This window comes from Juglans microcarpa x Juglans regia, chromosome 2S (assembly GCF_004785595.1).
Source record: "Juglans microcarpa x Juglans regia isolate MS1-56 chromosome 2S, Jm3101_v1.0, whole genome shotgun sequence".
Taxonomy (NCBI): Eukaryota; Viridiplantae; Streptophyta; class Magnoliopsida; order Fagales; family Juglandaceae; genus Juglans; species Juglans microcarpa x Juglans regia.
In genome coordinates this window covers 26,146,736-26,218,824 of record NC_054597.1, presented here as the reverse complement: position 1 = coordinate 26,218,824, position 72,089 = coordinate 26,146,736, and the positions used below count along the sequence as shown (strand labels likewise).

At 36.0% G+C, this 72,089-nt stretch overlaps 3 protein-coding genes and 1 long non-coding RNA gene across 6 annotated transcripts; 3 read left to right on the top strand and 1 right to left on the bottom strand.

Moving 5' to 3' along the window:
* Nucleotides 1-31,925: 31,925 nt before the first annotated feature.
* Nucleotides 31,926-32,966, top strand: LOC121253505. Its single transcript, XM_041153512.1, has one exon. The coding sequence runs from the start codon at nt 31,926-31,928 to the stop codon at nt 32,964-32,966; it is 1,041 nt and encodes a 346-aa protein (XP_041009446.1).
* Nucleotides 32,967-36,237: 3,271 nt separating this feature from the next.
* Nucleotides 36,238-37,278, top strand: LOC121253504. Its single transcript, XM_041153511.1, has one exon. It carries the CDS (start codon nt 36,238-36,240, stop codon nt 37,276-37,278), a length of 1,041 nt encoding a protein of 346 aa, XP_041009445.1.
* Nucleotides 37,279-42,461: 5,183 nt separating this feature from the next.
* Nucleotides 42,462-44,513, top strand: LOC121251488. Of its 2 annotated transcripts, none has more exons than XR_005938027.1 (4): nt 42,462-42,682; nt 43,147-43,300; nt 43,441-43,508; nt 44,250-44,513. It is a non-coding gene; the product is annotated as an uncharacterized LOC121251488 (long non-coding RNA). The 2 variants fall into 2 exon arrangements; XR_005938028.1 differs by having other exon boundaries at nt 42,481-42,682; nt 43,147-43,346.
* Nucleotides 44,514-50,482: 5,969 nt separating this feature from the next.
* On the bottom strand, nt 50,483-52,258 carry LOC121253693 (UPF0481 protein At3g47200-like). 2 transcript variants are annotated; one of them, XM_041153700.1, is made up of 2 exons: nt 52,010-52,258; nt 50,483-51,942 (listed from the first exon to the last, which is right to left on the bottom strand). In XM_041153700.1, the coding sequence occupies exon 2, from the start codon at nt 51,907-51,909 to the stop codon at nt 50,581-50,583; it is 1,329 nt and encodes a 442-aa protein (XP_041009634.1). In that variant the 5' UTR covers nt 51,910-51,942; nt 52,010-52,258; the 3' UTR covers nt 50,483-50,580. The 2 variants fall into 2 exon arrangements, with proteins under 2 accessions (XP_041009634.1, XP_041009635.1); XM_041153701.1 differs by having other exon boundaries at nt 52,036-52,258.
* Nucleotides 52,259-72,089: the final 19,831 nt, after the last annotated feature.

The window sequence follows — 72,089 nt, the reverse complement described above, 5'->3', positions numbered from 1 at the left end:
CTGGTGGCTGAGCTGGTCTACGGTGGTGGTTGGCTGCGTGGTTGTTGAGCGGTGTATCACGTCCTTGCTTGTTGCTTTGTTTTGAGTATGGAAAAAAGGGCTAGTTTTCTTTGGGTGTTTACCGAACGGAATGTGCCTCATCGGTGCTAACCGTGGTGGTTAGTAGTCTATAGGGGCGTCGCAAGGTGACAGCATGGTGGTGAAGGGCTGAGGTTTAGGCTGTGGGCTCGCGGTTTCTGTCATGCGGGCTTCCGCTCGGAGTTGTTGTGCTACTAGATGGGGGCGGTGTTGCTGTTTATGGCAGGGGACAAGGTGGTAGCAGTTTTCTCAAGAGGCTGGGCAGTGGCTCACGGTGTTGCAGCATGGCTGGTGGTCTGTCGATGGAAAAGGGGTTGTTGGCGTGGAGGAGCATGCCCTGGGCTGGTTTCCGTTTGAGGATACGGAGGGGCTTGGCCGTGGGGGCTGTCCCATCTTACTGTAGCTAGGCACTACTGGTGGCTTCCAGTGGTGGTCTGGTGAGGTGTAGGGAGGTGGCTGGTTGGCGGGAGGCTGGGCTTTAGTGCTTGGTGCGTTTGTGGCAGTGGCGTTGCCTTAAGGTCTGGGTGCGAGGGCCTTGGGGTGAGGGTAAAAACTGAGGTTGGGGAAAGGGAGAGAGAGTCTGATGAGAGTGAAATTTCTGAAAGTAAAGGAAACGAGATATGGTTGAGAAGTTGAAGAAAAAAAGTTGGGAGAGATTCGAAACAAACAAAAACTGAAAATCAAAGAGGGAGAGAGGAAGAAACCGTCTAAGGAAACGAGAAAAAAAAAAGAAAGGAAAACAAAGGCTTAAAGCCTTATGTGAAAACGACGCCGTAATGCTCCTCCTTTGGTGAGAACTGGTCTAGGCTTGGGTTTTACAGCACTTGTGCAAGGTCCCAGAAATCTCCATAGTTCAAAGCAAATGTCGCAAGCGTCAGCACTGCCTTTGCGGCCCATGAATAGCCAAAAAGCTTGCTAAGTATTGATATTAATGTTGTTTTGAGTTCGATTTCTCCGTCTTGAGCTAGCGGAGAATTATTGATATTACACATTTTTTATTATGGAAAGATGCTATTATTTATTTAACTACAAAGTAAAATGATCACACTCATCTTAATCTTTAAATATCATTCATCCATTAAATTTGGGGAGGCGAAAAAAAAACATATTTTGCAAGATTTTCTTGGGGTGAGAAAAAGAAATACTTAATTCTTATTAATTACCTCCAAGGAAAGTTGCTCCATTTTCCACAATTGTGAACTGTGGTCGGCCATCCACATCTGACCCTCCAGTTTCTCCAGGCCTTGAGTACCCTATTGAAAGTCACAAGTACTTAATAGAGAGAGAATGTACAATTAATGTATGTAAAGAAATTTAAAATTAAAACAAAAACGTATTATCTGCGTCTCAGTTTAAACAAAAAATAACGTTATCCTATTTATTAATTGTCCACTTATGGAATAAATGTGTTAAATCTTAGTGGTCATGTCTCTACCATCATAGTGTTTGGATCCAACCGATGGGCAAGATGATAAAATGGAATTGGAAGGGAAAAGAAAAACAAAAACAAAAATCTTATTTAACTAAGATCATGTACAGTAGAAAACGAATATACCAGCAAAACATTGTCAATTACATGGGTTGCAAGGAAAAGAATTGATTTTATGTCAAATAAAGAGGTAGGATTAAAAACTTGGACAGGAGGAGCATGGGTTCTGTAAATTTGATTCAGGATATGTTCGTCGGACGTGGATAACATGCTGATCAGGATCACACAATTAATGGATTGTTCTACATTATCTTGCAGCTGCATCTCATTGCTGGCCATAGTATTGACTTTTGATAAAGCACGAGACGCTAGAAACATAGGGTTTGGGGAAGAAGAGAGAAGTTGGCATGCGTAATTTGTGCAATAGCGAGGCTTATTTATATATAGCCGTGCGAACCGGATCAATTATAAGGTGACAAGAAAAGAGTCGTTAATTGATGAAGATTTTCTGACAGCTTCTTGAAGGATAACAACGGGAATAGAAGACTTTTCTGTTTGAGTAAAAAAAAAAAAAAAAATTGATTAAACTTTTATATAAAGAACGACGAAAAGAAAGTCCAGCCTCATTGGTGATGATGCCATTTCATTGCTGCTTTCACAAAAGTCGGATGTTCCATGGCCAGTAGACAAGGAAACGGAGAAGGAAATAAAATACAATTTCTGTGCAACTCAAGCTTGAATACAAAATGATCAAGAAGTTTCTCGGTGTCTTCTTCTATGATCTTGTACCGTTTCATTTTCACTGCGTTTTCTCTCTCTTGTAAGAAGGGTGAAATGGCCTTAAAAACAATAATAAACAAAATGAATTTACTGTTCTGGAGTTTATCCAAAACATAATAAAGGTAAGAGTGAGATAGACCTAGGATAACAAAGAAAGTTACACATCCGGGCCGACAACTGAGGAATTCGAGAAAGGAAGACTTGATCAAATTGAAGCATTTTAGAATATAGTTGTCTTTCACTTTTGAATTCGTGCTTGTTTGGAATTAATGTGAATAATAGTTGTTGAAGCAATTTCCCGACTCTCCATAGTAGTGTGGTTTTCCTGCAAGAAGAGCAAAACTCGGAGTCTTTGGAGTCAAGGAAACCTCCGATGCTGGACTCCTGATGGTGAGGGCGGGAATCTTTTTCGTCCCTTTGGATGTAGGGGCCGCCTTTCCTTTTCGGGCACTGTTCAACGCCCTCAATATAATATCTTCCTCATTGACGAAGTTGTTTCCTCTATCCATGAATTTCGGCGAGGTTAAAGGCTTCTTTCTTGCCAACTTCGCCATAAAGGGGTGTCTGGACCAAATCCTTCCTAAAAGCACCACCAGAGTCACCTTTTCATCTTGGACATCTATCATCAAGCATTCTTTGTTAAAACTCATAACATAAGCTTTCACGCTTTCATTCTCTTGCTACTATGTGGTAAGAAGCTACGTGGCCGGCTGTCTCCTCGTCCTCCTGGCAATGAATTATGACAAGAACTGCCGACCAAGTTCCTTGAAGCTAGTTATAGAGCTTGTTTGTGAATTTCTCAATTCCACACTGCCCCTTTGAGGGTTATAGGGAAGGCCCGTGCACATGATTTTTCTTGAAAATTTATGAAGGGTCATATGGTCCTTGAAGGCCTCTAGATGCTCCATTAGATCTTTGGACCCTTCATAGAGGTCTATTTATGGCATCTTGAATTTCGGCGGGAGGGGGGTCACCACTAGTATTTCTAAGAGCACAACAATGGTAAAATTACATACCTGTTGGGGGACACTCAAAGGAGAACGAGTTCCATAAGTGACAGTCTAGGTATAGTACCTATATGGGTCATCTGCTTTCACTAGAGAAACAATCAAAACAGCCAAGATTCCACAAATCACATGAATCGAGACTGCTTTTCCCATTGAATCTGCAAAAAGCGCACCGAAGAAAGCCATCATTAATCACACATTACCAAATCAAGATGGTTCCCATAACAAAATGAAACTTCACCTTAACACTTTTCGAAGAAACAAGTGGGATTATTACCAGCTTTGGGGAGCCTGTTCTTTTGGATTATTAACAGTTCTATTCTTTCCTTTCATGCTTTCCTCTAAACAAATCAAAAGAAGATCTAGGAAAGCAATGAAGGAAATAAAGTGAGAAGCTAGATCTTTTAATTTACACTATATGGCCACAGTTACATTATACATACACAAACACATGGGAGATACAGGGAGAAACACATGGGAGATACACAAACACAGTTCCACGACAATATCAGTCATCACTTGCTACCAACAACTTGAGTAAAATGGGAGATACAAACTCTGTAAACAGTTAAGAATTTCTCCAAATCAATTAAGAATTTCGCTTAATTTGAGATAAAATCTACTTTCCTATATGCTGGCAAACAAAACTAGTGCTCTGTTCTGGGTTAGCTTACGGCGTTGAAGGGGAGGCAATGGAGCATGGGGGTGGTCCCGCGACCGTGGAGGAAGGCGGCTCAGGATTTGTACGAGGAGCTTGAGCGAGATCTGTGAGGAGGAGAGCAGAACGACGGTGAGGGAGAGAGAAAGCTTCCATGGAGGGGCTGGGGATCGTTGGGGGGGTAGCTACACCGGTATATGGAGGTGGTGTGGCAGCTGAGGACGCGACGGCACATGGAACCCGAGGGAGAAAGGACTTCGATCCTGAAGAGCAAGGGAGAACTGTTGGAGAAACCGCGAGGGAGGGGCTTGGCTGGGTTGGCCGGCAACAGTAGAGGTGGATGGTGAGGGTGGGTCGTCGGCGGCATGCAGTGACTGCTGTGTGGAGGCAAGAAGAGTGGGAATCGGGGGAGAATAGGGATTGGGAAGAGACGGGAGGGGGGAGGAGATGGCTGGAGGGAATTAGAGGAATGAGGGGAAAACGCGTGGGTTTTAATTTTATTAGTTTTTTTCCGGCACTACTGATTCACCGCAAAAGAATATTGCAGCAACAATATTCGCTGGGAAAAGTATCTACAGCGGCGATTTTTAATTCGAAGGAAATAAAAAGTCACTACAGTTACAATATTCTTTTGCGACGACACAAATCGCCGCAAAAGATACAAAAAGCCACTGCAAAAAATAAGCAGTAAACTCTCCTTCTGTATTCGTCAACTTTGCGCTGAAATTCAGTGGCGATTTAAAAATCACTGCAAATAAAAACTTTTATCGGCATTTTTTTTTTGCGGCAATCTTAAAATCGCTAGAAAAAGTCTAATTTCTTGTGGTGCTATTGTTATATAAATTATCTTAAATTTGAGCCTACTCACCATAAAGGGCAGTACAAAATCATTAAAATGATATGGAACTTCCAATGGCTTTAGCTTTTCAATGTACAATCTCTTCAAGCCATCAATAATGATGTAACTGCACTAGGAGGAAGCTCAAAAAGAGAGGATGAGGGAGGGAACACATCAGCTAAAAAGGAAAGTGTAAGGCATTGCCATAATAAACAAGTATACTTTGAATAGTTCAAGAATATATTGCCAAAAAAAAAAAAAAAAGTTCAACAAAAAATAAAACCAAGTTTTCTAAAAAACTAAAGTAAAAAAATTAGAGATAATACAAATAACTTAACCATCAGAAGTATGGATAATCAACTTCCTACTCCATTTTCATTGGCCTAAAGACAATTAAAATGAAGTAGCCATCAAGTGGTGAACTCATCAATGCTGCAGGGTAAAGTATTACATGCACAGAAAACAAATATCCTCACCAATACTTAAGTGCCTCGAGAATATATTTAATCATTTTCTACTCAGATCTCGTCCGGACAATGGCAGTACTGGTGGACACCGTAAAGACAGTCAATTCTATATTTCTATGGAATTTTTCAAAACAAGTTTTCAAGCTATTTGAATATATATAATTATATGTATATATATATATAGCACTGGAATTGCAAATCTTGCAGCGTTTAATGTAAAGCATCAAATATAATGCTGCCAAACTTTACAGCAACAACTAGCTAGCCAGATCAATGTCCTAAGTTTAGGGCGAAAAAAAGAGAGTAGAAAATATATTTAAGGCAACATACATACATATATACATATATATATATATATATATGCATATGCATGCCAGTTTTGTACTCATTGCATCTTTACCACTATAGTTTCAAGTACGTACCTGGGATATATATATATATAAAATATTTATATATAAATATACACACGACATATATAGGAGTAAAGTTGTAGTACTAAACGTTTCGATCGTCTCCTCAAACAAAGCATGGAAAAATGAATGCCAATTATTATAGCTACTTTGTTCAGTATAGTCCTCCTGTTTATATTAATTTCCTTCTCATAATACACTTCTTTCCATTTTCAGAACAAAAGATTGATAATTTCTAGTTTTCATTGAGTCCTACCTAGCATGTATAGGACTCTTCTCTAAATATTAATTATTTGTGCACCATATTAAGCTATGTCACAGCATGAGACAAGAAGTTTACACGAAATCATTTAATTACGCAATTATACGACTAAATATGATATTGCAACATAACAAAGTGCATGCATATGTTTCAAAAAGCTTCAAAGCAAATTCTATAATTCGTTTTATTTATCCTCTTAATGTAATTCAAATCACAAGCAACTATATACATATTATATAAACAAAACTCTAGTAGGTGATCAAAGCAAAGCATATTATGAGTTTTGTGACATCAAAGCAAAGCATATTATTCAGGTTCAAATTTTTAAGGTAAGGTACTCCTTCTCGATCGACCAAATATGAGTTTTGGCAGAAACAACATGAGTACACCAAAAAGAAAAATAAATTACAAGATAAACAAAGACAACGACAATCACCACATAATTATTGTATTTATAAATGCATGCAGATCCAAAAGAAGAAGAAAGAAGCTGAAAGAAGAAAGATACACCCTGCCCATAGGCATGTTTAAATGGGCATTCTAGGTTCCTCCATTTATAGCTCTCAAACCCATGAGAAACAGAAACTGATGAATAAAAGGGGTCCTCCATTTCGGTGCAAATTACATTGCTTTACCTAACAATAAATTCACAAACCAGTTCAAAATTTTGACACCTATATCAAACCATTGACGACAAACTTAACATGAATTGGAATAGTAATGATTATATCAACAGGCTCTGCAACCCAGAGAAAGTGCCCATCACAAAGTAGGGATTTCATGCAAAAATCCTTCAAACTGTGGTGTGCAAATTAAAAATATCACCCAAAAATTATGAACATCTAATACCCACATCAACACATAAACAAAATGCAGCCCAACAAAATTTTTCTAGTGCAAAAAAGGACATGTTTTTGAATTCAAAAGAGGACGGGGAGAACGCGATCAGCGAAACCCTATTAATGGCTTAGGAAATGTCAAAGGAGGTCGATTTTTGAACTGGAAATCGCAGAAAACTGAGAAATACACAGAAAATTGGTGTTTACCGTGGTAAGAAGAAATGTAGAACAGGATAGCCGTGGGCGCCAAATCGACAGAGGCAGATTCGTTGTCAATGGTGGTTTTCGAGGGAAGAGGATAGCCGTGTAGAAACATAAATGGGTGGGTTCTGATTAGCTGCAGGTAGAGAGAAAATGGAGAAGACGAATTGGGGGAAGAAAGGGAAATCGAAATTTCTGAGCACTGTATGGGTTAAAATCGAATGAAGGGGAGCCCGGGGGGGGGGGGGGGGAATAGAGTTTTCGTCCATATCGGCGCCTGACTTTAAAAACACATTTCCACCGATTTTGATTTGCCGTAAATAAGCATTAATTGGCCATATATGACTTTTACAACAACAATGTTCTCCACAATAACCATATTTTACGGTGATTTTTCCTATTGATGGAAATAAGAAGCTGTTACAATATCAATATTCTATTGCGACAACATAAATGGCCGCAATGGATCTACAAGTCGCTGCAAAAGTGAATAGTACCATTCTCCCCCAGAATTTCCCAACTTCATGAAAAAAATAAGCGACAAAATGAAAATCACCGCAAATGAGGACTATTTGCAATGATTTTAAAATTGCTGGAAATGACCTATTTTCTTGAAGTGTGCAAGTTCCATCCATGTAACACCAAGACCCAAGCAAGGCTCAGGCCATCGAAACCCAAGCCCAGCCCTTAGGAACCTTAGAATTTTCCCTTTCCTTTTTGCCTTCCCCCCACGCCACTCTCTCTAAACGTCTCCTTTGTGACTACCACTTGGCACCACGCCAGCCCCTCGTCGCCGTCAATAATAAGTTTCGTATGTCTCTCCTATGTTTTTCTCACTCTTACAGTTTTTCTCTCTGTCGGTCTCTCACTCTCTCTCTCTCTCTCCGAAGACCCAAGCACTGCTGTCACAAGATGACCTGCACCACCAAGTCGATTGGCCACCATTCCAACCCTCCAGTTCCTCCCCCAAAGCCACATCCAGCCTCATCGCACTTTTCATGGCAACACCACCACCACCACCACACATCAAGCAAGAAATTTTCATTATGTTGATCTAATTTATTTTGGAGATTGATATTGTTATGGAGAATTCGTGGAGTTATTAATTTATCTTGTTGGATTATTTCATTGATAACTTATAGAGGATTTTATATATGTTTGGTTGAAATAAATGAATTTATGTTTATAGTCTTTGGAAATTATATTTGTATAGTTAGGAGATAATTTTAGGTGACAACTAGTAACTCTCCGACCCATCCGAATACGAGACTTTACAAGCTATGTGGTTCAATTTCGATCTAACCAAGTTGAAACTAATTAGTTAATTGTGAACATTGTAAAATGTACAAAAGGACACATATTACATAGGGGTGAGCACCAACTTAATCGGAGTCAGTATCCCCTAAATCCGACTCCAACTCTAACTTTGTTGGAGTTTGAATCTGACCTCCGACTCCAATTTCAACTTCTATAGGCTCCAATCCAACTCCACCTCTGACTTGTAGGAAAAGAGTTGAACTTTAAGAAATGAAGAAACAAATCCACATTCACAAGTATGAACCGATGGTACCTATCGAATAAAAAAATATTGATTCCAACGCCACCCATAAACTTAAAAACACGAGAATTGAGATTCGAGAGAGAAAGAGAAACAGAGAGCACATGGTTCCTATAGATTGGTATTGCTATCTATTTCAAGCTTCTTCTGGAACCCAATTGTTGGGTCAACAATGTTGAACTGAAACAACAGAAGAAAAAAAATAATAATAACAAATAGGCAAGAGCAATATTTCGAAGAAATAGGAAATGGCTGAGTTTTATAGATGTGAAAAATGTCGCGGCTTGCTCTTTCTCCATTGGGGCTCTATTGGCGATTTAGGGTTTTCGGTAGGAGACGCTTTTATATTTACACAAAAGGGACTCTTGGTTGTTTTTACGATAGAATGGTAATATTTGTAAGTGAATCCGGTCCAGGAACACTCAACAGGAGCCCTCAGAATCCATAAATTCCTATTCTTAATAAGGTAATTTCTAACCCAGTTAGACCAAATGGAATGGTCGCTATTCGTGCATAAATGCCATATGTGTTTCACCATGGCAGCACGGTTCCAAGCTTCGACATCGTTGAATCCAAAACCTCCTTCCTTATAAGATAAGGGATATTGGACCTTTGCAGTAGGGGCTAACCATTTTTAACTTCAAACTCATACCCGGATAAAGAGTAGGCATCGAATGCTGCTATTGAATGCACTGTTGTTGGTGAGTAATAACCGATCTTGTCGTATTAGCTGTGGTGTTATTAATTGAATCAGCTGCACATGAGCTAGTGGGATATCGATAATATGAATCTCACTTTGAAATTTTATTTTTCATGTCCAAATTTCCGACAAGTATAATTGTAGCAGAGGAATAGGCCCAGAATCAACAACGGGTATAGAATCAGTTCTTTGCGTAGACGCTCTTGGTCCAATTGAATCAGAATCAATTGTTGCGCTAGAATAAGCTCTGGGACTAGGGCAAATCTTGGTGGAAGGTTTGGTGGAATTGAATCAAGAGTAAACCACCACTAGCAATTGAATCACTTTTTATCGAAGATTTCTGAAATTGAACCATACACATGGATGAAGTCAAATCAAACTTTTAGTCGATGTGCTTTTTAGATGATGAAACAAGAGAGGAAGCAAATTGTTTACTTTGGACATTTTTGATGCAATAAATGACTTTTATGTTAGGAAAAGGAATTGCTTTCAATGAAAAGTACTGCTTGTGGGCGTGCACACTCATACAAATTCTACATTTTGTTTTATTTATGTTCTGTTTTTCATATTTGTTAAACATCTTTAAATATTTATAGAAACATAAAAAAATACCCCAATATAGTTAGAGTCAATTCCTTAGCCATTAAGCAAAAAATAATTAAAAAAAATTAAATACATTAGTGGTCAAAATGAGGAAACAAATTCATGGGACATACTAGCATTTTCCTTCAATGAAATAGGGTCAAATAGCTATCCCTATTATTTAGTTTAGCGTGAAAGAAATAGTTATTCCTATTATTTATGGTTTTTATAATTTTTTTCATCACTCAATTTAGTTGTTAGTATTGATTAATAACAATTACTATTTAAATTAACTTGTAGTATATTGTTTAAAATTTAAATAAAACTTATTATACTAGTGTTATTATTCATTGGTATTACTATACTAGTGTCAAACTTACTCCTATTAATAACTAAAGTATAATAACTAGTATTATACATTAGTATAATAGTATTACATGTTATTACAAATTTATAGATTAGAGTTAGTACATTAGTATTAAATATTATTATACATTAGAACTAGAAGTTATTACATTAGTTTATTATACATTGATAGATGTTTACATATGTCACATACTATTATTAGTCAATTTAATCTATTTATATTACAGTATAAGTATATTATTTTGGAACAATAAATAACAATAATTAGCTCGTACTATTATTGAATTTAACTAACTATATAAGTTATATCTATATAAAATATATATGATGAATATATAGAAAACCAGAGTTGGAGTTGATAAGTGGGAGTTGGAGTTGGTCCGACTCCACCTCCGACTGTGACTTTTTTGGAAAAGAAACCTTCGACTACGATTCTGACTTGTCGAAGTCGAAGTGGATTCGGGGTCGGAGTTGGATTTTTGCTCAGCCCTAGACACATGTGAACAATACACTTGATATGTAATGCCTCGTACCCAGAGGGTGTAGGAGTTAGTTCCTATCACCTAAAAATCATATTCCAACAATATTTATACAAGTCTAAAGGCTCTATAAAACATAAATTCATTTGTTTAAACCAAACATATATGTTCCTTTACAAGAACATCAAGGAAAATATTCCAACATAAATTAATCAACAACTGATCCACAAAGTCTCAGTAATAATGTCAACCTTCCAAAATACCAACTCAACATAACAAGACAAATCTACTAAAATATTCTCCTATAATCTTAGTACCCTTTGGTAGTTAATCCATTATGCTCAACTAGTCTCCCACATGCTTTCTATTCTTGATTCACAGCTGAACCATCAAAATCATTTGAAAATATTGAAAGTAATTGTGTGAGTTATCAATAACTTACTAAGCAGTGAACATATACTAGTATGTAAACATGAGCCAGTTATATAAAGAAGAACAAAACAGATTATCAAAATACGAGAGCACTTTAAAAATATTGACGTACATAAAGATTAATGTTTTTATTTAACTTTATATTTGGCAAAAATAGTTAAGTATTGACGTGCTGAAAAAGAAGAGTCTTCTATTATTCATTTCGGATGTGGACATCTCCATTGAAGAAATCTCGATGTTAAAGCCCATTTTTAATGGAGCAAGGGAGGAGGAACTTGTTCATAATGGTCCATCGGATATTAGGTAGCAAGGCTCTCCAACTGGTCCATCCTCTTCTTGAGGGTGTAGCAATCCTTAATCTTGTGGCTTTTTATCTAGTAGTAGTTGCAGAAATGATGGTTACCATGGTCACGATGTTCGGCTTCTCGAGTATTTGGTTTACTTTCTTCTTGCACATTTAGATTAGAGCATGTGTGTCTGGCACCTTGTCCTTTTGAGAAAGTTTTCTCCTCTCACCTCTTGTTATGCTGCCACTTTTTAGTTTTCTCCAAGGCTTTGTTCCAACACGACTTGTTGGACCTCTTGTCGACTTGTTCTAATTCAATTTTTCTTGGGGCCATTAGGGCTCGGAGAGTGTCATCAGCATTGATGAGACCATCTGCCTTATCCATGAACTCCCGCAAAGTTGTGGGAGTTTTTTTTGCCAACTCAGTCATGAACGGGTTTCAAGGCCATATGCCTCCCAATAGCACTGCCAACATGATTTTCTCATCCTGATTGTCCGTAGTCATGTGCTCTTTGTTGAATTTAACCATGTATGCCTTTAGGCTCTTATCCTCATGTTGTCTGATAGTTAGGAGGTAAGTAGCAGGGCACCTTCTTCTCCAGCTTGTCATAAACTATGTCAGAATCAACCAGGCCAATTCTCCAAAACCGTTAATCGAATCAAGTGGTAGTGCTCCAAACAACCCTTTCTCGGAAAGGCTCTGCAAGCTATTTTTTTACAGAACCCATGCAAAGTCATATTTGCCTTGAAGGTCTCTAGATGCTGGAGAGGGTCCTTGGACCCACCGAACATCTCTATTTGGGGAACTCTAAACTTTGGAGGCAGTGGTTCTGCAATCACCTATGCATTGTATGGCAAATCTGTGCTAGTGAACAACTGATTAATCGATAATAAAGCTCCCATCCTTTTCACCATCTCCTCATACTTACCCAAAGGCTGTGTAGTTCATGATGCATTTTTATCCTTTCTTCCTCATCTCCGCTTACTCCACTGGCGCTCTGGGATTCAACATGTTGGTTTGGACTTGACCTAGTGTGTTCCTCCACTTTAGGGCTTCATTCTCTTGCCAGAGTTCTCCATCCCTACTGCCATTCTCTTCATGCACTCCTCCATCTCTACTAATCTCCTTTCTATATTTTTTGATGATGCTTCCTATCTGTGGGTTGTTTAAGAGTGCGTTGTAGCCAGCATACAAAAGACACATTACTTTTACAAGGATCTTACTGATGGCGCCACTATTGATGACATGTTTCGCACACCGGTTATCAGGATTGATCACCTGCAACATAAGTAAGATGAGGGTTTAGGGTTGATGAAACACCTTTGATGCATAAGTCAATTTGTTGATCCTTAGAGGGAATTTAGGTATCTCAGAGAAATAAAAAACTATTCTAACTTGGGATTCAGCTTTTATACTTCCTACTGAGATGGTCATCCTATCCTGTGTCAAAGGCGCTTGTCTTTCGTACTGAGTGCTTTGTCGGTTCCTTGAATGCAGCATGGCTTCCTCGACTCATGTCCTAAGTGGAAAGTTGGCGAGTGCGGCCACCTTCCATGCGATGTGTCAAGTACGAGGGCCTCGTCAGGATCTCTACACACATTCTGTATTTGACCCCTTAATGCAGGGTGACTCTAATACTATGTGCATGTGAAGGCCCATGAGATGCAAGAGGATCTGAATCTTATGATGCCAAGTTGTTAGATTGCACATTGACTACGCTAAAATACATTTAGATGGTAGATCAGCACATGGTAGCAAATCATGATCTTTCCTTGATTAGGATAATTTTGGGCACGTTTCGGTATTTTAGTAATAACTTTGGCTGCGAATAACAGAATCGTACATATGACCCCAATTCAAAAAGCTCTTTTTGGTACGCACATCATTATCACCCGGCTATGCTTAGCGTGCATAATTTTAGAGGCCAAATTCCATTATTTTCTCCTCTGAATACCTATTTTAGTTACTTTTTTTGTCTTTTTTTGGTAATATTTCATTTATCGTTTAGGAAGTGATTCTAAACCCGATTTGGGCTAGATTTTTTGTAGATTACTTCTTTTATTACGTATTTATTTTTAGTGTGATTATTGAGATTTTGCTATTTTTGGTAAAATTCTGATATGATCGATTTTAAGCTATTGCAACTCAGCTTGTGGGTTGATTTGACTATTCTTGGATTTTGACAATTTTGAATTGAACATCAAAGTCATTTTCTATGAGTTTCTGGCTTTTCTCTTGTCTTCCTTCCCTGTGAATTATCTGTTGAAATTAGTATACAAAATAATCATTATTTTGTCCTGCGTTAGTTGACATCAGAGCTTTTAACATCATTCTTGAGGTGATATCTCATCTGTTTCCATGGCTAGTGGTCGTGGTCTTCATGGGCAAGTTTTGAAAGTGGAAGTCTCACACCGTGGTCATAGCATTCATGATGTGATGATTGAGGATTTGCAGAGGGAAGTTGCAGAGTTAACTTGACGTCTAACAGCGTAGAATATTAGCGATCATGAGATGGAAGATCATGATTCTGATTCTAGTTTTGAAGACCCATATCACCATCGTCCTCTATTCTGAGAGCACCATGGTCGGGAGGAGCGTCATGGGGACCTCGATTTTAAAGTGGATCTGCCCAAGTTTTCTTGTACATTATAGGTTGAAGGGTTTATTGATTGGTTGAATAATGTGGAGCGGATCTTTGATAATAAGAAGGTCCCATATCGTGTCAAAGTAAAACTGGTCGCCATCAAACTTAAAGGTAGGGCAGTTGCGTGGTGGGAGAAGTTGAGGTAATCACAAGACAGGCATGGCAAGGCCAAGATTACTCATTGGGAGAAGATGAAGGGTCACTTCCTTCCTTTCAGCTATACTCAAACTTTGTTTCAATGATTGCACTCGTTGAGACAGGGCACAAGATCAGTTGATGATTACACAAAAGAGTTCAGTCAATTGATAGCCTTGAATGATCTATCTAAGATGGAAGAGCAGATCGTGGCGTGGTATTTGGAGGATTACAATAGTCCCTACAGGATGTCCTTACCCTCCACTCGTTGTGGATAGCTTCTGAAGCATACCAATGTGCACTCATCGTAGAGAAGCAGCAGAACAGGAAGCCAATGATCAAAAGCGATCAAAACCATTGAGCAATTCGCTCTTAAGGACCTCGTCCCTTCCAACAGCCATCGCAGGATCAGGATGTGGTGAGCAAGGTCATAGAGCGACTGAGTGTAGGAAGCCTGCTAATCAAAAGGGAAAAAAATCTCATAATTCAAGAAGATGTGGAAGAAGAAATTAAGGTGATTGGAGAGCACGATGATGATGAGGATGGAGACATGTTGTATGGTGATGGCCATGCGACCTTGGTCATTCGCAAGAGTCTACTGACTCCCAAGAGTGATTTAGGGGACGATTGGTTAGGAACCAATATTTTTCGCATGACCTGCACAGTTGTAGATAAAGTCTGCAAGATGATCATTTACAGTGGTAGTTGTTAGAACGTGGTGTCCAAAGAACCTATCCAAAAATTACAGTTGAAGACAGATCATCATCCCAAGCCATACAAATTGTCCTTGGTGAATAAAGGCAATGAGGTAACAGTAGATAGGTGATGCCTAGTGTCCTTTTCGATCTGCATTAAATATTATGATAATGCTTGGTGTGATGTCATTTCTATACATGCTTGTCATGTATTGTTAGGTAGACCTTGGTAGTATGATCGCAATGTTGTTCACGATGGGCAGAAGAATATATATTCTTTTAGTATCAAAAGGAAGAGGATTGTGTTGGCATCTCATCGGGAAGGAACCATTCCTACCCGGTAGCCAATAGTACTAACCTTCTTTCTATGTTCAGGTTTCTAGAGGAGATTGAGCAGGAAGTTGTGATTCACGCCCTGCTACCTTGTGGGAACAATGTAATAAACGTGAGTCCAGATTTACCAGCATAGGTGCAGCAGCTACTAGTTTTCTAACATGATGCTAGAAGATCTTCCTCCTAGGCTACCGCTTATGAGGGATATTCAACATCAGATCAACCTTGTTTCAGGGTCGAGTTTGCCAAACCGACTTGCGTATCGCCGCAATCCCAAGGAAGTTAAAGAGTTGCAACATCAGGTGGTGGAGTTATTGGAGAGGGGCTACATCCATGAGAGTATGAGCCCATGTGCAGTCCCTGCCCTGCTAGTACTGAAGAAAGATGGTTCCTAGCGTATGTGTGTTAACAACAGAGTAATCAACAGGATCATAGTGAAGTACAAGTTTCCCATTCCACGCCTGGATGATATGCTAGATCAACTATCCAGTTCTAAGATCTTCTAAAAAATTGACCTTAAAAGTGGATACCACCAAATCAGAATAAGTCCCAAAAATGAGTGGAAGACGACATTTAAGACGCAGTAGGGGTTGTATGAATGGATGGTCACGCCTTTTGGGCTGTCCAATGCGCCCAGTACATTCATGAGGTCTGTGCATCAGGTTCTACTGTCTTTTATGAGGAGATTTGTTGTAGTTTACTTCCATGATATCCTCATATACAATCTGACATGCACGTCAGACTTTGATCACCTCCAAGCTGTTTTTGATATGTTGAGAACAGAGCGCCTATTTGTCAATTAGAAGAAATGCTCTTTCTTTACTACTTCGGTAACTTTCCTTGGTTTTCTTCTGTCTACTGATAGTGTTCATGGAGATCAATGAAAGATAGATGCGGTCTTGGAGTTGCCAAAACCTAAAACCTTACACGATGTTAGGGGTTTCCATGGATTGGCATCCTTCTGCCACCGGCTCATCAGAAACTTAAGCACTCTAATTGCTCCTATCACAGAGTGACTCAAGGGAGGTGACTTCTAGTGGTCTGACGAGGTAGTGGTCAGTTTTCAACTGGTCAAGTAGAAGATGACAAAGGCACCATTTTTAACACTTCTAGATTTTGATAGGGTATTCAAAGTCAACTGTGATGCTTCTGAGGTTGGCATTGGTGGTGTTTTGAGTCATGAGGGTCGGCCAATAGCCTTTTTCATTGAGAAACTGTTAGGGGTGAAGAAGAATTATTCCACTTATGACTTGGAGTTCTATGCCATAGTTCAGTCCCTGAAGCATTGGCGTCACTACTTGGTGCAAAAGGAGTTAATTCTTGTCACTGACCACAAGGCCCTAAAGTACATAAATGGCCAACACAAGTTGAGCAAGCGATATACTAAGTGGCTAGCCTAGTTGCAGGAGTTCATATTTTCATTGAGGCACCTATCGGGAAGTCTTAACCACATAGTAGATGCCCTTAGCTGTCGTATGTTACTCGTCACCAGCTTGACCACCAGAGTTGTAGGAATTGAGGTTTTCAATGACATGTATGCAGCAGGTCCTTCATTTGGGAGGATATTTCGAGAGGTATTTAATGGTCAACGCGCATAATGGTTATTTATTTCGTGGATTACAGTTGTGCATCTCAGATTGTTCGCTAAGGTAGCAGATTATTAGTGAACTTCATAGCAAAGGTTACTTTGGGTGAGATAAGGTGTTGGCCCTGGTCTTGTCTGATTACTGTTGACCCAAATTGACTAATGATGTGGCTCATTATGTGGAGCGAAGCTATGTTTGTCAGCGGTCCAAGGGGTTCTCACAAATGCAAACATGTACACCCCCTTGCCTGTTCCTAAAGCCCTTTGGTTCGATGTCAGTATGGACTTTGTGTTGGGCTTACCCCGAACCGAACGACCCATGGATTCTATTTTGGTTGAGGTTAACAAGTTTTCCAAGATAGCCCATTTTGTAGTTTGCAAGAAAAAAATGGATGCTGCTCGGATTGCTCATCTTTACTTCAAGGAGATTGTTTGCTTACATGGTATTCCTCGGTCAATCACTTTAGATAGTTGTACCAAGTTCACGATCCATTTCTGAAGGAGATTATGGGAGAAACTGGGGACAAAGTTGAATTTTAGTAGCACCTATCAACCTCAAACAGATGGTCAAACCGAGGTGGTGAACAGAAGTTTGGGCAATCTTTTGAGAAGTTTGGCCTGAAATAAGCCAAAGCAATGGGATCTAGATCTTCCCTAAGTAGAACTCATCTATAACAAATCCAAGAACAGAACCACAAGATTGAGCCCATTTGAGATTGTCTATGGTCAGAACCCATCCACCCTCTTGCTCGTTCATCTCTCCCTCTCCCTCGTTTTCAACTCTCTCTCTCTCTCTCTTTCTCTCTCTTTGTACAATGCCGTCGAGGAAGTCACCCCCACCTCAGCCTAGCATCCGTCGCACTCCCACGGTGCCACTACCTCGGTTATCCATGCGTAAGTTCCTACTGCCGCTCACATTTGGGGCATTGCTTGTTTTTATTTTTGGTTGTTGTTGATAGTCGCTTAAAAATGAAACATATGCTATATATACGTCGATTAACCCAGTAGAAAGAAGAGAGTGTTTTGGTTTTTACCTTTCTACCCTTTTAATTAAAAACATGCTTTAATTTTTGGAAAGGCTTTATAATGGACTAAAAGAATTATACTGAGGGGCTTAGTTTTATTTGATTGGTGTTTAAATCTAGTGAGCTATTTTTCTAGTGGGTTGGGCTTGAGATTATTTAGACATACATCATTTTGATAGACTTGTATATCTTTTTTTATTAGGCTTGATTTTATCATGTTTGATAAACTGGTTTAGTATTTTTATTCAGCTGAGATTTTTTTTAGCAAGCTAAAGTTTCACTGTTATAAATATGAGTAATTGGACTCAAATTCCCTTTATAATTATATTATATAATATTAGATTTTATAGTTACACTTCAATAGTAAGGAAGTTTTTTTTTAAAAATGTTCTAGATGAAGTTGTTAAAGGCACATTGATGATGTTAGAGAGTGATGATATATTTTAAGGTTATAGGGATTTTAGGTTTGGAGGAATTAAAATAAGTTATTTGAGAAGATTAGGCTTAAGTATTGAAATACATGTTCAATTGAAATTTATAGGAATTACGTGATTACCTTATAGGTGACGATTAATAAATGTTCAGTATTGTTGAGGAAAATTTTGGAAAGCTAAGAAGTCCAGGTAAGCGGGGTTCCTATATTAGACTTTGCATAAAAATAAAAAAAATGAATTAAGGTTGGTTTGTATAAATATGCATGTTGTTTTAAAAAGAAAAAGTAAAAAACGACCTCAATAGTTGTTTTGCATTCACTCATGAAATATTATTATGAAATAGAAAAGAAGTGCTTTTGACATGAATAGTGTAGACATGAGCAATGTTTGACATGTTTCTAAAATGTACAAAAAAACGAATATGATATATGTGAATCAATCTTTGTATCTATGATATGAAAACGATTTGGATTTGTTTTTGATCAAATGAAAATTATGTGAATGTGTTCAGCACGTGGTTTGATATGATATGGATATGAAAAATCTTTGGCATACTTATCTGTTTTGACTCTGATTTTGAATATGGTTCTGAGATAATGATACTGGTTATGTGATATGGTTGGTACCAACATGATATGATATGATATGAGTGCACCATCTTTAGAAACAAAGTGGTCTTTTATGTATTCTTTTCTGTGTGCACACTCGAGGCTCCGAAATTGAAAAAAATGAAGTTTCACAATATGATACTGTCTGATTTGGCCACCAAGGATAGCACAACCCTACCAGGGAGTTAAACATGATATATGATATGTTATAATAAGATGAAGATATGTAGTTATTTTACGCCAAAGCAATTTTTGAATATGAAAATATTGAAAAGTCACTCGGATTTTTTTATGATAATACGTTTTGAGATGTGTACATGAAAATGAAATGTGTTGCTCCTGCATACTAAAATTTCTGAAAATGGCTCATATTTACATACTAGTATATGTTCTCTGCTTACTAAGTCATAGATAACTCACCCCTTATTTTCATTATTTTTTAGATGACATTGATGGCCCAGCTGATGGTCAAGATTAGAAATTGGAGCTTAACTAGATATGGATAGAAGATCGAGTACCTAAGAGTACTATTGGTAGTAGAAGGATTTAACTTGAGTATTTGAAGTAATTTAAGTTGTTTGGACCTATTGAGACTTAAAGATGTATCGTTTTATTTCGTTGAGATTATTGGGAGATTGTAGACCCCCCTTTTGGTTTATGTTATTTTGTAATGATGACTTATAGAGTTTGTACTATAGTTATTTGGAAAATATGAGTTTGAGTACTATTTGTAAAATCCTTAGAGTTTTTAGATGCTTGGGGAGACAAGTTTGTAAGTAATAGGTAATAATTCTCCGACTTTTTCGAGTACGGGGTGTCACAGTTGGTATTAGAGCCAGGTTTGAGATTTTATAGAGTATAGTGTGTGAGATTTTGGAGTACAGATAAGCTTTAAGAAATCATTTTCAGATTTGATGTGATTGTGGAGTGGACTATAAGGTAGAATACTATAGGTACTCGAGGGCTTAAAATTTGTACACCTTAGGAATGATTTTGATGTGTAGGATTTTATGGGTCCGTTAGATGAATTCACATTGTTTGTGGTTTGGTTTGATTCCAGAGATTTTTTTAATAGATTTGATGGAGTTAAGTTTTTTTTTTCAGACTTTGGAGATTAATCATTACTATTATTACGTGTCCTTCTTTCCTCTTTGTTGTAGGTACCTTTATAAAGTTGACGTATTATATATATATATATATATACATATGTTTTGTTTTTACAGTCACAACTAATTATTTATGTTTATATGAATGCTATAAATTTTGAAACGAATATTAAAAGTCCACGTTATTTTTTCAAGATGCTACCTCGTCGTCAAGAAAGAAAGATGTAAGACTTGAATGCAAATGAGAATGAAAGGGAAGCAAACCCAAGTGCTTCCGAAGTACTATGAGCAATAGCTCATCAATTAATAGATGATCTGGCGCAGAATCCCTTAGGTCGCCAACGCAACTATAATGAATGAGGTTGTACCATAGAACAGTTCAATCGGATGCACCCCTTCATTCGATGGGAAAGGCAAACCAACCCTAACAGAGGATTGAGTTCAAGATATTAAGGAGATATTGCGGGTGCTAACCTGCACAAATAAACAAAAGGTGGCATATGCTACATTCAAACTGACCGATGAGGTAAAGAGATGGTAGATATTAGAAAGAACTATCCTAGAAGCAGGGGGACAAAAATAGCCAGTTGGCTGCATTTATGCAGATTTTTCTTGACAGCATTTTCCCAAGCTTGGCTCGAGAGGATAAGGCAATGAAATTTGCCACTTTGGTGCAGGAAACCTTGATGGTGCACTAGTATGCAGCTAGATTCATTGAATTATCTTGTTTTGCTGCATATCTGATTCCTGATGAAGAAAAGAAGGTGCGTAAATTCAAACAAGGGTTGAATGAAAAAATTTATGAACGAGTAGTGGGCTTCTAGATTCGGAACTTCTCAGAATTGGTAGATAAGGCCACAGTTTTTGAACAAAACCTTCAAAGGAGCGCTGCATTGCACAATCAGAGGAAGATGACTATTTCATCAGGGCATCATTCTGGCATGGACCAAGGATCGTGGAAAAAGAGGAATGAAGGTAGTAGCTTGGGTAAGAAACCGGTTCAGGGCACCTAACAAGCATATCAATGTAGAACTTGCAACCAAGTACATGCCAGAGTATGCAGGAAGGAAACAGGACTATGCTACCGTTGTGGCAAATCGGGTCACTATCTCAGGGACTGCCCTTTGCAATTTGATAGCAACAAACCACCACCAACTAGGGCAGAAGGGACAGCGTGAGGCAATATCCAGCGTACTACTACACCTGCACGGGTTTTTGCTCCGATACCTGGAAAGGCTAAGGATAGGAATGATGTGATCACAAGTATGACTTCTTTGTTATGTTTTAAGATATTAATTTGTGGGTTGAGGTTAAGACTTGGAAATTTTAGTGCATGAATGATGTTGACTGTGACCATAGGTACTCTTCCTCTGTTTTCTAATAGTGCCACTATGTTATTTGATTCGTGAGCGACACATTCGTTTGTTTCCATGACTTATTCTCGATTTTGTACCTTAGAAACCGAAAAGTTAAAGTCCAAGTTAGTGATCGCAACCCCAACAGGAAATTTGGTAGTCTATAATGAGGTTCTACCAGGGTGTCCTTTATCAATTGAGGGAAGATTAATGCCAGCAGATTTAATAGTGTTTAACATGATTGGGTTTGATGTGATTTTGGTATGGGTTGGTTGGCTTGCTACCACACCAGTATAGATAGTTTTAAAAATGAAGTGGTTTTTAAACCCCCAAAAGAAAGTGAATTTCGGTTCACAAGTTCAAAAGTGAGGTTGCATCCACCCATCATATATGCCATTCAAGTTGGAAAATTGTTACGTGATGATTGTCAGGGATTCTTAACCTGCGTGGTAGAAGCACTAAAAGAGGAGTTGAAGTTAGAGCATATACCTGTTGTGAGAGAATACCCATAGGTTTTCCCAAAAGATTTACCTGGACTCCCACTCGAGCGGGAGGTAGAGTTTGCCATTGAACTAGTCCTAGGCACGACACCCCTTTCGAAAGCACCTTACCAGATGGCACCGTCTAAATTAGTGGAACTCAAGGAGCAGTTACAAGATTTGTTAGACAAGGGTTTCATCAGACCCAGTGTATCACCTTAGGAAACTCTAGTTCTCTTTGTGAAAAAGAAAGATAGATCGATGAGAATGTGTACTGATTATAGGGAACTTAATCGGATGACCATAAAGAATAAGTACTCGCTACCCTATATAGAAGATTTGTTTGATCAACTCCAGGGTGCTCAGGTATTCTTAAAGATTGATCTTCGATCGGGTTACCATCAATTGAAAATCAGGGCAGAAGACGTGGCTAAGACGGCTTTCAGGACCCGATATGGCCATTATGAGTTTTTGGTCATGCCTTTTGGCCTGACTAACACCCCAACAGTATTCATGGACTTAATGAACAGGGTGTTCCATGAATTTTTGGATAAGTTTGTTGTGGTTTTTATTGATGATATACTGGTATACTCTAGAAGCAAGACTGAGCATGAAGAACATTCGAAACTGGTACTTGGGACACTCAGAGATAAAAAGTTATTTCCTAAATTACAGAAGTTTGAATTTTGGCTGGATTCAATTGCATTTCTAGGGCATGTTGTTTCGAAAGACGGCATATCAGTGGACTCAGGAAAAGTGGAAGCAGTAGTTAGTTGGTCAGCACCAAAGAATGTTCATGAGGTTAGAAGTTTTTTGGGATTGACGGGTTATTACCGTCGGTTCATTGATGGTTTCTCCAGGATAGCAGTTCCTCTTACAACACTCACCAGAAAAAATAATAAGTGTGAATGGACAACAAAGTGTGAAGAAAGTTTCCAGGAGTTGAAACAGAGATTAGTGACAGCTCTAGTGTTAAGAGTCCCCACTGCTAGAGGTCGATTTGTAGTTTATAGCGATGCATCAAGGCTTGGATTAGGGTGCATACTGATGCAACATGGGAAGGTTATAGCATACGCCTCACACCAACTGAAAGTGTACAAGAATTATCCCACACATGATCTAGAACTTACGGCAATCATTTTTGCACTTAAGATTTGGAGACACTATTTGTATGGGAAAAAGTGTGAAATTTATACGGATTACAAGAGTTTGAAATATTTCTTCACCCAAAAGGAATTAAATATGAAGCAGAGGAGATGGCTTGAGTTAATCAAGGATTATGATTGCACCATCAATTATCACCTGGGAAAAGCTAATGTTGTAGCGGATGCCTTAAGTAGGAAGTCAGTGGGACCGGTAGTTGCAGCCCTTACCACACAACATAGGTTGTTAATGGACCTAGAAAGAGCCAGTATTGAGGTCATCACTAGTGATACAAGTACTTTTATGGCCAGTTTAATAGTTCAACTAGTCTTGATAGATAGAATCAAAACTACTCAGAAAGTGGATTCAGGGTTGGTAAAGCTAGTGGAAGAAGTAGGGAACGGGGGCAAATCTGACTTTAGCATTTCCAAGGAATGAGTTTTAAGGTTTAGAGGCAGATTGTGCGTGCCAGCTAATGAAGAACTGAAAAGGGTAATTCTTGAAGAAGCACACCGTTCCTTATACACAGTTCACCTGGGGAGTACCAAGATGTATCAGGACTTGAGAAAGCCTTTTTTGTGGAATGGTATGAAAAAAGAAATTGCTAAATTTGTAGAACAGTGCCTAACTTTCCAACAGGTGAAGGAGGAGCATCAAAGACCACCAGGACTATTACAACCACTCCAGATTCCAGAGTGGAAGTGGGAACATATCTCCATAGACTTTGTGACTGGCCTACCAAAGACATTGAGCAGACAAGATGCTATATGGCTGATTGTGGATTGCTTAACGAAAACCGCTCGTTTTGTGTCCATTAAAGTTTCTTATAAACGGAGACACTAGCTGAGCTGTATGTACAGGAGACAGTAAGGCTGCATGGGGTACCAGTATCCATTATGTCGGATAGAGACCCTCGTTTCACTTCCAAGTTCTGGAGAAGCTTACAAGAGGCAATGGGTACTAAGTTAAGTTTTAATACTGCATTTCACCCTTAGACAGATGGACAGTCAGAAAGAATTATTCTAATCTTGGAAGACATGTTGAGGGCTGTGTGATGGATTTTAAATGAACTTGGATGCGAAATTTACCATTGGTCAAGTTTGCTTATAATAATAGTTTCCAGGCTAGCGTTGGAATGGCACCCTACGAGATTTTGTATGGTAGAAGGTGTAGATCTCCATTGTATTGGAATGAATTAGGTGAAAGGAAACTTTTGGGGCCAGAGATTATTCAGCAGACCACAGAGAAGATAGATATCATTCAGGCTACAATGAAAACAACTCAGAGCTGACAAAAGAGTTATGCAGATAAATGTCACCACCAGTTAGAGTTTGAGGTTGGAGATAAAGTATTTTTGAGAATAGCACCGATGGAAGGAGTTATGAGATTTGGAAAGAAGGGCAAGTTGAGCCCAAGAAATATTGGGTCATTTGAGATTCTTGACTAGATTGGACCGGTGGCTTATAGAGTAGCACTTCCACCGGCACTTGCAGGAGTGCATAATGTATTTCATATTTCCATGTTGAGGAAGTATATACCTGACCCGACGCACATTATTGACTATGAACCACTTCAGATTCAGGAATATTTGACTTATGCAGAAGAACCAATTCGAATCTTAGAAAAGAAAGAACAAGTGTTACGGACTCAAACTATTCCTTTGGTTAAAGTGTTGTGAAAAAATCACGCTACTAATGAAGCTTCTTGGGAATTGGAGGAAGAAATTCTAGATAAGCACCCATGACTTTTTTATGGGAATTTTGACAATTTATAACAAATTTCGAGGACGGAAGTTTTATAAGGGGGGAGGATGTAAGACGTAGCCCACTGTCAGGCCCAGGCCCATGGAAAGAGTTTCCAGATTCCACGTCGCACAAGTTCACGCCATTTCTCCATTTTCATGCAAGTCTCTCCTTCCCTTTTTCTTTAGGTTTGATCGATTTACTACTTATAGCTATTATATATGTTAAGCAACAACAACCCTAGAATAAGTGTCGCTCGTTCTCCTCTTCACAGAAGGCCAAACCAAGGTCTCCTCACTAGTGAGGATTGTTGCGGTCAACCACAGCCTCCACCACCCACGATTGTATTTTTTTCTTTTTTCAAAAAAAAAAAGAAAAAAAAAAAGAAAAAAGGAGAGTGTGAATCTAGTGACCCACTACACCCACACGTTACTGTCGCACAGTTCATCCACTCTCCATTGTGAACCTCTATCCAAACCTCACCACCGTGCCCAGCCACACAAAGCTACCACCCAACACCTCCCGTAGCCTCTGTTGCAAGCCACAAAACTCCCTTTTTTTTAGCCACATGAAACAGAGATCCACCCACTAAACCACTGCACCGCATCGCACCAGCCACTCCAAGCCGTCGCCACCAGCACGAAAAAGGGTGCCGGACACCCTCAGGCCACCTCAGCCTATAACAATCCCTCACAGTGAGTATCTCTCTCTCAGTTTACTCTTTTATCTCCGCTCTCTCGCTCGCTCATCTCTCCCTCTCCCTCGTTTTCAACTCTCTCTCTCTCTCTCTCTCTCTCTCTCTTTCTCTCTCCTTGTGTGACGCCATTGGGGAAGTCAACACCACCTCAGCCCAGCATCCGTCGCACTCCCACGGTGCCATTGCCTCGGTTTTCCGTGGGTAAGCTCCTATTGCCGCTCACATTTAGGCCACTGCTTGTTTTTATTTGTGGTTGTTGTTGATAGTTGCTTGAAAAGGAAACATATGGTGTGTATATATATATATATATATATATATATATATATATATCGATTAACCCAGTAGGAAGAGGAGTGTGTTTTGGTTTTTACATTTCTACCTTTTTAATTAAAAACATGCTTTAATTTTTGGAAAGGTTTTTTAATGGACTACAAGAATTATATTGATGGGCTCAGTTTTCTTTGATTGGTGTTTAAATATAGTGAGCTATTTTTCTATTGGGCTGGGCTTGAGATTATTTAGACATACATCATTTTGATAGACTTGTATATTTTTTTTATTAGTCTTGATTTTATTATGTTTGATAAACTGTTTTAGTAATTTTATTGGGCTGAGGTTTTTTTTAGCAAGCTAAAGTTTCACTGTTATAAATATGAGTAATTGGACTCAAATTCCCTTTATAATTATATTATATAGTATTAGATTTTATAGTTACACTTCAATAGTAAGGAAGTTTTTTTTTAAAAAAAATGTTTTAGTCGAAGTTATTAAGGGGCATTGATGATTTTAGACAATGATGATATATTCTAAGGTTATAGGAATTTTAGGTTTGGAGAATTTAAAATAAGTTAATTGAGAATTTTAAGCTTGAGTATTAAAATACATGTTCAATCGAGATTTACGAGAATTACGTGATTACCTTATAGGTGATGATTAATAATTGTTCGGTATTGTTGAGGAAAATTTTGGAAAGCTAAGAAATTCAGGTAAGCGGCATTCATATACTAGACTTTGCATAAAAATAAATAAAATGAAATGGGATTGGTTTGTATAAATATGCATGTTGTCTTAAAAACAAAAGGCGAAAAATAACCTCAGTAGATGTTTTGCATTCACTCATGAAATATTATTATGAAAGAGAAAAGAAGTGCTTTTGACGTGAATAGTATAGACATGAGCAATATTTGACATGCTTCTGAAATGTACAAAAGAGCGAATATGATATCTGTGAATCTTTGTATTTATGATATGAAAATGATTTGCATATGTTTTTGTTCAAATGAAAATTATGTGAATGTGTTCAGCACATGATTTGATATGATATGGATATGAAAAACTTTTGGCATACTTATTTGTTTTGACTTTGGTTCGGAATATGGTTCTGATATGATAATACTGGTTCATGTGATATGGTTGGTACCAACATAATATGATATGATATTATGTGTTCTTTTCTGTGTGCACACTCAGGGTTTTGAAATTGAAAAATGGAAAGTTTCACAATATGATACTGCCTGGTTTGGCGACCGGGGATAGCACAACCTTACCACAAAGGTTAAATATGGTATATAATATATTATAATAAGATAAAGATGTGCAGTATGTTACGCAAAAATGATTTTTGAATATGAAAAGGGTATTTGAATATGAAAATAGTTTATGTACATGAAAATGAAATGTGTTGCTCCTGCATACTAAAATTTTTAAAAATGGCTCATGTTTACATACTAGTATATGTTCTATGCTTGCTAAGTTGTGGATAACTCACCCCTTATTTTCATTATTTTTCAGATGATATTGATGACCCAGCTGATGGTCAGGAATAGAAATTGAAGCTTGACTAGATATGGATAGAAGGTCGAGTACCTAAGAGTACCATTATTAGTAGAAGGACTTAACTTGAGTATTTGAAGTACTTTAGGTTGTTTGGAGCTATTGAGACTTAAAAATGTATCGTTTTATTTCATTGAGATTATTGGGAGATTGTGGACCCCCCCCTTTTGGTTTATGTTATTTTGTAATGATGACTTATGAAGTTTGTATTATGATTATTTGGAAAATATGAGTTTGCATACTATTTGTGAAATCCTAGAGTGTTTAGATGCTTGGGGGAGACAAGTTTGTAAGTGACAGGTAGTAATTTTCCGACCCTTCTGGGTATGGGGCGTTACAATGCCTCCCCAGCCATTTGAAGACTTTTTATGTATTTAATGTGAAACACTTGAGACCTTGTTTTGTGGATTTTGATGCAGCTACAATGAACTTGAGGGCGAGTTCTTTCCAACCCAGGGAGACTAATGCAGGAGAATCCGAATCAGATGATGTTAAGTTGTCAGATTGTACGTTGACTGCGCTGAAATGCGTTGAAGTGGCAGATCAGAGTAAAGATGATAGGAAATCATAATCTTTCCTTGATTAGGTCAGTTTTGTGCACATTTCGGTATTTTGGCCATAATTTTAGCTACAGGTATCAGAATCGCATATATGACCCCAATTCAGAAAGCTCTTTTCGGCGCACAAGCTGTGGTCACCTAGTTACACTTTTTAGTGTACATCATTTTTTAGGCTAAATTTTACTGTTTTCCCCTCTAAATCCCTATTTTTAGTTTTTTTTTTTTTTTTTTGCCTTTTATACTGATATTTCATTTATCATTTAGGAAGTGACTTTGAATTCGATTTGGTTTAAATTTTTTACAGATTACTTCTTTTATTACGTATTTACTTTTGGTGTGATTATTGAGATTTTATTATTTTTGGTAAGCTTATGATATGATCGATTTTCAGCTATTACAGCTCGGCTTGTGCGTTGATTTGACTATTTTGGATTTTGACAATTTTGAATTGAAAATCAGAGTCGTTTTTTCGGAGTTTCTCTTGTCTTCATTCCCTGTTAATTATCTGTTGAAACTAACCTACAGACTAATCACTATTCTGATTGGTGTCACCATGTTAGTAGGGACGTCATCCCATCTTTCCACGTCAACTTTCTTCCCATGCTAGTGCTGGGCCTCCTCCTTCTTAACTTGACTCGTGGGCCAACTATGCTTCGATTACTAGGCCTTCTCGGATGAGTGCCCAGCCCGGTAGGGGGTTTAAACATGACTTCCAGATACCCTATGAATTTGATTTTGGTCCACACCCTCTAGTCGAGCTAAGGAAGGAACCGTTGAAATAGTAGCTTCCATATAGTCCAACTGGTGGTAGACTATCTAGATCAATGTACGTAGTCTGGAGTCATACTTAGGTAAGGGGCACTATAGTCATGTGATGTTCCAATAATATTGCCAATTGGTGACGGCACGATGGAGTGGCACATGTGGTGTTTTGTAGGTTGGAGGAATGGGGCAGAACATGAGAGAAATTGAAGAAGATGGTCATGCGCTTGTTCTTTGGCGACGCTTGTAATTCAAATATCCTAAAGTCGTCCAGGGACTACAAGTTAATGAATCTTTGTTTTTTTGTGAGACAGCAATTTCCTTTTTTTTCTTTTTTTTTTTTTTTTTTGTTAGAATTTTAAAAAGCTTCTGAGAACTGAGTTCATAACTTTTTGTGGCTGCAATTATGAAAAATCCTTATTTTTCTGTTACTAAAAATATAGTTGGAAAAGCCTCTCAATTTCATAACATGATAAATATCTAAGAATTTTACTTTTTTTCGAATTACACTCACTCTTATATATGTGGCTCCACCACTAAGAAGAGCTCCGATCGATCTTGAAGGAATTTACATAGAATGAGGAAAAAGAGTTCATGATCAGAAACAGCACCAACTTTATGGACTCGTTTTTAAAATATATCTTATCTTATTTCATCTCATCTCATTATTATAATTTTCTCAAATTTTTACATAAAAAAGAAAAAAAATAATTTAATTTTTTTAAATTCTAAAATAAAAATAATATTAAAAAATTTATTTAAATAATATTTTATTCAATTTTTTAATTTTAATCTCAATTTATTTCTCCTCATCTTCCAAAACAAATGAGATATATAAGTAAGCTTAATGCATGTCAAACATTTTTTTTTTTTTTTTTTTAACTCAAGTCGTGTATTCACGTGGTTTAGAATCTTTAGATGCAGTGTAGATGAGTTTTGTCCGAGAATGAAAAGGTCATACTTTAAAATCATATAAAAATAAAACCTCCAGCTGGCAGAACCAGAACTAACGTACACGTGGCACCAGCCAACATTGTATACCAGAAATGGTGGGGATGAATAAGCGGCTGGTTGTAATCATGAATCATGATATCATCAACCATGACGCTAGAATCGTCAGAAGGACTTGCCATAGAAGCAAGGGAGCAGCTGGTTTTAAATTTCTTGAAATATTTTTTAAAAATTAAAAATATAAATTTATTAAAAAATAATTCTTTAATTATTAAAAAAAAAAAGATAAAAACAATGGATGAGAATTATCGATTGCCACTCTCGGCACGACGATCTCACCCTGTAGGCAATTTCAGAAACTTTACTGGGATGGCCGCTTCTCCAATGAAAAAGCATTCTGGCATTCGACTGTTGCCAGTAGGCAATTTCAGAAGACCCTTTGTGGCATCTAGGTCCCCTTCCAATAATTTTTTCCTTTTCTCGACATCTTGATTATTTTTCACCATCGTTATAAATTCTATACAATTATTATAAAATCATTATAATTATTAATACTATTTATATAAAAAAAAATCTAATTATAAATTATTATACGTACTAATAATACACGCACTCATTTAATATTATTAATAAAAAAATAAATTTTATTAAAAATAATATTAATTTAAATTTAAAATATGAAGGCAACGATATTAATACGCAGATTGATACGCAAATTTATATATAACAAAACTATTTATACAATCATTAATATTTATTTATATAAAATAAAATCATTACAAATATTATACAATCATTTATGGTATTTACATCTATCTCATTTTTAACAATTTAAAATTATCTCATCTCACTTTTAATTTAAATATATCAAATTTTTAAAAATTATCTTAATTCATCTTAATTTATAAATCTTATTATTATTTATAAGGGATTTGATAAACACACAACACTTTACACAATATTTTTATAATACATTATAATTCAAATATATCAAATTTTTAAAAATTATCTTAATTCATTTTAATTTATAAATCTTATTATTATTTATAAGGGATTTGATAAACATACAACACTTTACACAATATTTTTTATAATACATTATAAAATAAATGTATTTTTATAAAATTATCATGTTAATTTTTTAAAATATTTTATAAAATTATTCTCTTTTAAAATATTATTGTATATTGTGTGTTTATATATATTTTTTAAATTAAAACTCTCTTATGAAATTTCAAATACGACAAAACTGTCAGTGCTTTTCAGAAGACTGAAGACCAGTGCTTTCACTGCAGACACTGCTTTTTTCGAAAGGGCTGAAGGCTTCACGGACAATAATTCTAAGCACAATATTTTTATAAAAAAATATTTTATAAATATAAAAAATAGTTATTTAACAAATTTGAAAATAATTAATATTTTTATTTGATGTTTTATAAAATAATTTGATTAGAAAAAAATATTATCATCTTATAATATTTTTATCAAGTATATTATAAAAAATAAAAATCAGGTAAGTAATTTATAAATTATTATTATTTATTTGTAAATAAAACAAAATCATTACAAGCACTATACAATAATTTGTGAGATCTACATTTATCTATTTTCAAAAAGTTAAAATTATCTCATCTCACTTTTAATCTAAATGCACAAAATTTTTGAAAACTATATTATCTCATCTTATTTCAATTCAATTCGTTTAATCTCATTATTATTTATAAATCATCTCATCTCATCCCAATTAAACAAAAACTACAACAAAGACACATCTACACTTATGGCGAAGAATTATTTATGTGATGAGTCGATGACCATACATTACTATAATTATTTTATTTTCTTAGTATGGAAGATTTCCTCGACCATTCCATCAACCAAACTTGACAGTGAGAGAAAAGGGACAGAACTTGACCCAGGGAGGCGAGACAGAGGCCTAGACAGATTATGTTATGATTATTTTTATGGTTCTAAGTTTCAAATAAATTATTTTGATAAGCACATGAGACTTCCTTATTTTTCATAAGTGCTTCCGCAGACCTTATTTTGGATTTTCAGTATTTATTGAAGTTTATTATTTTATGAAAATTTTTCGCATCTGGTGCATTGTTAAAAAGAAAAAAGTTTTAAGTTCAAGTTTAGTAGTAGCACACTGGCTCCTCGAAAATTCTAAAATGTCTTTTCGGAAACGGGATGTTATAGTTGGTATCAGAGCCAGGTTGAAAGATTCTGTAGACTTTTCAAAATAGAGAGAGAAAAACTTTTGCATTGAATTTAAAATAATAATAATAATAATAATAATAATAAAATAAATAATTTTTTTGGAAAATAAAAGATGAAGGAAAGAAATGTCTAGGCCAAGGTCTCCCAAGGCAAGTTCTGCTCTGCAGTAAGTATGTTATAAAATTTTCTTTTAGTAGTTGAATTCATTTTTTTATTGATATTGTTAAAACATGCATGTTAGAATGGCACCTCGTGGAAGAAGACCACGCGTACCCCCGTTTGAGAGCAATACTGTACAAGATGATAATTCAGAAGTACTCGCTGCTGCAGCGACACGTTTCTTTCAAAGGATGGTCAATGGTGATATGGTGGTAGGTAGAACCACACAAGTAGGATGCACATTAGAACAGTTCTCCCACCAGCACCCACCTACTTTCGATGGCAGATTGAATTCCTTAGATGCGGAAAGCTGGATTGAACGCATGGAGCAGATTTTCGAAGTGCTCTACTGCACGGATGATCAGAAGGTGAAATATGCCACTTACCATTTGACTGAAATGGCAAACAAATGGTGGAAGTCGACTCGGGCTTTGGTTCAGTTGGAATTAGGGGAAGCAGTCCCCATTTCTTGGGAGCATTTCAAGAGAATCTTTCTGGATCACTTTTTCCCACGAACTCTTCAAGAGTCGAGAGCTCGCCAATTTATAGACCTTACTCAAGGATCAATGACGGTAGCACAGTATGCTACGACATTCATGGAGCTTTCCCGTTTTGCCAGTTACTTAATTCCAAATGAGGAAAAGAAAGCTGAAAAGTTTGAGCGCGGTCTGAATCGCAGGATTAGGGAGCGTGTACGTACTCTCAGGATTCGGAATTTCACGGAACTAGTCACCCGTGCTACTATTGCTGAAGAAGACATTCAAGAAAGTATCGATTACAATAATCAAAGAAAGCGACAGCAGCAGCAACAACTCCAACCAGCATCACATGGGGATAAGAGGCAATGCCAGAATAATGGACAACGGCCACGACAGGGCGAGACAGGATGGCTCCCCATGTGTGGGAAGTGTAGTAAGAGGCATGCAGGGAAATGTTTGATGGGAACCGGAGCATGTTTCAAATGTGGGAATGAAGGACACCATCTTCGAGATTGTCCTGGGAAGAACATAGCTACTACTCAAGCTACAAGAGATGGACAGAAGTATATGGCACCAGCTCGAGTTTTCTCCTTGGCACAGTTGCGTGGCACCAATGCGCCCGTCAATGAGAACACAGGTAACTAATTTCCTCAATTAGAAATATTGATTATTATTGGAATATTAGGTATGTAAGTTGTGGTATTCATTATGACTATTGGAAATATTATAGGTGCTATAGGTAATGAAATTCTATCTTAGAATGAATTATAGGAGTTAGGATCTGAACTTTAGAGAGTCTCAGGTTACGATTTATTTGAGATTATTATTGCATGTGAAGAGTTTTATTATTCTATGTGGAGAGTCTTAATTACTTTTCTGTGGAGTTCAGATAATCGTCTAATAAAATTATTTTAGGCTTACAATCGAACCCAGTATCGACGTTTACAATTTTGGAGAATTAGTACGTTGGTTGTTGAGGTCTAGCAAATTCCGAGGACGGAATTTTTATAAGGAGGGGAGATTGTAACGGCCCGATCTTTTATTTAGAAATAAATTATCAGATGATTCTTTTTATAAACCTAGAGTTAAATCTCCATTATTATTATTATTTTCCCTCCAAACCCATGAATCCTCTTCATAATACAACTCCTCTCTACCGGATCTTTTTTTTTTCTTCTTTGAATTTGAAACACGCACCAAACCTAATCCACCCGCATGCACATGCACGTCTCTTCCTTTATCTTTATCTAGGGTTTTCATTGGTATATATATAGAGGCTTATTGTGTCCAGTTCAAGCGTCTTTTTCCAGCGTGAACAACTAGCCTCAAGCCGAAACCAAACCCATGCCTTCTTCCCCACGCAGCACTATGATTCCCTCCACGCCAACCCAAGCTGCAAGCCGCACTCCCTAAGCCCCTTGTCGCTGCCCCCACTTCATGCACGGCCTCCAGGCCACGTCCAGGAAACAAGAAATCGAGAGCCACCTGCACGACGGAAACCGTGCGTTAGCACTACCCCAGCCCCACAAAAGAGCATAAAAACTTGGCCTCCTTCCATAACCACGACGCAGCTCCTCCCTCTGGCCACCCCGTAGCCCAGCTAGCAGAACCACTGCACGGCCTGCCCTCGGAAAAGCCATCAACCTGCTGCCATCCTCCCCTGTTTAAGCCCCCAAAAACAGAGCACTGAGCTCTCCGACCGTGAGCCACAGCCTAGCCCCCTCAGCCACAGAACACGCCGACGCCACCACTGACCACCATAGAATACATCGGACCACCCTCAACCGCCAAGGCACGCCATAGCTGCCACGGACGCACACTGTTTTTGCACGTCCGAAACAGAGCATGCAGTCACCTTCTCCACGGTAGCCACCTCAAGAGGCGCCGAACCCCTTCTCCGACGACACAGAAACAGCCGGCCAGCACAACCCAGTGGCACCCACTCCGTCCCGGTAAGCCACGACCGTCGTCGTCCCCCTCTTTCTCTCGGTTTGTTTATGGCTTGACTGAACTCCCGCTCTCCTCCTCTCGGCGTCATACCACCACTGCCCAGAGAACCCAGTCACGTCTCCGGTCCTTCCCCAGCCACCCATTGCCGCCGCTCATCAGCTTCCTCTCTCGATGAGCATCGCACCCCCAACCTGATTGCATGCATTTCCTTTCACGCGTAAAACCAACCCGAATCCATGCAAACCGTAAATCAATCTTTTTTTTGGTTAGTTAAATTACAAAAATGCCCCTCTATTTTTATTTTCCCAAAATGCCCATGTACAGTATGTTGTTTTCCAAAAATATCCTTGTTTATTTGAGACTAACGGGTAAGGATATTTTAGTGTCAGGAAGTGTTTAGGTTTAGAAAATATAGACTATTTTAGTAGTTAGGTTTTTAAATAGAATCACTTGTTTAATTAGAAATTTATGCAAAATACGTGTTTATTTTTATAGGCGACCGATTTCGTGCCGAAAATAGTGGATTAGCATTGCAAGGTAAGTAGCATGATCATATCCTTACGCGTATGTACAGTGAGCTGTTTGTCTTTTTATAAAAGATATTATGCATGTATGCCCTTTATTGGAAGCTCCTTTTTACGTACCCAAAATATGATAAAATTATGAAGAAGTCATGATTTTATGTGAAAGACTATTCATGAAATTATTTATGAAGAAGTCATGATTTTATGTGAAAGATTATTCATAAAATTATTTAGGAAATGCATGATTTTATGAGAGAGTTATTTCGTAAAATATTTATGAAAAATCATGATTTTATGCGATGAAACATGTATCATGACGTTTATGAAAGAATGCGATTCGTTTGAAATCTATGATACGATATGACAAGTATGTATGTGATTTCTTTTGAAATCTATGATATGATATGTATGTGATTTCTTTTGAAATCTATGAAATGTCAAGTATGCAAGTATGATTTGATAAAATATGTAACGGCCCATGTTATGATATGAAAACGGTACCTATGTTATGGGCATATTGCATTGCCAGGTCGTGCATGCTGGTAGTGCACCCAGTATTGTCTTCCTTATGTATGGATTCCACAACCCGCGGCCACGGGCGGAATCGGAATCTATTTAGATTCGCTAACCCTAACTCACGGGGGTCAACAGTGGGTAACGGCCTATGACAAGTGAAAGATAAGTTAATGTTTATGCCATGTTATTTATGAATGTATTTATGAATATGCACGCTTTTTAAAAAACTTTATGTTTATTATGTTTACTATATGATGTGTTGCTTATTGAGTATTCGACTCATTTTAGTTTTTTTTATGTTTTTTTTTTAAACCACCCCAGGTGATGACATTTATGAAGACGAGACTGCAGGACAGAACTTGACCCAGGGAGGCGAGACAGAGGCCTAGACAGATTATGTTATGATTATTTTTATGGTTCTAAGTTTCAAATAAATTATTTTGATAAGCACATGAGACTTCCTTATTTTTCATAAGTGCTTCCGCAGACCTTATTTTGGATTTTCAGTATTTATTGAAGTTTATTATTTTATGGAAATTTTTCGCATCTGGTGTATTGTTAAAAAGAAAAAAGTTTTAAGTTCAAGTTTAGTAGTAGCACACTGGCTCCTCGAAAATTCTAAAATGTCTTTTCGGGAACGAGATGTTATAGTTGGTATCAGAGCCAGGTTGAAAGATTCTGTAGACTTTTCAAAATAGAGAGAGAAAAACTTTTGCATTGAATTTAAAATAATAATAATAATAATAATAATAATAATAATAATAATAAAATAAATAATTTTTTTGGAAAATAAAAGATGAAGGAAAGAAATGTCTAGGCCAAGGTCTCCCAAGGCAAGTTCTGCTCTGCAATAAGTATGTTATAAAATTTTCTTTTAGTAGTTGAATTCATTTTTTTATTGATATTGTTAAAACATGCATGTTAGAATGGCACCTCGTGGAAGAAGACCACGCGTACCCCCGTTTGAGAGCAATACTGTACAAGATGATAATTCAGAAGTACTCGCTGCTGCAGCCACACGTTTCTTTCAAAGGATGGTCAATGGTGATATGGTGGTAGGTAGAACCACACAAGTAGGATGCACATTAGAACAGTTCTCCCACCAGCACCCACCTACTTTCGATGGCAGATTGAATTCCTTAGATGCGGAAAGCTGGATTGAACGCATGGAGCAGATTTTGGAAGTGCTCTACTGCACGGATGATCAGAAGGTGAAATATGCCACTTACCATTTGACTGAAATGGCAAACAAATGGTGGAAGTCGACTCGGGCTTTGGTTCAGTTGGAATTAGGGGAAGCAGTCCCCATTTCTTGGGAGCATTTCAAGAGAATCTTTCTGGATCACTTTTTCCCACGAACTCTTCAAGAGTCGAGAGCTCGCCAATTTATAGACCTTACTCAAGGATCAATGACGGTAGCACAGTATGCTACAACATTCATGGAGCTTTCCCGTTTTGCCAGTTACTTAATTCCAAATGAGGAAAAGAAAGCTGAAAAGTTTGAGCGCGGTCTGAATCGCAGGATTAGGGAGCGTGTACGTACTCTCAGGATTCGGAATTTCACGGAACTAGTCACCCGTGCTACTATTGCTGAAGAAGACATTCAAGAAAGTATCGATTACAATAATCAAAGAAAGCGACAGCAGCAGCAACAACTCCAACCAGCATCACATGGGGATAAGAGGCAATGCCAGAATAATGGACAACGGCCACGACAGGGCGAGACAGGATGGCTCCCCATGTGTGGGAAGTGTAGTAAGAGGCATGCAGGGAAATGTTTGATGGGAACCGGAGCATGTTTCAAATGTGGGAATGAAGGACACCATCTTCGAGATTGTCCTGGGAAGAACATAGCTACTACTCAAGCTACAAGAGATGGACAGAAGTATATGGCACCAGCTCGAGTTTTCTCCTTGGCACAGTTGCGTGGCACCAATGCGCCCGTCAATGAGAACACAGGTAACTAATTTCCTCAATTAGAAATATTGATTATTATTGGAATATTAGGTATGTAAGTTGTGGTATTCATTATGACTATTGGAAATATTATAGGTGCTATAGGTAATGAAATTCTATCTTAGAATGAATTATAGGAGTTAGGATCTGAACTTTAGAGAGTCTCAGGTTACGATTTATTTGAGATTATTATTGCATGTGAAGAGTTTTATTATTCTATGTGGAGAGTCTTAATTACTTTTCTGTGGAGTTCAGATAATCGTCTAATAAAATTATTTTAGGCTTACAATCGAACCCAGTATCGACGTTTACAATTTTGGAGAATTAGTACGTTGGTTGTTGAGGTCTAGCAAATTCCGAGGACGGAATTTTTATAAGGAGGGGAGATTGTAACGGCCCGATCTTTTATTTAGAAATAAATTATCAGATGATTCTTTTTATAAACCTAGAGTTAAATCTCCATTATTATTATTATTTTCCCTCCAAACCCATGAATCCTCTTCATAATACAACTCTTCTCTACCGGATCTTTTTTTTTTTCTTCTTTGAATTTGAAACACGCACCAAACCTAATCCACCCGCATGCACATGCACGTCTCTTCCTTTATCTTTATCTAGGGTTTTCATTGGTATATATATAGAGGCTTATTGTGTCCAGTCCGAGCGTCTTTTTCCAGCGTGAACAACCAGCCTCAAGCCGAAACCAAACCCATGCCTTCTTCCCCACGCCGCACTATGATTCCCTCCACGCCAACCCAAGCTGCAAGCCGCACTCCCTAAGCCCCTTGTCGATGCCCCCACTTCATGCACGGCCTCCAGGCCACGTCCAGGAAACAAGAAATCGAGAGCCACCTGCACGACGGAAACCGTGCGTTAGCACTACCCCAGCCCCACAAAAGAGCATAAAAACTTGGCCTCCTTCCATAACCACGACGCAGCTCCTCCCTCTGGCCACCCCGTAGCCCAGCTAGCAGAACCACTGCACGGCCTGCCCTCGGAAAAGCCATCAACCCGCTGCCATCCTCCCCTGTTTAAGCCCCCAAAAACAGAGCACTGAGCTCTCCGACCGTGAGCCACAGCCCAGCCACCCTCAGCCACAGAACACGCTGACGCCACCACTGGCCACCATAGAATACATCGGACCACCCTCAGCCGCCAAGGCACGCCGTAGCTGCCACGGACGCACACTGTTTTTGCACGTCCGAAACAGAGCATGCTGTCACCTTCTCCACGGTAGCCACCTCAAGAGGCGCCGAACCCCTTCTCCGACGACACAGGAACCGCCGGCCAGCACAACCCAGTGGCACCCACTCCATCCCGGTAAGCCACGACCGTCGTCATCCCCCTCTTTCTCTCGGTTTGTTTACGGCTTGACTGAACTCCCGCTCTCCTCCTCTCGGCGTCATACCACCACTGCCCAGAGAACCCAGTCACGTCTCCGGTCCTTCCCCAGCCACCCATTGACGCCGCTCATCAGCTTCCTCTCTCGATGAGCATCGCACCCCCCAACCTGATTGCATGCATTTCCTTTCACGCGTAAAACCAACCCAAATCCATGCAAACCGTAAATCAATCTTTTTTTTGGTTAGTTAAATTACAAAAATGCCCCTCTATTTTTATTTTCCCAAAATGCCCATGTACAGTATGTTGTTTTCCAAAAATATCCTTGTTTATTTAAGACTAACGGGTAAGGATATTTTAGTGTCAGGAAGTGTTTAGGTTTAGAAAATATAGACTATTTTAGTAGTTAGGTTTTTAAATAGAATCACTTGTTTAATTAGAAATTTATGCAAAATACGTGTTTATTTTTATAGGCGACCGATTTCGTGCCGAAAATAGTGGATTAGCATTGCAAGGTAAGTAGCATGATCATATCCTTACGCGTATGTACAGTGAGCTGTTTGTCTTTTTATAAAAGATATTATGCATGTATGCCCTTTATTGGAAGCTCCTTTTTACGTACCCAAAATATGATAAAATTATGAAGAAGTCATGATTTTATGTGAAAGACTATTCATGAAATTATTTATGAAGAAGTCATGATTTTATGTGAAAGATTATTCATAAAATTATTTAGGAAATGCATGATTTTATGAGAGAGTTATTTCGTAAAATATTTATGAAAAATCATGATTTTATGCGATGAAACATGTATCATGACGTTTATGAAAGAATGCGATTCGTTTGAAATCTATGATACGATATGACAAGTATGTATGTGATTTCTTTTGAAATCTATGATATGATATGTATGTGATTTCTTTTGAAATCTATGAAATGTCAAGTATGCAAGTATGATTTGATAAAATATGTAACGGCCTATGTTATGATATGAAAACGGTACCTATGTTATGGGCATATTGCATTGCCAGGTCGTGCATGCTGGTAGTGCACCCAGTATTGTCTTCCTTATGTATGGATTCCACAACCCGCGGCCACGGGCAGAATCGGAATCTATTTAGATTCGCTAACCCTAACTCACGGGGGTCAACAGTGGGTAACGGCCTATGACAAGTGAAAGATAAGTTAATGTTTATGTCATGTTATTTATGAATGTATTTATGAATATGCACGCTTTTTAAGAAACTTTATGTTTATTATGTTTACTGTATGATGTGTTGCTTATTGAGTATTCGACTCATTTTAGTTTGTTTTTATGTTTTTTTTAAACCACCCCAGGTGATGACATTTATGAAGACGAGACTGCAGGACAGAACTTGACCCAGGGAGGCGAGACAGAGGCCTAGACAGATTATGTTATGATTATTTTTATGGTTCTAAGTTTCAAATAAATTATTTTGATAAGCACATGAGACTTCCTTATTTTTCATAAGTGCTTTCGCAGACCTTATTTTGGATTTTCAGTATTTATTGAAGTTTATTATTTTATGGAAATTTTTCGCATCTGGTGCATCGTTAAAAAGAAAAAAGTTTTAAGTTCAAGTTTAGTAGTAGCACACTGGCTCCTCGAAAATTCTAAAATGTCTTTTCGGGAACGGGGTGTTACAAATTGTGTAGTACGTATAAGTTACAAAGTTATTGTATAAATTATACTACAACATGAAAAGTTGACAGATATCCGAAATTAAGTAGTGTGTGTGTGTATCGTATTAGAGTATTGGTATTTGAATGCTTTTACATCACACATAATCTACATAGCATAATTTGATTTGTAAGACTCAAGTTTTAAAATTTATTTTTTTAATCAAATAATGTCATATAGATGGTTATGTGGTATAAATCTTTCAAATAGAATTTTCTTATTGTATTATCAATAAGAGTAAAGTATTAAGTTAATAGTTAAATTATAGTTATAAAAGGAATAGTATTAAACTTATATGCTCTAATCGATATAGTTCACGTTGCTTGAAATTAAAAATTCTTGTGTACATGCTACAATTAATGGAAAATGATACTATGTCGCCTGAGTTTACCACCCCAATTTGAATGCTAATATATATATATATATATATATATAAATTCTTAATAGTTAAAGAAGTAACTATTAGTGAATTGATGTATTTAAAAAAATAAATATATTTAAAAATGCTTAAAAGAAAGAAAAGATTTAAAAAGTGCAAAAGCACAAGGAACACACCTAGCGATACACATTGGGCGGCATAGTAACACTGTCTATAATTGGAACATGGTTGTGGAACTACTAATTAATTATAGTATAAGAAATTAAGTATCATGATCTAACTATTAATTATAATTACTCTAAGACATAAACTAGTATATATGATGGTATAAGTTATTTTTAAATATGTCATGAAAGAACATGTAGCAATTACTTTATGAAATACACTAGTATATATTCTAGTTTTAAGTATATGTAAAATTGATTAATAATTTGTGATACTATAAATATTATGACATAATTACTAATGCTTCTACAAGCTGTATAGTTGAAAATAAGTTATATACTTCAATATAAATATATGCTACATATATATATAATAACTATATAAATTAATTCTATAGAGTTAATACCTACTTTAGATTTGAATAACCTATACCGCACCAGTTACACCCTTAAACCGGTACTTTAATTTTGCCTGTTTCGGTCCTGTTCAATTCGATTTTTCTAGTTATAGGATAGTATTAGTGGATTATATAGTGATATAGTATTAGTATAAATAACAATATATATAATAATATATAGTAATATCATATAGTGATATAGTATTTGATTATGTATGTTAGTGATAATATGCTAGTAATAATATGCTAATGTATGTGTATGATATCAATTTGTATATCATATACCTCCCGCGTAAATCACCTTCAACCTAAGAACCAACTGCCGTTGCTGAGCTTCCAGATTAAAAAATTATATTAAATGTTATATTAAGATTTATAAGATTAATTTTATGTTATATTAAATATTATATTAATTTTATGATCAAATATTCAACTTTAAGATTAAGAAATTATAAGATTAATTATAAAAATTATGTATAATATAAAAAATCATATAAAACATATTTTATATAATATTATAAATTAAAATATATATATAAACCGGTATGGTGTTACAAAATGGAAAAGTGAAATCAAACCGTTTCGACCGGTTCTGAAAAAAATGAAACCAATACTGGGCCGAACCGATTTTGAATAGGACTGAATCCATCGGTTCGGTCTAGTTCTCTAGCTTACCGGTTTCTTTTTTCCTACCTAGACCCAATAAAAAGTTAAAAAGAAAAGAAAAATTTAAAAACTCATTATTCTATTTAATGTATTTTTTTTAATCATTTTCTCATGTTTTGCAAAGTTTTTTATCACGAGTGTTTTTTATTGGTGTTGATCAAATATACTTTTTGTGGTCCATCAAATATAAAGAAATTACACAAAAATAATTTCAAAAATTGATTTGGTTTTATGTGATCTGTCATATATACTTTACAATTTATCGGGTCACATCAAATTATAAAATTACTCTTGTATAATCTCTTTATGATTAGAGTATTTTTCATTTTTTATTATAACTTTTTCATATTTTACAGATAAATATTTGCAATATATATATTAAAAAAAAATAAGTGCGACATACTTTAGTTTTAAAAGTTAGCGGCAAGTAGAGTCTAGCGCTAATTTTCCTTAGCTAATTTTCACCTTGGCGCCAGATACTGGCTCCGACCACAATTTCAATATTCATTTGACTTTTAAATGCATTTCAAAGGTGGGGGCGTGCGGAAATAGTGGAGATGGGAAGGCTGTTGGGCGGTTCAAGCACTGCGAGCATAAATATAGCGGTGCAAAACAGCCTAGAACGGCGCCGTCCAATGTTCTTCTAAAACCCAAGAAGCACCGACGAAGAACTTTGAAGAAGTGAAAAGCTTCGTCAATGGCGTACTTGCTCTCCGTAAGCTTCTCTTTGCCTCTCCTCTCTATAATCCACGAATCCAACTTCAGGTAAAAAAGTTAATACTCTTTAGTATCGAAGCACTCTTTCAAAAGTTCCTCTCTTAAACCCTTGTTTGGTTGCTGAGAAAATGTCAGGAAAGAAAACTTTCGAGTCTTCAAGGAAAAAAATAAAAGAAAGGACAAACTTTTCAATGTCTTCGAGAGGTAAAAGGCTTGTTTGCCTGAAAAAGAATTCAGCCAAGTTACAGCTACATTACTATGCTAGGTTGGGTTTTTTTTTTTCCCCTTGAAACTCATGTAAAACAAACATACTCAAAATTTTTCCTTTGTATTTTCTTCACATTTTCTCGGGAGCCGAACTGGTGGAAATAATGAGAACCGACTCATTCGGATGGTGTATTTATTTCTGGGCTCTTTTCTAATATGCTTATTTTAGTACCCAGTGGATTGATAATTGTGGTCGCTGCCCACGTCAAATTTCTCTACACTCCGTTGTCACGTTTGTTTTACAGAGTGCTTTTTTTTGGACATTGTAAAATTGTGCACATGATGAAGGCTGGAAAGCTATTCATCGTGGGCTTGGCAAGATAGGAGAAAACTAGGGCTGAAGGAAAAGTTCTCGAAGAAGCTAAAATGATCAACAAGTCCCTCTCGGCTCTTGGGAATGTCATAAATGATCAACACATCCTGTTTCATGTTTCCAAGCTTACTAGTATTCTACATGATGCACTTGTTGGTTTCCTAGCCTTCTCATCATGCCAGTATCAACTTGTAGTTAATATCCAATCTTGTTTGTAATCTTGCAGGGTGGGGACTCCAGAACTGCTTTGTTGTGTTGTTGCTTACCGAGCCCTTCAAATGCATCTGAGAACCTGTTAAGTTCTCTTTAGCATATTTTTGATGTCTTTATATGGGCAACTGTTTCTAGAATGAGCTTTGTTTTATATAGTTGGGGGAAAGAATGGATAACAGAGAGAGCACGATTATTATGGAAAAAGATGTGCTTATCCATCCAAAACTGGGGCCAGGTGGGACTTGTTAATTTAGGATTATGATTGAGCAGCTCATGCTCATTCTCTGTCCTTGTTATGGTCAACCCGTACACAATATGACCAACACCTCTCAAATGATAACTTCCAAGTTTTAAACCAAAACCATAGGCTTTGCTTTTGTTTATGTATTGATCATCAACCAGTAAATCTATTTTACATCAAAACTAATCTTTTTGAGCATTTAACTATATTCTTGATATGTTGAACTGCGAAATCATATATCCACATGTTATATATATATATATATATATATATATATATATATATAGCCCCAAACTTTTCTTGCTTGGCATTACCATGCAATGCTTAAATTAGCAAATCCACAAACCAAACGCCAGGCTGAATAAACTCAGCTTTGTCTGACGACTTGCTTTCCCTCAATAGCATGAGCAAGACGGGACTAATTAGATGGGCCAAGTGGTGGGTGGTACAATCTTTTAAATCTACATAAGTTGTATACAACGACAAAGTAGTCATTAGGCTTGCATAAGTTGTATACATCTCATATCCTTTTGCTTATAACTCTCTCCCTCATTAAAGCCTTCTCTTTATTTCTGGAGCAGGTAGAATGGGTTGAAGACCAGCAAAATGTAACCTCCAGATTAAAAATATGCCATATCCCCTTTTTGGAGTGGAACGTGTAAAGAGTTGCAAGTTGGTCAGACCCAACCGCAAGGTCTCCCTTTTTTGGGGATTGTGGTATTCTATTTGGATTACTAGAGTATGAATCATTCTTTTGTATTACATTTTGGAAATTAGATAGTTTCATTGTATACAGGAAATTTATAGTTTATGTATTACTTGGAGAATCACCTGTTTAGGCCTTACTTTTTTTTATAGTTTATTTTTTCTTGACAACAAAAGGAAGAGGCCGATAATACTTTTTATTAGTTTAGAAAGAGTTTTTTTTTTTTTTTTCACAAAGAGGTGAAATAAATAAAATTATTTATGTTTGTGGGTGCCTATTTTTGTGCATTTGTAAATTTTGTGGATGATATATTGTAAATTTAAATTGGTCAATTACCAATATTTATAAGTGCCGATAATACAATATCTAAAATGTTGGGATTGAAATTTATCGGCATTTGAAAAAGTCAGAAAAATAATGCTTAATTACTGGCATTTGTAAGCGTCGATAATGCAGTCTCCAAATGTTGGGACCAAAGAAATTTATTCGCACAAGTAGACGTCAATAAAATAAAACTATATTTATTCATGGGTATCGAAAAATAAATAATCGACTAACTACTTCTTTTTCGACATATGTAAGCGCCAGTAAAACATTCTAGAACGTTGGGAGTATAAACATTTGTCGACGCTTATAGACGTCGATAAAATAAACTACCTCGGTTGGTGGGTGCCTATTTTGGTGCTAACAAAATAACTACCCAATTATTGGCATTTTAAAATGCCAATAACATTCTTCAAAATGTCAATACCAAAAATAATTTACTAACGTTTATAGATGTCAGTAAAATAAAAAATGATTACTGACATTTGTAAGCACCGGCAACACAGTCCACCAAACGTCGGGTGAAACAAATATTAACGGCACTTATAGACGCCGGTGAAAATAAATGTTGGGGAGGAACTGGTTGATTGCCGGCATTTGAAAATGTCAGCAACATAATAAACAAAACGGCGATAACCAAAAATGGGATGGTGGCGTTTACATAAACGCCGGCAAATAATATTCCCTACCCTTATGTGCCGGCGCTTGGATCGTGCCAATAAACAAACGCCGGTAAAAACATTACCGGCAGTTATTGTCCAATTGCCGACGTTTATGGGGCGTTGGCAAACTGCCCTTTTTTTGTAGTGTGTGCTCTTAGGTATAGTCTCGTACCACTGGCTAAGAATTAAGATAGGGAAATTTTGGTTTCTAAAGATTTGGTCTTTGATTTTTGAAGGTAATCCTTATCAATGATCAGTTTCCCAGACCTAGACTTGAGGTGGTGACTAACGACAACATCATCCTCAACCTCATTAACAAGTTAGACCAGCCATTTCTGTTGATATGGTGAGCTTTTCCTGTGTATATCACCTATTTTAAAGCTACCCATTATCTTGTATTGAAAAACAAAGTGTTCAGTATATGCTTCCGTGATGTTAAAGAGGAAGATACTATCATACTCTTGATGTGTTGTATATAAAGGTTATTAGTAAATTACCATCCCCTTGGATACTGTGCAAATGAGTAGTGATAATGGCAAGACCTTGATTGAAAAAAAAATTCGGACCATTTCAAAAAAATTTCCCCTTTTCTTTCCCTACTTGGTCTCTGCCTCCTTGTTGCTCAGCTTTGTAAAATTAAATTAAGAAATTCCCGACAGCATATATTTAATGGTGTAGGTTTGTAGGAGGATGATCTCAAAGTCTACATTTGTAGTTTCTTTCCTTTCAAATTTGAGTATTTGATTACGGCATCAAAACCAATAAGGTGGTTTACTGAGAACCTGTTTTATGAAAAAAAGGGATGGTATTAAACAAAGGAAGAACTCATGGCAAGATGGAGTATTGGGTACCAACTGCGCTATCCAACCAAACTTGAACTACACCTACAAGTTTCAAACCAAAGATCAGATTGGGTCCTACACATATTTCCCCTCAACTTTGCTTCACAAAGCTGCTGGAGGATTTGGAGGACTCAATGTATATGAGAGAACTCGCATACCGATCCCTTTTCCAAATCCTGATGGAGATTTCACCTTACTTGTTGGTGATTGGTACAAAACCAACCATAAGGTTAGCAAGATGCAATGTTTTTACTCTTAGGTCACAATCACATATATCATTAATCTCTTTAAGTGCAATTTTTGGTAGATGATTACATGAGCCCAATTTTGCTAAAACTCACTTCTTCTTTACTAATTCATTAATTTTCTTTAATCATTCTTGGCAATGCTAATGTCCGCTGTAGGATGTCAACATCTATAGCAATATATAATTTTGGAAACACGAAGCTTCTCTCTTGAGGAGCTGTGCCATCCTTTCTCTAACTTGCAAATTCTGAAATTTTAAAGGTCTAAATTCAACTCTAATCATCTCAATATTACATTCCAACTGATAAATTTAGGGCTACATGCTACCTCAATCTAGTTGATAGTGTAACTGTTTACATTTTTGCAAAACTGAAAACAGTACCTATCTTGTTTAGACTTTTTCTCATGAGTTCTCATGATGTTTGCAGACATTGCAGCAATCTCTGGACTCGAGAAAATCTCTACCATTTCCTGATGGCGTCCTTATAAATGGTCAGGCTGAGAATACCTACAGTGGTGACCAAGGTCATCCTCAATAATTAATTGAATATATTCTTGATTCACTGAATTAGCTCTTAGCCAGATTTGATTTCTCTAAGTAAATCTTATCTAGCCTCTTATGGAAGATGTTTTACTCACATCTATTTGCTTGTTGATCTTCCAAGAAAAGACCTTATGTTCAGGATCTCAAATGTGGGCTTGGCAATCTCATTGAATTTCAGGATTCAGGGCCACAAATTGAAGTTAGTTGAGGTTGAAGACTGGCTCTTACCTTTGTTGTGGCTGTCATGCCCTTTTTGGCATTTCTTGGATTTTTCAAGTCTTTTGTGATTTTATAGTGTAGAAGAAGAATATTATCATCATGTGGCTTATTATAATATATAGATATTACATATGGATCTCTAATATGCATAGTTTGGGTATAGTTCATCAGGGTTAATCTTGTGGATTTTTTTTTTATGATTTTGTGAAATATCTTTTCCGGCAATTAAAATTCGCCGGAATTTTTTTTTTGCAAATTAAAATTATATCGCCGGAGATACTTTTACCGGCGATTTTGTGGAATTTGCGGCGAATATAAGTCACTGCAAATAGTTTTACAGCGATTTAAGTTGTTCGTTGGAATATAGCTTATTATTAACGACAATTAATAAACTTTTAACAACGACCATAATTCGCCTCAAAAGTTTTATCGGCGATTAAATAGACAATTGAAATGGGTATTTACAGCTTTTTATTTGGAATTTGAGTCGAAAAAAAATCGCTGGAAAATATAACATTTTTCACAACTATTTTTGGCTTCCATTGGGGTATAGATCAGAAACGGAGAGATAATATCGGCGAACATGCAGCAATTTTTAAATTGCTGGGAAAAGTCAATAACGGTGATTTAGGGACTTTTCCCAAGGAAAATAATCGCTGGGAAAAGTCACTTCTCTTGTAGTGTAGATTTATCTATTTTATCGGTTCAGTATAATCATCTTTTAAACTAGATATTGTGGTTTTGGAAATGGAGGTATTCTTCTTTTCCTAGCTCCCTGTTGACGTTAGGTTTGAAAGCTAGTGTAACTTTGAGGATTTATTTTTTGTTTGTGCTTTTGCAGACTAACAATAATTTTGATGCTAAACCCATGGTCATGCTTAGATGCAACTATCTAGGTTAGTTAGAAAAAATCTACACATCTTCCTACTATTCACACAACTGCCCACACACCACATTATTTTTTATTATTATTTTTTCTTTTATCAAATATTTAATATATGAATAAAGAATAGAAAAATTGAATTAATTTAAAAAGAACAAATTCAAACAAAAATTTTAAAAATATTAAAAAATTAAAAAAATGTGGTTTGTGAAGATTGGAGAGGTTGTGTAGCATTGCTCGGTTAGTTAAGTTGATTTATTGCCAACGCAGATTCACATATGTTTACATGATTCACATCTATCATTATTGTGATGTATTAGAATTGAATCTCAGCCCTTGTTTTGTTTGCTTAATTTTTGTATTTTCTTTTCAATTATACCTGCATCCAACTTACACCAACTTCAATCTTAAGCTGCTACTTGTATGTTGTCTTCTATATACTTTCTAGCTTATTGGGTTGTTAGTTCTGGCAATTTAAATTGTTGTTCTATACACAAAAACCCTCCAAGATACTAATGAATTCTGATATTTAAGAACAATGGAAGAAATTCTATCCAGGTTAGTTAGAAAAAATCTAGACATCTTCCTACTATTCACACAACTTCCCACACACCACATTTTTTTTAATTTTTATTATTTTTTTATTTTATAAAATATTTAATATATGAATAAAGAATAGAAAAATTGAATTAATTTAAAGAGAATAAATTCAAAAAAAATTTAAAAATATTAAAAAATTAAAAAAAATATGGTGTGTGGAGATTGGAGAGGTCGTGTAGAGGTTGTGTAGCATTGCTTGGTTAGTTAAGTTGATTTATTGCCAATGCAGATTCACATCTGTCTACATGATTCACATCTATCATTATTGTGATGTATTAGAACTGAATCTCAATCCTTGTTTTGTTTGCTTAATTTTTGTATTTTCTTTTCAATTATACCTGCATCCAACTTACACCAACTTCAATCTTAAGCTGCTTCTTGTATGTGGTCTTCTATATACTTTCTAGTTTATTGGGTTGTTAGTTCTGGCAATTTAAATTGTTGTTCTAAACACAAAACCCTCCAAGATACTAATGAATTCTGATATTTAAGAACAATGGAAGAAACTGGAGCATCATCTTGCTGACATAGCATTGTTTCTTACAGTAACTACTCTTTTACCAAACTAAGCCTTAGTTGAAGACTTTATTTGTAGATTTAGGGCTCGTTTATTTTCGCAGATGAGATGAGTTGAGATTAGAGTTAAAAAGTTGAATAAAATATTGTTAGAATATATTTTTTAATATTATTTTTATTTTGAGATTTGAAAAAGTTGAATTGTTTATTTTATTTTGTATTGGAAGTTGGGAAAGTTGTAATGATTAGATGAGATGAGATGATATGAGATGTTTTCTGAAAATAAAAGAGTTAAGTGATTTTCTAGTGGGCCTCAGAGTCAGCTCTTTTGGCATGATATTATAATTCAGTCTTTAGATTTTCAGATTTTCAGAATTAAAACAACAATCAATGTGAGGGGTTAGTGCACTATTTAGGTGAATTAATTTTATCTTACAGTTATATATACATATATTATTTATAAGGGTCTCTCATATATTATATAGCTTGGGTATAGTTGTTTGATATAGGAATGTGATTGTGTCTCTATTAAGTGTGTAGGATCATAGGTCTTTAAAGGAACCAACAAGGCTTTTTGAGGGCATGGAAGTCGTAGGGCTTCATACCAACTGGGATATTTAAGCACTTGATAGGCTCATTTGCATTTGGTTATGCATTTAAGCATTTGACATGAGTCCTTTTTTTTTTTTTTTTTCCCTTTTCTGTTTTTAGGTCTTACTTGTTTGCCCTCCAGAAAAGGAGCTGCCTCTCAAATACAAAGATCTTCTTTCATTTTGTTTGCTGGAGGCTTGGAGATTGGGTGTATGCTTAATGGATCATATGTTGAATAGATCTCTTCATTAGCAGCAATTTATTACATATTTGCAATGACTATAAATCACCGCAAATATGTTTTCCCAACAATTTAATAAGCAAACCGTACATTTATGGTGAGAAAAATCATTGAAAAAAGTTATTAATTACGGCAATTTTTTTTATATTTGTTGGGTTAAAACAGAAGTGAGCAAAGGACATTCAGCGATTTTTAATTGCTGGGAATACTCAAATGCGGCTATTTTAGTACTTATTGCGGGAAAAATCGAAATCTTTCAATTTCACATTCTTGATACTTATCCAAAACCTCTATTATGTCTTTTAGGTGGTTTTTTATATTTATTTTTGTACGTTGATGAGGTGTGCGCTTACCATATGAGCGCCCAACAATGTGTCCTGATGCAGAGGAACTAATTTGAACTTGTCAAGTTGTAGCCCACAATCCCACATACCCCTAAATTCATAAACAAAAGAATTTCTTTTAGACAAAATTTTTCAAAATAAACTGAAGAAGAATAAAAGGTATCCGATCGAATGCTAGCTATCATTTACTATTATCAGAACAGATTCCTCCTCTTTGATGGTAACACTGAGACAATAGAGCATATAGCTTGCGTTAAAGTGAACGCCAACATGAGAATAGCAGCAATGGTGGCAACTACTCTCCAAGGAGTGCTAAAATGATCACGTTTCAAGATAGCCTTCCAACGATTCCAATTGCTATCATAGAATTCAACTATATCTCTACAAAGACGGCGATACTCAAGATTCATGGATGAATATTGGACATTTGTGCCTAAATTATTGATAAAAGTTGCATTGTCGTACTCTCCCATCCCATTAACGAGTATGTTCTTTTCAGCAAGTAAAGCCACATCTTTGCCTGTATCAATAAGGAAATCCAACAAGAGAAAATAATCAGTAATATATGCTTGTGTTGGATAGTGACATTGCTCCAAAGCCATGAGGTTTCGAGCAAATATCTCCGTGGTATTGTCAATAGTAAAGCGCGGGATTTCCAACACTCCGCCTTCATGATATTTTAAGTTAAGGTAGCACTGGCTTTCACTCTTCTTAAAGGTCAATCCTGCCTCAGCCAGCTTCGTTGCACAGTATATTTTCTCAACCCTACTGTCAGGTTGTCTTTCTGATAGAGTTTCGGGTGGAGGTAGATAAAAGATTCGGATCAAATCAACAAAATGAATTATTCGATTGAACTGATCGGAATCAGAAGGCTTATTTTGAGTGTTGAGAAAGCCAAAGTAGCGAAAGGCAACCTCAATGAAGGGACGGTAAATTCTATGAGTAACCAAAACAAGCTGATATAAATCGTTAAGAATAAAGAAGGGAAGTTGATTTTCAAGTAACAGAAAGTCCAACTGCATCCTAGCAGTTATCCATGGTTTTATAACTGTTCTATCCTCATCTGTCCATTGCACTGGGAACATGTCTCTCAAGAAATACTCAATAATGAAGGCCGCATCAAGGAGTATCATTGTCACAAACTCATCGCTGTCAAGTTCAATGGTTTCTGCATAACATTGACGAATTGCTGCTTCTGAGCCTTTTACAATTCTTACTAAATTCTTCAGGTGTGTTTTGGCTCGTCTCGCAAAATCGTCCAGATATCTCACTTTATACTTTTCCAGGATTTGTAATTTCTTGTTGGCGTGGTGAAAGGGGCCTATGGAAATAACTTGTGGAGTGTAGGCTTCTTCATTCAATTTGCGCAAGTGATGTGGAACCTTGTAGATACAACGTTCTCCTGGTAAGTGACGCCTCGAACTTTCTAACAGTTGTGTTATTCTAATTACCAAATGTTCCCCTTGATCTGCTGAAGCATTTTGATCATTTCGTTGAAAATATGTACCATATGATTGCCCCATATATCTACAAACTTCCCTTAAAAAATTAAACCCCTGATGAAAAACACAAATATTAATATTGTCACGGGCTAGCTAGCATTTAATGGTAGAAACAACGTATAGAATGAGAGGAAGAGATGATAGGACCTGCGGCTCGATCGTATGAAAAGCTGTGAAAGCTTCCGTGCTGCCGGCGTGAAGGGAAATGGTGTTGATCGATACCGCCTCGTAATTGCAAATCAGATCTGCTTTGTTCCTCCCTGATAACAAGAGTACTGATGCTTTCTTTCTTCTCTCTCTCACACGCAAACGCACATATGCTTTATATTTTCTTAAATAAAAGTGACTTCTTCTGATCAATACCCTTTTTTTAAAGCGTGAGGAATTATTTGCTTAACAGCTTCTCTTCTAAATACACTTTTAATAAAAAAATTCGACCACTTTTTTTAAAAGGTAAGCAGTGCTGTGATCATCACCATTCCTTTCCGCCTCAAAATGTCTGTTTTTCTTTATGCTTTTATATTGAAAAAGATTAATTACACAGTGAACGTGGCCGGCAGATAAAGACGCGTCTTTATTGTTTTGGACGAACGCGTCTTTATCGTTTGATGGTAAAGATGAACGTGTCAAGGTAATTACAGTGAAAGCAATGAAATTCCTAAAATATTCAAGCCCTAGCTAGCTGAAATATTATGTTTTCCAAAAATTTAATATTATTTCTATTTAGAAAATATATGGTGGTTGCCGGCCATGAACAAAAGATATATATTGCTACATTTACAAAAAAAAAAAAATTATACAAAATAATCTCATAAACTGACATATCTTCATCTAATCTTTAGATCTACTTTATAATTAAAATAATTTTATAATTTGACGAATTATATCAAGTCACATCAATTTGTAAGATTACTTTTGTATAATTCTTTTATACCTAAAATATTTTTTATATCTTTATGAACGATGCTAGAGCTTAGAGAGGGACTACCGACTGTATAATGTTTTTTCTTTTGTTTTTTTTCCTTAAATTCTTTTAATTTCTTTAAATACTTTTTAAAATTTTTAAAATATAAATTTATTAAAAAATAATTCTTTAATTATTAAAAATAAGAAGATAAAAACAATGGATGATAATTATCGATTGCCACTCTCAGCGGCAACTCTCAAGTCTCAACGCATTTTCCTATCTTTTATTCTTACATTCCTCGCCATCCCGAATCCCGATGACCACGACAAGCCAAAGAATAAGGGATTGAATTTAATAAATTTTCTTGAAGATTGGCATATGCAGTTGCTATTGACAAAGAAAATAAGAACAAAGTAGTAGTTTTTTTTTCCCGCTCAAGCATGCGTATAATAGATATAATAAATAGTTATAATAGACAAGATTTAATAGAGTAAGAGTTTTCAACAATTACCCTAAACAAGCAAATACTACACAAGAAAAATGAAACAAAGAGGACCTGGGCCAATGACTTGGCTCCCACCTATTTCCTATAAAGAGGAGTCACTTAAAGCGATTTTGACACATGCAATCTGATAAGACGATAAAATTACGACTGAAAGTAGTAGTGGATTGTTGTACTTTGCTAATCTAGATTGGCTGATGAGATTTGCACTACCTCTTTATCTTATTTCTTGGTTAAGATAAATGAGAACATAGAAAAATAGACAGAAAGATGAGTTGACTCACCAGTAGACGACTCACCAGTAGACGACTTTCACTGACTCTGGAGGTCTTCCCACGTGAACATAGGAAACGCGTCTTTCTTTTAATATATTTAATCCGCATCTTTATTCTTTTAGATCAACGCGTCTTAATTGTTTGACAGCAAAGATGAACGCGTCAATGTAATTACAGTGAAAGCAATGAAATTCCTAAAATATTCAAGCCCTAGCTAGCTGAAATATTATGTTTTCCAAAAAATTTATATTAATCCCAAAGTTATAATCTTTAGAAAATATTACATGGTGGTTGCCTGCCATCACCTATATATATATATATCACAGGTCATATATAGGCCGGTGGCCGGACCATCCCAAAATGGAGCAGTCTAGCCACAACCGTAAAGCCAATATACATGTTGCGGCTAGAGTACTAATGCTGCCATGAGGGTGGTCAGACCATAAACTTTATTTTTTAAAAACTTAAGCCAAAATTAGAATAGTTACAACTCTATTTTTTTAAAAACTGGTTATTTCTCATTTTCATAAATTGTTATTTTCATGAAATAATTATTCATTTATGAGAATGTAACCAATTAACAAAAAACAGCTCTGTTCTACCAACCAAACACATATTAAGCAAATGGTTTATATTTTTTTCTAACACATATGTACATGATTACTCCCCGTCCTTACGCGCAAGTATATATCTTTCGTGTCCTCTTTCACGTGCATAACACTAAACAAAAGATATATATATCTTCAAGGATGGATGATGCTAGACCATCACAGAGAGGGTGTAGAAAATCAAGTAGAAGATATTGTGGCTGAAAATCAGGAAGATTCAAACCATCTACTAGCTGCCGATCGATATCAATACTTCAAATAAGGGATGAGGAAGCCGTGATCCTGTAGTTTTGATTTTGGTTTCCATAACTGACAAATTCAAATTCAAATGTATTTAAGTACTGCTGGATCGAAGTTAACATAAGATTGTAAATATTTATCTATATATACACTATGTAATCTGCTGATGTTATCTATCCAAAAATCACTACAACACAATTTATCTTTTGTGACAGAGTAAACTGTCACCTAAAATAACCAAAACGTTACTAAACATATTTGGTGACGGTTTGAAACCATGACCGTCACCTAATGTGCTTCTTAGAAAATAATTGGTGATATTTACTGTTGAACCGTCACTAAAAAATATTTAGTGACGGTTGGAGGTGATTCATTTGATGTAAGGTTCAAACGTTCCCTTTTTTTGTAACCGTTGAGATCTGTCACAGAAAGTAACGTTCAGACGTCCAATCTAACGTGCGAACATCAACCCGACCGATTGGCATTCGAATGTCAAAAGTTTACGTTCGTTGATTATAGTTCGAATGTATCATATTTATGTTCGAATGTTTATACATCTGAACGTTAACTGCAATAAATGTTTGAATCTTTGTTCGAACGTTAACGGACCATTATTCGAACGTAAGGGGTATAACGTTCGGACCTTAGTGCGAATGTTAACGAAGAAGTATTCGAATGCAAGTGGTACGTTCAGAGGTTTATTTGAATGTTAATTGCTTAAATATTCGAACGTTGTGTTCATTTGAGGGTGAGTACGTTCGAACGTTGAGTCGTATGTTCAAATGTTATGTTATAATTTTGTGTAATTATGTTCGAACGTTGGTTCAAATGTGAACCGATGTTCGAACTTTTTTATTTACGTTCGAATGTATGGATTAGAAATACTAATTTTATAAAATTAAAAACATACCAATTGTATCATATTACACACCATCAATTAACAACTAACAATATCTTATAAAGTTTCAAAATTAGATATAAAAATTTGTTAGATACACTGATAAAATTGATAAAATTTATTTCTTCTTCTTTCCTCACCCACCGTGATTTTGTTTCAACGAGATAAGACCCTCCATTTGCACCATCATTTTCTGTTGTACTTGCTTTTGGAGTTCACTACGTATTCTTTCCTCCTAGACTCTCTGTTGGTCCTTCAAACGCATCTCTAAATGAGACTGTCGCTCTAAGAAAGACTCTAGCTCTTGCTGTCTTGACCTCATATACTCATTCTCGCGTCGTGTAACTTCTAAATCTTTGGTAGGATTACTAATTTGTGAAGTCGATGAGGTTGGGGAGGATAAACATCTATGCTTGAAAGATCCCAAATCTCTTGCCATACTAGACTGCGGCCGGGCACTTGCATGAATATGTTTATATCACTGGGAGAGGATTCCCTAGAAGCTGACTACATCTCCATCATTTTTCTTGCAATTTGAAAGAAACACATAATAAGTAAACGTATTAAAAGAAATACAAATAAAAAATAAATTATTCACATGTTGCATAATTTATTTAACAAAATTAACATCACATAACATAATTATCTGCAGCGGCAGGATTTATCCACTCACTATGCTCATTAGTGTGAGCAGCAACACAAACATGAATGAGAGAAAAGTTTTCAAGATCATCATGTTTCTAACAAAACGACATTAGAAATTTTAAAAAGATAATGTTAGTACTTAAATAAAATAATATCAGAAAAATAAATGAATTCTATAATTTTTTAGTTACCATTTTTTTAGCAAGACGGTAGAATGACATTAAACTTGCACGATGGTGGAGAATCAGAGCGAATCTCTTCTGTGCATTTGTAGAATGAATATAAATGTAAATAATTAAAGGATATAATTCTAGAATACCTGATAATCTGGAGATGCGAAAAGATCACAATACTTTCTCCAATCGTCTAACTTCATCTGCTGGAAATGGGACTGCACGGCCTCTTCCAACGTCTCAACTTCTTGAAGTGGTCATGACATCGTCCCTTGTGACTTCGGAATAGTCTAACCATCAACTCATTCACAGTTCTCAAATCCTCACTACGGCCAAAGTCGAGGTCGAATTCATCCTAATAAGTGAATTAGGTCAAAAATATAATATACTAATTTAGGTGAAAAAAATGTACTGTCAAAGTAAACTCACCAGCACACAATTTTGAATGTGCTCCTTAATCTCATTCGGAACATCTCACCATGAGCATACATGAAATGGAGCATAAGCTCTTACTACTATGCCAATATAGGAGGAAAGCGTTGCTACACTATCATCCATTCCTCCAGTGAAATTATCAAAAATGGTGATCTTGAGTTTTTCGTGCCTTCTATTTTTCTCAAGAGAGATATCACGTGTATAGCCACAACCGATACAAGCGGATGCATCAACTATATGACAATAGTATAATTATAGTTATATAGTTATTGAGACAAAAGTATTAATTATATAATTAATTATCAATGACATTTCCTTACTAGTAGGTGTCGACTGTCTATTGTTCTCTTGTGTGTTAACTTGATCTTCAGGAACGATATCATGTGTATAGCCATAACCGATACGAGCGGATGCATCAACTATATGATAATAGTATAATTATAGTTATATAGTTATTGAGACAAAAGTATTAATTATATAATTAATTATCAACGACATTTCCTTACTAGTAGGTGTCGACTGTCTACTGTTCTCTTGTGTGTTAACTTGATCTTCAAGAGCGAATTCCTTGGGTGGGGAGTCCTCAATGGGTTCGGGACTTAGACTTGGCGGAGAAGGTACATTTCTTCGTTCTCTTTGTGGCGGCATCCTTGAAAAGGATTAATAATAAAAAAAATTAATTAGAAGAAATTATGAAAATTATAGTATTCTTTAGTCACCTATATGAATAAAATCTTTAGTACTTTTAGTCTTCATCTTTGGATGTTTTTTCCATACTTGTTTCAGAATCTCTCTCAATAACATATTCGTCATCATCATCAACCTTTTCTTCGTCCTTCTTATCCACTTCCTCCCCAGATTTTAATTCGTCTTATTCTTCTAACTCTTATTCTTCTTATTCTTTCTCACTTACTTGAATTGAATGATCATTTAATATGAACGGGTCGAGATGGATGGGTGGGGCGTCATCTCTACACAAAGGGAACAACTCGAGTGCACCAAGGTCAACAAACAAGTTAATACCCTCTCCATCTTTCTGATAGGCCTCTACAATCGGAGTGCCATCTTCATTTCTACTATTCTCGTAATCTGCACTCATTCAAGCTTCATATATATTTCGAGGGATAAATTCTTATACAACTCGCCAAGTTATCTCTCCACTATCTTCATTCGTGCTTTTCATTGGATCAATCAAGTAATAAACTTGGGTAGCTTGACAAGTCAATACGAATGGATCATCTTTGTACTATTTAGATGAAGTATTGACACTGGTAAAGTGATTCTCCCTATGTATCGAAACCCAACCTAGATCCCACCAATCACATTTAAAGACATGTGTTATAGACCCACCCAGATATGTCAATTTGATAATATCATATATGACACCATAATAGTCAATTTCATCTGTTCCATAACTCCCCTCATTCAGCACTCTAGAGTTTTGAGTCTTTCTATTATATTTACGGTCTAGAGTATAGAATCTATAACCTCGAACCATACATGTAGTGTATCGAAGTGCTCTATTTGAAGGACTACGAGCCAATACATACAATTCAGGAGAAACTGATACTAGATCACAAGCACGTTTTTCCAAAATCTAACAATAGAAATAATATATATTTATTAAAAGTTACCCAAAGTTAAAAGTTTCAAAATGTAAAATATATATATAGTTTTAGTTCATACATGTTGTTCAAACCATCCGGAAAATTCTTCCTCGTGTCTTGCCTCTAAATTCTCTACGCCTTCCGTCCTAAGTTTGTCCATGTGCTCACTGTATATAAGTGCAAAAGAATATTATTTTGAGCACAAAAGTTATAGTTAAATTTGAAGAAACTAGAATTATTCGAAGCATGCAATGACATACTTGAGATAGTCATTAATCTCCCGGCAATTATTTAGCACATACTACCGAACTTTACCAAACTCTCCATCAATTAAATGATAACCCGTTTGTGTACTCAAGGGTCGTACATTCTAGATAAACACTAATAGCTCACAAGGAGGAAGAACAACAAGATCAGCATTTTGCCCATCATGTCTCACCACAAAAATATAGAGAGCAAAATGTTAATTGTTCATCGTGTATATAGGCCACTGCTATTGAACCCTTAACTCTGGCATTATTCCCAACAGTGCGCTTCAATCAACCAAAATATCTTTCAACTAGATACATCCAACGGAATTGCACTGGTCCACCCAACAGTAACTCTTAGGGTAAATGTATTTCTAAATGGACCATGACATCAAAAAATGATGGTAGAAGATCTACTCAAATTTACATAGTATAGTAGTAATGTCTTCTTCCAGTTTTTGCAACATACCTCAATTTACTACTTGAGCGCCCAAATATTTAAAAAACATACAAAGTTCGGATATGGCGACACGTACATTAGATGTCAGCTTCCCACAAATTCCCATTGATATTAACTTCTATAAAAATACGTGACAGCCATGACTTTTCAATCTACTAATTTTTCAGTCATCAGGGCTCATGCATCTACTGATATTTGAAGTATAGCCATCTGGCAATTTCACACATTGCAACTATTTGTAAAAGTCCATCCTCTCCTCCCTCGTCATCGTAAAACATACGTGCAACAGGACCATCCGGTTGTCTTCAACCCACAAATGTAGATTATGTTTACTTCACATTCTCTCAAAATCTTTCCTCGTCTTGATCGTGTCATTCGTCTTTTTGTTAATGCTCATCAATGTACCCAGTATATTATCACATATATTATTTTCTATGTGCATTACTTCCGAACTATGTCGCAACATGCAGGAAGACCAATACAGCGAGTAAAAAAAATATTACGCTTTGTCTAATTCAATTCTACTGCGCCTCGTTTTCTCTTGTTCTTTCTTTGACCTTTGCCAAAATTGTTCGCTCTAACATGTACCAGTTGTTCCACTATATCTTCCCTAGACAACTCATTTGCTGCAATTCTATCGTCTACTCTCCCATCAAACTTAACACGTTCTCTCTCCATGCATGATTTGCTGGTAGATAATGTCGATGACCCATAAAATACAACTTTTGAGAATATTTTAACCACTTACTAGCAGTTACTTTACTAACATCGGACATGCTAACTTCCTTTTATTACTCCAGCCGAAAAGATTCTCATATGCCGGAAAGTCATTTATGATCCATATTACTACAACATACATCTACAAAGATGTCAACGTGGATGCATCATAAGTTCTGGCGCCTGTTTCCTATAACTCTCTCAGCTTTTCAATCAACGGTTGTATGAATACGTCAATGTCATGCCCAGGTGATCTCAGGCCGGGGATAAGTAAAGTTAACAAAAAGTTGGGCGCCTTCATGCACCTCCATTGTGAAAGATTTTATGGAATCAACACTACAGGCCAAGTGCTATAACTTGTATTCATATTCCCAAAAAGGTTGAATCGATCGGTTGTGAGTCCCAGGCACACGGTCTGAGCTTCTATCCCAAACTCTAGGTATTGATTATTGAAAGATTGCCACGTAAGTGAGTCAGCTAGGTGCCTCATATATGCGTCATCCTTAACTCTTTTCTCCTTATGTCACCTTATATCGTGAGCTGTATTCTTATACATATATAGTCTTTGCAACCTAAGTCTCAAGGAAAAATATCGCAACACCTTAACCGGAACCCTTACACCTCGACTCTCGGCATACAGGACATGCTTGTTTCTCCTCGTTCTCCTTCCAAAACAAACACAATCATTCTTGCCTGCATGTATGGACTTGTATTCAAACCCTAATCCCTTTCTCAATTGTTTCGCATCATAAAAGTTCTTCGACAATGCAGACCCTTTGGAAAGTACCTTGTTAAATAAGTCCAATATCATGTTTATTACTTTCGTCGACATCCCACACAATGACTTAATGTGAAGCAACCGCACAATAAATGACATTTTGGAATGATTTGTACAATCTTGATAAAGCTCGCGCTTTACATCTTTCCATATTGCAGCGAAATTTTCAAAATCAGTCCCTCGGCCACTTGAGGCATTGTCGTCAACCTCATCCATAAACATCCTAACTTCAATGTCACCCAACATCTCCTCCATCTCATCCTACTCATAATTATCATCCACGTGCCACAAATAATTTGGATGATCGAGATTGTTTATACGACTCACCATGCAGTACCCATCAGGTATACGCCAAATCCATACCGTTCACAAATATATGACTTTCAACTTCATCCAACCCTATCGCACATAAATTTTTATACCCTCAAATGGACACTTAATGTAACCGCGACCATCAGCAAAGGCCCGAGTAAAATCAATGAAGGTTCATACTCCAACATATTTATAATATCTAACATATTCACAATATCCAAACATATTCACAATCAATTATATAACATATTCACAATATCCAAACAACATATTCACAGTATCCAACATATTCACAATCAATTATATAACATATTCATAATATCCAAACAACATATTCACAATATCCAACATATTCACAATATCCAAACATATTCACGTACTCACATTTTCACATACACACATACTCACATTTTCACAATAATATTCACAACAAAATGTAGAAATATATCTAGCAATTTCCTCACAATGTTAATCCCCAACAAATGTCAAGCTTCAAAAACACAATACTAGTTAGTACAAATTAATTAATATATAGAAAAATCATAACATTATTCAAAATAAATAAATAAAATATAATACTAACTGCACAATGTTGAACTCTTTTCTCTCTAACGCTCTCTCTCACTCTAACTCCTCTCTCACTCTCCATCTCTCTAACGCTCTTCTCTCTCTCTCTCTCTCTAACGCTCTCTCTCACTCTCTCTCCCTCACTCTATCTCTGTTTCAGTGAAATAGAGTTCTCCAAGTGAGGAAGGCACAGATTAAACGCCCCAGACTTGTTTGGGGCGACATGATTTTTTTTCATAATTTTTGGACTTATTGAAGCGGCTTGGCCACTGCTGTTGGTCTTTTGTTCTCAAATGACAACGTATTGAAGGTGTCATCTAGCTATTGCAGCGACAACTTAAATGAAAAGTCGTCACATCAAATATCCGGTCAGTTCGAACGTCATTATATACGTTCACACGTTACGTGAAATTTTGGTTCCCGCTGAAAGAATTGCCTAATTTTTAACACTCACAAATGTTTGAATGTACAATAGTTTACGTGCGAACATTACGTTAATAATCCCAAAATAAGTACAAATCACACGGATTAAGTTTGAATATATAATTCAAAACGTTCGCATATTTTGTTGATGATTTCACAAGTGTGTGACCCCTAATTCACACGAGAAAGATCTCGCCATTTTTCCATTCATGTTCGCACATCTCGTCGTTACGTTCGCACGTATACGCATCTACATTAGAACGTTAAGTATACATGTTCTAACATAAACATCATCAATTTCTCTTACAAATAATGCAAAAAAAGATAAAGCCAAATTTTTCAAAACGTTCGCACATCAATACAAAATGTTCGAACGTGGATTTGTATTGTTCGAACGTAATTCATATATTTATATATTTTTTAAACAATAGGGGTTTATATAACCATAGTGGTTTACTTATTTATATATTATTCGCTTATAGTATGTTAGTACATAGCATTAATTATTAATAAGAATGTTATTAATTACATAACAACACTGGACTAGTATATATTGTATAGTATATATACTATATATACTAGTACAAGTGCACTATGTACTAGTATAACTTATATACTAGTACATAATGGTATTAGTGTAGCATATATTATTAGCTTATAATATGTTAGTACATAACATTAGTTGTTAATTACATTTTATTAAACTACTTAACAACACTAGACCAATATATATTGTATCTATTTCTTACTTTCTTACTAGTGCACTATGTACTAGTATAACTTATATACTAGTACATAATGTTATTAGTATAACATATATTATTAGCTTATAAAATGTTAGGACATAACATTAGTTGTTAATTACATTTTATTAAACTACTTAACAACACTAGACTAATATATATTGTATCCATTTCTTACTAGTGTACTATATATTAGTATAACTTATATACTAGTACATAATGCTATTAGGATAGCATATATTATTAGCTTATAATATGTTAGTACATAATATTAGTTGTTAATTAGCTTAATTAAATTAATTAACAACATTAGACTAATATATATTGCATATATACTATACTAGTGCAATATGTACTAGTATAACGTGCAAAGCACGTTTGCTCATTTGTCTAATTGAAAATGATGTGTCCAAAAAAATAATATGATGTATAAAAATAGTATTTTTTTTAAAGAAAATTAATTAGTTAATAATTTAATGCCAGGAACAGGAAAATAAATTTTAACAAGCATTATAATAGTAACAAAATGTTACAGTAATATTAATAATATGAAAATTAAAAGATTTTGGATATTTTAACAATAGTTTTCTTAGCAAAATATATAAATTGTATAGAATTCAACCACAATACTCAATGACCCAAAGAGTACTAAAAAAATACAAAATTTTTTTATTTCTATATTGCTCTCACATTTTTTCATTATTAAAGTAAATCTCTTCTATTTTGAAAACTCCAAAAATATTATAATGGTAGAAAATCATTTTATCTAAATAATTTTAGTTAATTAAAAATTCTAATTATTTATATAATTTTATTCTCTTAAAAATATTTAACAAAATTCTATCATTTATTTTCTGTTCAGCACTGTTTATTACTGTAGCACATAGCACTATTAATTACTGTTCACACTGTTTAATACTCTCATTATTATAATACTATTTATTACTATTTACGTTTATAGTCATTTTTAAATTAAAGGAGATAATTTATCATTGAATAAATGAATACGTATATCTTAATTCATTTACCTTTTTCTGACATTGGCAGATATATGGAACCGATTATATGGCATTGGAAGAGGAGGGAGGGGCCTCAGGCTCTGGCATCAAAGAGGTGAGAAATAAAACGTGGGTCAAAAAAGATTGAGTGAGCTACTGCAATTTGGGCTGGGCTGGGGTCATTACTTGTATGTTACTCCTGTTGACTCCGTAGGACTACCTTTATCTTTAATTTTTACAGTTTTTTTTTCCTTCTTTTTACTTTTTGACCCTCCAAGGGGAAAGGAAGTAGGAAGCAGAGGCGTGGAACTGAGCACAGCTTCTTCTGACACTGTATATATCATATACACAGATGCTCTTCTTCATCAATGTCAACAGCATGCATGAAGGTATGGGTGTTCGGTTATAAGATAAGGTCACTGTGATCTTGTTGAGTAATGTTTTAGATACGAAAAATATTCTAACCATAAATGTATAACATAAAAATAATCTTATAAATTAACGTAATTTAATATGATTTATTAAATTATAAAATTATTTTTATTATAAAATAAATCTAACAGATCAGATAAAATCGTATTAATTTATAAAATTATTTTTATATAATTCATTTATGAATATAGGAATACTTTTCATAATTTGTTTATTTAAAATTGTATAAATTATTTCAATATTAAACAGTTTAATGATTAAAAATACTCAAAAAGTAATTGTACTATTTTTCTAGAAATTAAATGGCCAGCAACAACCGTTACTAATGTAGTCGTGTATTGCCATTTGGGGAAGAGGATTACTATTTACTCTAACAAGTAATAAACACCATATTACATGAATTACCAATTAAAAATTAAAAACCCCAAAAGTGAGAGTTGACCCCACACAATTGTTTAAGGGGTGCGGCTACTATGCCGTCCCATCTTGACCGCTGGGCTCACCACTCAGCGTAAAAATATTTTTTTTTTCTTTTTTCCTTTCACATTTTTTTAATATATTTAAATATATTTAAAAAATAAAAAAATACACCAATACATTTAAAATCACTTTCTTAATCACTAAGTAAAAAAAAAAAAAAAAAAAAAAAAAAAATTGACCAACGGTCAAATGGAGGTGTCAAAATGAGTGGGCATAATAGTGTTTTCCTTATTTAAGGTCCCAGTCAACCAAATTTTGTAACCGTGGTTAAATCCTAGTTAAAACTTTCCAATATATTTGCACCCGATTCTCTCCCTGACTTCTAGCGCTCACTTCTTTCAAAGTTTCCAACTTTCTCTCGACTTGAGCCACGTGTTTGTTAGAGCCAGGGGGGCGCATGCAACTGTGAGCTTTCATTTGAAGTTGTAGCCACAACTTGGTATGACTAAAGCTCGAGCGACGACCCTCTCCCTCTCCTGATCTCTCTTCTCGTCGGCTCTTCTCAGTGCCGCCAGCCACTGTTACGAGCCACCACCAAGCACAATCACCGGCAACCTTCCCCACGCCGATCTCCTCCCCCACAGACCTCTCTCTCTCTCCCCCGCAACAATCCGAAGCTCGTAGGCTGTTGTTATTCTTATTCTTTTTCTTTTTTTTTGTTGTCATTTTTTTACATCTTGTGTGGTGATTTTGTGATTTTATGGTGATTTTGTGGCTGCGATTTTGCTGCATTTTACTGTGAGGAAGTAGAGGGAGAAGAGGAAAACGTAAAAAATAATAGCCTGTACTTATTTTGTTGTCATTTTTGTACATATTGTGTCGTGATTTTGTGGTCATTTTGTGGCTGCGAATTTGCTGTGAGGAAGTAGAGATGGACATGTAAGGAGAAGAAGAAAAGGTAAAACGAAATTTATTGTTCATACTGTTCATTAGCGATAGGCGGTTTTAAGTATAAGAAGATATATACTAGTGCATAGTGCCCTGTGTGCTAGTATAATTTATATACATGGATTAATATAACATATATTATTAGCTTATAATATGTTAGACAACAAAATGAGTTGTTAATTACACTTTATTAAACTAATTAACAACACTATACTAATATGTATAGTATATATACTAGTGCATGGTGTTACTAGTATAATATATATTAATAGCTTATAATATGCTAGACAACAAAATTAGTAGTTAATTACACTTTATTAAACTAATTAACAATGCTGGACTAATAAATATAGTATATATACTAATATATATATAGTATATATAGAAGTGCATAGTGCCCTATGTACTAGTATAACTTATATACTAGTACATAGTGGTATGAGTATGACATATATTATTAGCTTATGATATGCTAGACAACAAAATTAGTTGTAAATTACACTTTATTAAACTAATTTATAACACTAGACTGATATATATAGTATCTATACTAGTGCGTAGAGCATAAGTATAGTGTATATATAATATATTATTTAGTATGAATTATAAAAAATTTATTGTAAAGGCATTCGAATGTACAAACATAACGTTCGCATGTATCTGGCATTGAGTACAAGCGTTCGCATGTACTAACATAACATTTGCATGTAACGGGAATTAAGTAATTAAACATTCAGACGTTATAATTGAAACATTTGGATGTCTTTTTCTCTCATCAATTGACGTTTAGATGTTAACTATTAAACGTTTTAAAGTTAAGTGTATAAAAGATGAAGTCCGAACATGAAATGGCACAACTCACATTTCTCTCTCACTTAATCTATAGCCTCCATCGCATACCATTGCTTGCACCGTTACCGTTGCCGTCAAACTCCGCCACAACTATCACAGAAGAGGTAGACATCCCTCTTTAACCTTTGGGTACATTTTTTTGAATGTTTAATAGAGGTTTCGATGGTTCCCAAAACCCATTGGTGGCCGGACCTTCATCTTCATTTTTCGGCCACCACGGATTACTAATGGCCAAATGGCCACTGTAGAAAGCTTTCTTAAAGTTTATACTTCATTCTATGGTAGCATTTGGTTAGTTTCATTGTGTTTGATGTGTTCGGGAATGACTGAGTCGACTCACCCATTTATGTATCGTAACGTTTGAATGTTATATCTTTCAAATGAGGAAGATGACGTACATGTTCGCATGTTAATTGTGACACCCACAGATTCCGCTTGGGATCGGACGGACGTCTAAAGCATCGGGACATGCAACACAAGGTTACCTGCCCCCGTTCATGACATATAAGATGCAATGTTCCTAACATGCGTCTAGCATTATGCAATTTTCGCAGCGGATATTTTTTTTTCTTTTGGCAATTCTATGCACCAAACTTATGATATCCCAAATGCTTAAAACATACTTTATACATAAAGACATACTAACAACCGAGATCACAACACTAGTCCAAAATGATTGTGAACAAAAGAGTGCTGGACATTGAACTCCACAAAATACAAGTAGTAATCTAGGGCAACTACATCTAAGTCGCACCGTCGCTTAGTCGACCGTTTCCAGCTGGTCGATCCCCAGTTCTCCTTCAAATCCTGTAACTAGATCTACCATTCGGGTGGAATGGTAGTTGGGACTACCACAGTGAGATTTGATTACAAATCTCAGCAAGTTAACAAAAAACCTTCACACAGGTTAATGATGCATACATGGCAATAAAGGCATAAATGCACAATCCAAGTCAATAGCAAACATAACATATCCTGACATAGCATGGTATGAAATAATAAGCATAGCATGACTTGACATAACATGGCATGAGCTGACATAACTTGAACTGAAACTGAAACTTAGCTTGACGTAACATAAACTTGAAACTTGACATGAACGTAAACTTGAACATAACATAACGTGAAACATGACTTGAACGTGAAATATATGAACTTGGAATCTTATTCAGTAGACTTAATCATTAAAGTGACCATACGGGTGCTACAAAGGTCCCCTTGAGCCGTGTGTCCCTGCTGATTACCGCATCACAACACAGGTGTCTATACAAGCTGTGAGTGCGTTAATACGTACTCCACAGTTGTTGTGGCCCCACGTATCCTACGTGTCACAATTGATGTGTCTCACATAGTGTATGCTCCACAGTTGTTGTGGCCCCATGAATTGTTTGTGCCATACTTGCTGTGGACACACGTAAAATAAAGTTTGGCTCCATCGACGTTAGTGCCTGGCACGCTCCGGTGACCAACTAATTAGGCCCCATTCCCAACCTGTTAATTGTACTTTGTCAATCCAGGGAATTTCACACCTATTTAGACACTCCAGCGTGAACAAAGGAGATTCACTAGGATATTACCCCATCCTATCGCTTAGGGTCGTGATTGACATGAATAACTTAACAAGACTGTTCTCGAGATACACAAACTGTATTCGAGACAGAATGATATGAATATGAAAAGACAAAAGTCCTGACGTAGCGTAACGTGACGTGAACATAAGATGACATACATGACTTACTTTGAGACTTACTTGTAACAGAAAATATTTTATAACATGGCATACATGTAACATATATTATTTCGTAACATGGCATAACATATAACAGACAATATTCCGTAACATAGCATAACATGTGACAGTGAATATTACGTGACATGAAATACATGTAATAGATTGCATACTTAACTTAACATGACATACTTGCAATGCATAGCAATGTATAGAAATACGTGACAGAATATCTTGTGTAACAGATGAATAATTCGTGATAGAATAAATTCTGTGTAACAGATAAATATGTAATGACTTGGCATGGAACATATGATAACATGCATACATACACTTTAGTTCCCTTACTTATCACTCATACATATTAAACTGATAGTAAGTTAAAAGCTAACTTACCTCGATAGTCGTGTTCTACGAGAATAAGTGTGAAACACGAGAAACTGTAAGAGAGTATTCTAAAAGTTAGAAATTAATTACTAACAATTAGAAATGTGAAAAGAGGCAACTTAGAGTAAAATTACCATTTTACCCTCTACATGTGGAAAAATGACTATTTTGCCCATAACTTAAGGATTTCACATCCTAACTCTAAAAATTACCAAAATTTACATTCCTCATGTAAATTTTGTCCTAAACTCAAATATCAACTCAGAAAAATTTAAAACCATTCACAACTATGGAAAACTCACTATTGCCGAAACCTACATAGGCCATTTCTCTTGATTTTGGTTTAATTCTTTCAAAATTCAAAACCCATGATTAAACAAAAATTGTGTAACATAGATCTTCCTATCCTGAGTTTAAAAACACACTTAAAATATCCATTAAGAAAAATCTATTCATCAACACCAAACATTTTGTAAAAAGACCCAAACTTTTTAACAAAAAGTAAACCCTTAAATTACATGTTTTGACCTTAATAAAAACATCTCCAAGAATTCCAAAAAATCAAATCTTACCTCTAACATATTCATAACATCATTCTAAGATCAACCATGCTTTAAATCATCAAACAAAAGTGACCAAAAATCACAAAACAACACTTGGAGTTTTTGATTTTAAACATAGTCCAAAACAGAAACTTTTCTCTCAACTACATTTGATCAATCTCTTGATCCATGGCTTAAAGGCATGTGATCTTCAAACTAAAACATCAAATGGTCTAAAAATGTGTCCTAAAGAATATCTAACCATCAAACTTAAAATCACATGGCTAAAATTCAACAAAACATGTATCTACCCCAAAAAAATCAAATCTTAGGCCAAACCGAAATCCTCTTGCATAGAAAAATCATATCTTTAAAAATAATACTAAATATCTTCCAAATAACATCCTAACATGTATATAAGAGGCTTAGGATCATCATATAAAAATATTAAAGCCTTTGGAATAAGATTATACCACGAAATATTTAAACTTTCACAAAACAAAAACTGTTTTCCCACTTCCAGTTTTCAAGTTTCTAAATCTAAGGAAATATATCATCAAAAGCTTTAGTCATGCAATAAAACCTCAATGAAAATTCATAAACACATGTTAAAAACACTCCATAAAATTTTCGAACCAAGATATGTCCATTAGCTTGGTCAAAAATTTGAAAACATATCATACTCTCCAGTTTCACGCCCAGAATGATCTTTCCATGGTTAAAAATACTTTTGACCCAACAAATGAGCATGGATTGAGACTAATAAGATATATACGGAAACTAGACTCAAAGACGAACAACTTAGATGAAGGAATGATCGTGCAAAAATACCTAAGAAGGGTCAGAAATGGCCACGTAAAAATACATAGAAATCTGCCCGAGAGATCGCTTTTGGGTTTCTCTCTAAGAACGGGGGAAAGAAGTGATGAAATGGAGAGAAGTGTGTCTTGCACGACTTTAGACTCCTCTAAGGAGAAGTTATGGACTTGAAAGACCCTTGATTGGAGTTGGCTATGTGACATAAAGTGGAGAATAGTGAGAGGCATGGACTGCCTGTAGCAGCTGTGAGAGATGGAGGTTGATGGAGTGGATTTCTCCTTCACATCAAGGCACTATTGGGTGCAGCCAATGGCAGTGGATGGTTTGCCATATGGGGGAGGAAACTTCTCCAAGAAGTTTCGCCAAGGTGGCCAATTTCGTGGGCCTTGGTGGCCCTAACCAAGTGGGCTTCAATTTGGGATTTAAAGGGGGTTTGGTTAGGGTTTGCGATGCTATCAAACCCAAAACCAATTTTTCTTGGTCCAATCAAATTTCCAAGGTTTAAAAGGTTGGATAAGGATGTCATGACAATGATTTGATAAATTAATAGCATGTGGAAGTGATTTAATCAAGTGATTAAACACAAAGCTAGAATCGGATTAAAAAGGGTTTGAAGGCCAACTTAGGGTTTGGGGAAACCGTTTAGGGTTTTGGTTTCAATCAAGTTTTTGGGATTTCAATTAGATTCCAACCATCTAGGGTTTTGCTAGGGTTGAAACTTTCTTTGGTCTGGCACAATTTGGTTGAACAGATGAAACAAGGTTTTGCTTAGGTAGCATAATCTCACACCTTGATTTGCTTCACAAATCTATATAAAAGTTTCTCTTTGTGCCAAGTGTCTAATATTATTCACTATGTGTGGCTAAGATCTTGTCGAGTGTCCAAATAAAATTTCCCTAACCTAATTTGGACATTCCACACTGTGATTTTAAAAACACTGCATTGGGTGCGCTTATCGAGATTACTATTCACTCCAAAAAAATTGCATAATAAACTCAGTACTGAAAAATTCTAAATCTTCATATTAACCTATAGTGAAAATCGTTTACCGAAATTCAACCCCGAAGTGCCCCTAAAAATAATTTCACAATTTCCAACAGACGTTTCGTTCGGAATTATGAAAATAGGCTATTGCGCCATAAAATCCTAAATAATCCACTGAGTCTAATGGCGTAGACCATAATACATTCTGACACTTCTAACTGTCTCAAATAATTAAACTCATAAATCTAGCACCATAGTGAGTGATAACACTGATTATGATGACAGACTAAAACCTGAGCAATTGGTCGATTCGTAAAAACGTATGGGTTTTCACGAGGTTCCTAAGGTCAAAAGAAATTCTACCGGTGAATTTCTTGTGGGCTGTTACATTAATCATATAACGTGCGAATGTTCTACAGTACATGCGAACTTATTTAGTATGCGTGCGAATTTAAATTGTACATGCCAATGTACGTTTGTAATGTTCGTACGTATGATCATTCATATTCTTGAGTAGCACATACGTGCGAATGTTATTTGTAATTCGTGCGAATGTAAAACGTTTCAGTTGCCATGAACCAAATATAAGTTTGAACTAATAGTTATGTATGTTCGCACGTATTATTAAATATATTGAACAGCTTCCTCATGTGCGAACGTGATATGCTTTATACATTCAAACGTGTATTTGACCCGTCACATTCGAACATTTATCATATTACGTTCAAATGCTTATACTAGATAATCTAACGTGAGAACATAATAACCAAAACGTTTGCACGTATAAGCTTATGCTCTGATCATTAAATTTTACATTCGAATGTGTACCAGAAATAATTTAGATTAGAATACATAATATGCTTCATAATATTAATACTGCTCAATTTTTTTTTCTTTCTTCTAGATTATGGCTCATCTTCTGACTACTAGGAAAAGGGGGAGGGAAGGAACAATAGAGGACACGTCTCGAATCGGGGCTCAAACAATGATGTTTGAACGAGAAGTCATGATCAACCACTTTCGCGAACTCATATGGGAGTAGAAGAGCGTCCAATGTGTTTGTTACGAGAGGTAGGATGAGTATCTGCACAAGATTTGGGAGTTTTATATGCAGATGTGCTCCATGCCTAAGGATGCATCCTCTCACACCGGGATAGTACATGGTATTCAGTTCGAGGTCTCAGCAGATGTCATCGTCGAGTTTTTGGGGATCAGTCACGTAGCTGAGATATCGACTGCAGGAGATGCTCAGCCTATGGATGGATCCTGAGTAGATGTAGATGTAGGTATTTCTGCATCACCTATTAGCCCAGCTGATCGGTCGGAGGCCGGGGATACTGATGAGGAGGATGGCGACTGAGATGACAATTTCTACATCCTCACTAGGACTGACCTAGACCGGATTGATAGGAAAAACTCCTTCAACCAGGTACAACTCCTCCATTTTTTCTGCATGTTGCATGTTATTATTGCAATAAATGTGGATCCTGTGGGACATAAGGCCACATTTAGCCGGAAACGCGCATAGTTCCTTATACAAGTGGCACGTGGA

Excerpts from the sequence above, each read along its gene's own strand:
- LOC121253504 (XM_041153511.1), top strand. The coding sequence starts at position 36,238 with ATGGCACCTCGTGGAAGAAGACCACGCGTACCCCCGTTTGAGAGCAAT.
- LOC121253693 (XM_041153700.1), bottom strand. The coding sequence starts at position 51,909 with ATGGGGCAATCATATGGTACATATTTTCAACGAAATGATCAAAATGCT.
- LOC121253505 (XM_041153512.1), top strand. The coding sequence starts at position 31,926 with ATGGCACCTCGTGGAAGAAGACCACGCGTACCCCCGTTTGAGAGCAAT.